The following is a 71892-nucleotide window of genomic DNA, read 5'->3' as shown; positions in this document are numbered from 1 at the left end:
CACATGTATTTTGTAAATATTAGAGGGTTCAGAGAACAGAATAATAATCCTTAGCTATAAAAGATTTATAATTTATCTAGTTATAAAGCCAATAAACAAGTAATTTCATAAAACCAATTTAAAATGTCCTTTTATTTTTTAAAATCTCAAATTGGTTCAGCTCTCAGGATAATTCCCACTGTAAATTTTATGTTGCATATTTAATACTATTTGGTTTCAAGTAATTATCTGTTTTAAATCTCACTGTTGCAGTTTTCTTGTATGCCCCAAGGCAACTGTGTATAAAGCTATCAAAAAGATAGTATATTCAAAAAGAAGAACAAAATATGTAAAGTTTTGTCATATTTTTACAAACCCATGTATATTTATCATAATTTCTAATTATTCTTTTTGCTTTACTGCATATTATTAGTTTAATTGAACCATAAACTTTAGACTAATAATACCAATTTGTCTTTCATTATACTTTGCTCTATTAACTTTTACAAATGGGTTCATCTCAGCCACTGATTGATGGGTGCAGAACAACTGTGCTAGATTTCTTGCGCACAAACAGCTACGTTGCATTTTCTGTTCTTGGAAAATTCTTTTTTTTTTTTTTTTTCCCAGGATATGAGTTTTTATTCTTTATTCTTGAGGTTTAAATACAAGATATATTTTGTAACTTTCTTCTTCCAGACATTAGCCCTTCTGGCAGAAACCACCAGCAGTAATAAGAGCTAGAGTTGTCAATTATTTCAAGGGATTCTTTTCAAAATAAAATGCTTGGTTCAGGGTCCCAGTAAAGTCCTATTCACTTCAGAATTTGGGGAATTTAAATCTCCTAGTGATCTTCATAGGCAGGCATTTCTCTGTCAAGTGGTGGGAATTCCATGAAAATGTAAAATCACATACATCTCTTGGGGGAAAAAAAAGCATGTAACTATAAAATTACACAAAAATAACAGAGAAAATTGAAAAAAAAACCTATTGCAGGGCCACTTAGCAAATTCATAGTTTGGTTAGGGCCAAGACTCATTTTAACAGCACAGTCCTCATGTCCCCTTCTACTGTATTGACAAATCTAATTAATCTGCAGGGAGAAAAATTAGTATTGGAAGTACGCTGGTCTCTCCCAGCTGGGTCTGGTCTGATCTGTGGTCACCTGGGCCAGCTTCACAGGCTCAAGTGATGCTCTGCCTTGCCCTGTCCTGTCACCAAAGATCAATTCTGTGATTACTGTCCCTGTCCTGTGAAGACTTCTGGATATCCAGTCCAGCTGTCACATCTTTGAAAAATATAGAGAACAAACAATACCCTATGCATACTTTTCCTATCTTTACTATTGTTACTGAGGCTCTATTTCTCAAATATCTTGCAACATAGTCTTCTTCCTCCCATGTTCTTCCACTTAGAAAAACCCAAACATTTTCTCCATAGTACTATCTGTTCAGCTTCTTACACACAGGCCTCAAATGCAGTTGTCTTTCCAAGACTCCTTCCAGGCAGAAATAAAAGGAGCTCCAAGCCATCTTTCACCAGGCATCCGAGATCTGCAGTGTCACTGAAAAATGTAGGGAAAATGCAGCTGCTGCCACAGAGACCTTCTTGAGTCTGAGTCCCACAGAAAATTATGGGAGATAACAAGCGATTTGAATAAGGGAAAATATGCGACCCACAAGTCAAAGATACTTTTAAAAATAGCGGTGTATCACCACATTTGTGATAAAATTACAGCAAGCTGAGGGAAAAAAGTGAAGGATGGATGAAAAAAATGACAGCTTGAGAGGCAATCAAGCAGAATGAGAAGAGCATAGGAACAGAGAGGGGACTCGCATGAGGAAACTGGGAAGGAAGAGGAAAGGGCATGGAAGTTAAAAACCCTCCAAAAGATATGAGAAGATGCAGGGGAGAAGCAGCAGAGTGAACTGCAACCCATGCATTCATATGGCACCCAAAGGTCCTCTACTGCAATGGAAATATCGCGGTTCCTTGCTATTGGAAATACCTTCTTGTGTGTCTTGGACAGCTGAAAGAGAAGTCTGCTTATTCCAAAGCCATAGTGCCTCAAGAGCAGTGTCCCTAAACAGCAACCTTTGGGATGGAAAAAAGCCATTTTGGAACCAATATGAAACCTACTGATGGGAAATACTTACCTTGGGAATTCAATAATCCAAACAGTAATATCCTCCGCAAAGCCAGTGTCTCACCAAATAAAGGGTTGTGACATGCTTTTCATTTCAGCTTTGAATTGTTGTGGGTACTAGTAATTGTTAAAAATACGGAAAAATAGGGTTGAAGCGGTAACTCTACAGCAAGAAATAGTGGAAAAGAAGTAGGGAAGGTTCTGCATTTTCCCATGTCTCCATCACAGTGTTTTATTGTGTTCAGACGTCGTTTTTGCACAATCTTACTAGAACCAGTCTGGAGTTTCCAGAGTTGCGGTGAGTTTCCAGCAGGTTTCCAGTGTTTCAAGTGAATGTTATAGCTGCTGGGCTAATAGTTAGAAAAGAAAACATCCTCTCTGCTGCTGGAGGTTGTTTTCTCTAACTTCAAGCGGCCTGAGTTTCAACTTAGTGCAGAAGGTGAGGACAGTGAACAGGAGGAGAGCACGGGAGAGCTGCATACTGCGTACAGTCATTGCTGTGGCACACTAAAGCACGACAGTGACATTTCATTAGGTTAGTTTCTATGTCACTACACTCAGATATTCACAAATGATGACCCAGGCCTGTAAAACAATTAAATCATTAAATGAATTATGAGACTTGATAATAAATAATGCATCTGGGAACTCTGCATTTGCCATCTGCATTTTGAGAACGCTCCTGGAATACAGTGAGGTCCCTTTTTCAAGCGCCTTCATGCAGCCAGGTTGGCTGCAACCTGCTTTTCTTAACAAAGGCAGAGATTCCCCAAAAATCAACTGTCTTTGTAGGTCATGGCTCCATAGTAAATTTCAACGATATCACTGCTCCAGGGAAAGCTGTGAGAGATGGCAAGGTTTCTAATCTCTTGCAAAGCATTTGTTACATGTATGTATCTTGAATATTTTGTAGCCAATATCCAGGTTTTGAAATCTGAGATGTAATATTGAGATTTTTATGGATGCTTAAGTTACCTTATATGCTTCTATTCTTTGGTGGCTTTTAATAAGGGAAACAGCTATAACTTTTGCAAAGACAAAGAGGCTTCCTTTGTCTCCAAAAGTCACCACACCCTGTGTGTCACCTAAAGGAATATCTAGTGAGTGTATAACATTCTGCAATAAAACATATCATTACTGTACCGTTGAGCACCAGACCATACAGTTTATCAAGATAAACTTTTATGTAGGTAATCCTGTGATTATCTAATTTGTATGTAAAGCAATTATATCTTCACTACATGCACATTTGAAATGGCAATAAACTTTTTACTAGGCAGCTATTAAATTCTGATGGTGTTTTCAGTATATATTTTTGAAAAGACAACTGTGAATATTTTTCAGTAAATAAGTTAGCTATTTTTTATTCTCTCTACTACATGGATCTGCAAATGCTATTTACAGTAGAAAAATACAAACATTTCTTCCTTTGCTTGAAAGTGGTGTTTCTTTATGGTATGTCATAACATCTCTGTGCTTTATGCTGACAGTCACAGTGATGAATCTGTTCAGCTTTCCATATGTAAACTTTTATTCTGTTCCCAATCTTACTTTAACTGATAAAAATAAAAATATAAAAAGGGATAAAATACTCACTTTATTTGTTCTGGAATCAGTGAAATGACTGTAAATCATTTGTTTCCTAATTTTATTTTTTTATTTCTCTTATTCTTTGCCTCAGTTTCTGTGTCATTCTTCCTGGTGGCAGTGGCAGAAAATGGAAAGCATCATTTTGCTGGAACAGAAAACACAATTTTCTTATTGAGTTGCTCACTGTGGCCATCCATGTCCTTATTAGTAAGTAATGTTGTAAAGTTCTTGCAAAAGCTTTTTCTTAGTTTTTAAAATGGCAATATGGGTAATAATTTTTAAGAAATAAAATTTTGATCCATGGTGCATTAAAGTGAAAAGGAAGAACTGAAAATCAGAAAAGGTATTATAATAACTGAAATGTACATGTCCAGTTTTATTCCTTATTGAAATGTATACTTGATTCCTATTCTTGTTACTGAGAGTGTATTTGACCTGTCAATTATTTAAAACGCTAACAAAGTTTATTGCTGAATTTTCCAAAAAAGGTGTGTAACTGTTGATGATTAAGCTGGCACAAAGTTTTTCACATGTGTAATTAGGAGAGAAGTAGATTACTTTTTACCATAGAAAGAATGTTTTTTCTCTGCATGTTTTAAACAATTATTTTCTGGACATATGCTTTTTGGCTCGAAAAACTCTGCAGCTTATGAAGTTGTTTGTTATTTGGCTGTGATTTTATACACAATGAAAGGGTGAGGAAAAGGTCAGCAATAACTCTGCTGTTGCATTTTCACTGGGAAAAACATAATATTGATCGATAAGAAAATGGAAAAAGCACAACTATTAGCGTCTTACTTGATCTTCTCCGACCTTTACCCTGCCATGTTGATTTTATTCTTAAATGTTATGTCTGTTGTTCCAAAGGTTTGTCCTGTTTAGTCTTTTATTTAATTAATACATGATCTTCTTTACTCTCTCTAATGTTAAAACATGAAATTCGTTTTTATTCCTTGTTGAACCATTGTCCTCTTACACTCAGCAATGCACGCTGGATAATAACTTCGTGTAGGAATTGGCCTGCTTAAAACTACTCTAGAATCACAACCGATGGGTACTTAAGTTCATCAAATCGTTTTTCAGGTCCACAGGAAAATTAGCTTTAAGGATGTGTTAGTTCTTTAAAAAGAAAATTTAAATGTCATGCTCTTAATCTTTCTGGGTGTAGACTGAGGATCAGAAAATATGGTACTGAACCTCAGTACTTTACTACACCTCTATGTATCTGCTAGATAGCGACTATAAAATGTACTCAAGGAAGTACTCTACACCGTGAGGGTAATCTGCATATGGTACTATACTGGGTACATATGCTTACATGGGGGGCAGGGTGCCATGGCAAAGCCACTGGAGTGCCTTGGTTTGCCTTTTGAGACAAAATCTTCTCAAGCACTGCCAAAGATGACAAAACGTATGTTTTGGCACTAAAAAGGAATAGGGGCCTGTTTTTATTCATGGAGGTAGAAGAAAATAATTAAACTAAATATGCAAGGATAAACACATACAGAAAGGGCAAGAAATTGAATTTACAGATGCTGCGCATTTTGGGCTGCACCCCTTGCTGAGGAGCAAGCAGTGCCAGCATGGCTCCTACACTCGCTGGGAGCGGGGCACGCAGGAGTCCCTGCCCTGCAGGCAGACAGGGGCATTCTTGTCCCAGCATCCTGCCCTGGCCTGCACCTTCTTGTCCCCACACACCTTCAGCCTGTGAAGCACCCATCATCTTTGGCAATGCTTTAAAAAAAAAAAAAGAAAAGCAAACAAAACTGTGGACAGTGAGCCTCATGGGATTTTTTTTCTTCCCCCTCTCCTGCTTGTATTTCTTCTTCTAAAAAGGGACAGAAAACCAGCCCCAAACTGGCCTGAGACTGAGCTCACTCATTTGTAGCTTCAAAGAAATACATGGGGAATTCGATATGTCAATAACTTAGCTTATAGCTATGTTCTAAGTTGGTAACTGGGTTTATAAGTTCTTTCTTCAGGTGCTCTTTAACAGTGGTCACAAAGGCATTTGCACTCCTAGAACTAAACAGGCTTCAGAAACAAGTTAGACAACTATAATAAGGCCTTTTTGACAAAGAAGTAGAGTCCTGATGACTTGAATCCAAGAGTTTTGAAATAATTGTGAGGGCTGTTCCTGGTAACATTTTAAAATTTCAGAATGGCAGGGAAGTTCTAAAGGGTGGCAACTTAACTTGTGTTTTCAAACAATCATTAGAATAAACCTGTTAAGATGACACTGAGTCTACCAAAATAATGGTATAACTGATATGAAAAATAAAGGATGAGAATATAATTAATTTCAGTTGACATTTTTTATATTTTTTTACATAAAATAGTTCTTGCTGGCCTCATTTCCTTTCTTAAGAGATGACTGGCTGATTAAAGGTACCTTTATTAGCCTGATCAGGCTGAATGTCCGTACAATTTTCCACATATTACCATGCAAATTTCTCACTATCATAAGACGGTATGATACGCGATATATGAATGATAAATATCCAACAGAGTAATTACTAGAGAATCACAATCAAGTATGTTTCCACTGAGGTCTCACACAGACCAGTTCTTGCTCTGGTGCAGCCATAAATCATTGACAAAAGCACATAAGAAAATATAAAATAATTATTGATAAGGTTTGCAGGTGCCACAAAAACAGATGGAATGGTAAAAAAATCATGACGACAGGTCATTTGTACAGGATCCTCTGCATCATTTAGTAAACTGGGAAGAAATGACATGCATTTTAATATAACCAAATGCAAGGCCAAACACCTAGGGATAAAAAGTACAAGAATTAACATTAGGGAGACAATACTTTAAGAAGCACTGAGCCTGAAAAGGCAGTAATACTTTTTCAATGGAAATATTTTCTTATCTGATGCTACAGCCAAAAGAATTAGTGTAAGTCTGTGGGTTTATAAGCAAGAAATCATCAAATAGGGGGAGAGCTGTATTATCTCTGTCCACAAAGTTACTGACACCATTGCCAAAATGCAGTCTGATATCTATTCTTCAAAAAAGATAGTAAAAGCTTGGAGAGTGTTCAGGGAAGAGCTACAGGAATGATTTTACAGACAGGCAATTCCACCTTACAACCAAACGTACAGGAAGCTTAAAGTTTTTAGCGTATCTTAAAGAATCGTACTCCAGGAGAGGTATGTGCCCTGTATATGGTTCTCTCACTACCACAACTGTATCCTTTTAATAGGGCACTTGAATTCAGAAGACAAATGCACCCACTGCAGCAATCAGAATATAAAGTGATAACACTATGTATAGAAAGATTTTTTTTTTAATTTGAACTTTTACATCAAAACTGAATGTTGGGTTTTTTTTTCCTAAAGGATATTTTGCAGTCACTCACAAGTTCTTAAATACAATACCAGATGAAATTAAATGTCTAATTTTCATACAGAAAAACAGATGATATTCTGGTCCTAAAAATCTGTTAACCTCTATGAATCTTCATATACCAATGCTTCTCTGTAAAAGTCTTTGGCATAATGCCAGACTAAAAGGCTGTGCTTATCATTACTATTTGTTCACATTATTTTTTTCCCAAAGGTGAACGGTTGTTAAACAAATTTTACAGGCTTTTTTGTAACATTGAACTTCTTTATCATCATATCATTATTTCCCCAGCTCTCTCATTTTAAGTGCTTGAAAGTTGTTTTCAATTGCAAATTAGCAAAAGGAAGAGGGGCAGTGAAATCTCTTCCTATGGAATACGTATTTGTTTGATTCACTATGATTTTAGTGGCCTGTGAGCTTGGATGTTTGTTGTAAGTAGGGATTGTATAGTAGAGAAAAGGTTGATAGATGTATTTGATCTAATGCGAGTTATTCCTTATGAAGCCTGATTCGTTCTTCTCCGAGGTTTTGCATATTTCTTCCACTGTGTGAGGTTAAGAGGAAGAGCCAGAGATAAGAAAGTATCTGGAAGACTCAACAAGTTATCTGCCTTGACCTTTGGAGAGCCTTAAAGGGAAGTGTTGTCACTCTGAGGAGATGTAGAGGTCATACTAGGCACAGAGCCAGCCTACAACTTTTTTTAGAGCGTGTCAGAGCCAGGGCAAAGTGAAGACAGACTAGACTTAATCCTTTAACCTAACCTGTCAAAACTGCATCAAGTCAGCACTGCCAAATCTGCAGCCACCTCATAACTCAAAAAGGTATGCATGAGTGCATTTATGAATTTGCTTTTCAAAAGCGGTTTTATGGTTTGGTATTCACGGCATTGTGAAACCTGGCCACATCGCTGGGTATGCAAACATAAAGCTAAATACTGCCTGCTGCATGAGCAATTCATCCCACTGAGTAGTAAGAAGATATGAAATAAGATTATTGCAAAAGATTATTGTTTTTAAGGGATACTTCCTTCCAAATGTAAAAAATACAGACTTCAAAGAAATTACGTTTGTGTTGTTTTGACAAAAACAGCAGAAATAACCTGTTTGTCAAATCCACGGTAATGGATAAAGCACACAGCACATTAACCTGATATTTTATATTTATTGACTGTGCAGAAAATACTGTTCTTGTGTAGTGATGATAGTTTGTTTAAAAGAAACATTTTTTTAGGTATTTGGGGGGCGTTACATATATGCATGTGTGCATGTTGGCTTGTGTGTATGTAAGTGTGTTCACGTGCATTTTGTGCTAACCTGCAAATAGTTATAAAAGGAAGCATTCATGTGCAAAATAACACAAATGCATGGAAAACACATGGCCATATCCTAACCGCTGCAAACTAGCTTGGCTGACAATGGCACCACAGCCACACTCAGACATGACAGTTGTCACAGCTCTCTATATGGCTGTGAACTTTAAATCGTGAATATACTGTGATGCAAATGAAAAATGCTAGAAAGCTCACTTTGTGCCGTTAATCCTCGAGCTTTTTCTTTAGGCAGGTGAAGACACAGTAGCAATTTTATCTCAAGGAGGATATTCTGAAGACTATAGCCTGGATACACAAAGGGACTGGGACTATAACCCTCTCTTGAAAGAAAGGACTGTAACCTGCAATAAAAAAGCTAATGTTTTGGTCCTGTGATGGGCTGGTGCTGCAAACCCACACCCAGGCATAAGCAACAGATCACCTCCCCTCCTTTGGCTGTGAGGGTTCACATGGTCACTGTCAGCAGAAGCACCCTGCAAGCCATGGCATGGGCTCCTTGTCTGACACTGGGACAGGCCAGGGCTCAAGCCCTTGCTCCAGTGCTTGTTTAAGTGCTTTTACTGTTGGTCCCCTGGAGCGCGGCATCCAGCTTGGCCCACTGGCACAGCTGGAGCACCCAAGTGGACCTTGCCGGGTCCATCTCTCCCCTGCCAAATGCAATGGCTCCCACACAGAGGGCAGGACAACTCCTCCTGCCCCAGGGCTGGTGGTTCAGCCAGCATGGGTCTTTGTGGGGATCAAGGAGCCGTGAAGAGACTCTGTGTGTGTGTGTGTGTGTGCTTGTGTGCGTGTGTGTGCGCGTGAGTGTGTGTGTGTGTCTTGGGGGGGCTGCTGCCATAGAGAGATCTGTGTCTGTGAGGGACAAGGACAGAGCATGAGTGTGATCTCTGCCTTAATGATCAATTAACTGGGAAATTGTCAAAGGAAAACGCAAAAATGTCAAAATTTTGTTAATAGTTCTTGCTTGTGAGCTTGGAAGAACCATTAACGACACTGAGATTTTTACACTGGAAACATCAAAACTAAAATGCGGTCCTCTTTTCTCTTGAAAAAGGAGTGTGCTCTCACCTTAATGAGTCATCTGAGCAATTCCAAGGGAGGACAAAGAAGTCCTTATATTTACTTTCCACTTGGAACATGACAAAACTGGAAACCTGAGAAAAGCAGACCAAAACATGAAAAGAAAAAGAAAATATAATGAACTATTGAAAAGAATAGGGGAGTCTGAATTATGAGTGAAGTCAAGTAAAAATTATCTTAAACACACATGCCAGGGATTTTAATCTGTACGTATCGCTGATCTCCTGTGAAAACTCCATTGACTAATCAAGAATTCCACTCTCAGAAGGAGCGGTAGGTTGGCAGATGTTCCCTACAGTCTTCATGCTTTTCTGAGGAATGGCTGTGACAGTCTATTTATATGATAGTCCAATGATCGTGTTAGGCACAAATAGTAACTTTGGCAAGTGGATACAAATTGAGCAGTCTAGCTGGTTGCTAACAAGAGGAAAACAAGACTCTTTTGCCTTCAAATCAGAATAGGACTGAAAAATACTTAGAATCACAGCTGTTTCAAAGGAATAGAAAGTATGTTGTTTCATGCCTAAATTACTGAAGATATTTAATGCAATATACATATAGCATACATTTACAAGGACTTGAGTCATAATGCTGCCATAAAACTGAAACCTGGATTATCGGTTACTACTTTTGGATAGAAATGAGTCATTTCAAGTTACGTGAAGAAAAACAGATTTCCAACTTCAAATACATATGCAAGGACATATTTTGATTTACATTTTCGGACTTTAATGCCAGAAGGCCCGTCCAGGTTTCTGGGATGACTGGCTTCATAACCCAGGCCATAACTCCTGCCTCAAGCCTCTAATGGCTTACAAATGGCCACAGGCCTGGATCTACAATCAGAGCTAAAGATTTCCATCTTTCAAAGGAGATCTTACCTGTTTTTCTCATTCACCACAGTCATTATTCAGACTTCTTTCTTGTGCCTTTTGTAGAGAGCAACTCCTCTGTAGTAAGAATATGTGTTATGAAATGCTTATTTTGTTCCCCAAGTGTTAAAGAGCCACATTACATGTTTCACAAGTAATTCTGTAAGAATACTCTGTAAAAAGGCATAAATTTCTTCAGAATAGGCATTGTAACTTTGGGCAGTTTAGAACATGTATAGCCATATGTAAAATTAGTCTATAGCTAATACTACTGGTGTAACACAATAAATTAAAGGTGACTGTGAATTAGAAAGCCTGCAATAGTTGTACTTCAGCTGCATCTCAATATGAAAGTTAATGGCTTTGTTACCTGGGAAAGAAGAGTGGGAGAGATGGCCTTGCCATACTCCTGTTAAGTATTTGTATATCATCCGGTAACTTGAGAATGGTAAAGAAGAAAATGAGTTTTTTTACGTGTCACACAACAATTGCATAATGAAATGAGGGCTCGAGGTAGACTTTGGCCATGCAAGCCTATTTTAGTGAATACAAAATCACAAGGTTTGCCATTTCTAACTAGCAGCCTTTTGACAGTTTGGTTGTTTTGTCTTGCCCAGATCCCCAAATGACAATTGTCACTGGAGACTAAGCATTACCATTGATACTGTCTGAAGTATAGTGGGCATAGAAGTATTTACTTGTATGACTCAAAGAGTTGAATACGGTGCATGTTGTTCTACTGAGCTAAATTAAATGGGAAAAGAGATCAAGAAGATATACGGGATCCTTATCAAAAAGCTTCTTGAACGTAAATGCGTATTTGCTTCAGGTATTTAAATGAAACAGAGTTAAAACTTTTTAACAGCTACTCCTGACACTGAAAGAGAGAAAAAGCAAAAGAACCCGATCTGGTGGCAGGAGAGGAGCAGGTTATCTCCCAGCGCCATGGGGTGGCCTGTGCTGGCTGAGCACTGTGTCTCTTGGCTGGCAAAGGAGGATGGTATCGCCAGTCCTGGTGAGAGTTGTGAGCAGGAAAGCTCCTGTACAGGCAGAAGTCCCTAAGCTCTGTCCCTTGTGTCTCGGGTAGGGGGTGTTTCTTTCAAGGGTCTCAGCAGTACAATGCAAGCCTTTGTTTTGAGCTCACGTCCGAGGGTGTGGTGGGCTCTTTGTACTCAGAAGTTGGTGGGTTTACTGACATTATTCCAAGGAGTCAAACTGTTTTATTCTGATCAGACTCAGAAACACCCTCTTTCACCTCTGACAGGAGCCTGATTGCTCTAGTGCTTTTGATCTGAGTTACTTAAAGCTACCGAATGAGGCTGATCAGATGCTGAAGGGCTGCCAAGATTACAGGCCTGTCGACCCTATCACTTTTGTTATTAATTACGATAAAGCTGTACAAGCTGCAACCTGGTCCATTCAGCACAGACACTGGGACAGCTTTCCTCCCTTATAGTCCCCTCTTTTCACTGCTCCAGCTATTCTTAGCTAGGGGAACAGTCCCTTGTGGGATGATTGTCATCTGGTGTATATACATTGCAGCAGCTGACTCAGATAACCAGGAAACTATAACCAGCTCCCTGACTGCCCTGGGAACTTGGCGGCATCAGGGAGTCTGGCCCAGTACCAGGAACAAGCACACAGCTATGGACTGCATCTTGTAGGAGCAGGACATGTGTTTCTGATGCTTCTTTACTTTTCAGACTTACACCATGAAGACTTTTGCAAAACAGTGAAACGTAGACAGATATTCAAATTGCAAAAATGAGACCCAGATTTAAAGACAAAGAAAAACGTGTCCTAAGGAGCTTGATGATGTTTGTATGATTCCCACTTTGTATCACCACTGTGAAGGTCTCTGCCTCTATTTAAATTACAAAACCAGTATACCTTCTTCTGCCATTATCAGTGATGACTTCCTTTTTCCTGCTGAATCCCCTACACATTCCCTTATTGGTCATCTTCTGTCAGTGTGTCTGTTCCTTGCAAAGCAAACAAGGCAGAATTATTAAGTCATTATCAACCCTGGGTGCACAAGGTTACCGCCTCCACAAAAACCCTTTTCTCAAAGTCTCTGTTATTAAATTCACTCTGATCTGATTTCTGAAAATGAGTCTTCCACAAGAAAACCTGCAGGAAAGGAGGAGTGGAGAGGTGGGTTACACGCAACTGTGCAACAGGATCTGGCAAAGCCGATGGGGCCTCGGAGCTGGGAGGACTTCCTTCTTCCGGCAGCAGTGAACAATTCTATCAGCTTGAAATGTGCGTATAACTTCACCCATAGGCTGCAGTTTCACAGACAGTTGAGCCCATAATGTCTTTTTGCAGACAAAAGGAGGAAATCTCATACTCCCCATCTCTGCTTCCTATCCTCCTTTCCCTGCTCCTTCCTCCTTGTCTCCACTCCGAGCTGCAGACATCTGCCTCCTCTTGCACTTCTTTAGCTCACTAAAATAGCAAAAAAAAAATTCATCTTTTTTTTTTCATGAGTTACTTTTCTGCTGTTTGGGTGGGCTAAACTGGCTCATGCAGGAGCACCCTTTGCCTCTGCATTTTGACCCACAGAAACATCTGCGTTAGGGCAACACACTTCTATCCCCCTGCACAACCGGGAGAAGAGGCTGGGGCAGCATGCTCCCTGCTTCTTGTCCTTTTACTGCCTAACCAAGGTTTGGTTGCTCCTTCTGTTGCACCTGAAGAATGGTGATGGGCTCAGCCCTTGTTTTGAATAAAATCCTTTACTATGTTTGAGCTTAAGCTCTTCCTGCCATCAGCCATGCAGAATAACAGCACTGCTGCTTAAACGGAGCGGGAGAAGGGATTAGGGGAGGTGCTCAGGGTGGATTCATCAGAGACCCCTTTGCAGTGACCATTCACCTGAAGAGCTGATGGAGCTGTGTTCCTCAGTGGCCAATGAGCAGCAATTTCAGGTTTCTCTGACAGCAGATATTTCTGCCAGCTTTGCAGGTCTTGGTGTTGCACCATGATCCGTTGTCAGAGTCCTCCTGTCACTGTTTCTGCTCTGGGGTTCCTACAACATTCTGGTTTGCCAAGTAATAATCTCTGGCAGTGATCCTTGCTCGTCCCTGGTACAGCCTTTTGCCAGCCCTCTACTTTTTTCATTACTATCCAGAATTCAGGTGACTTCTGCTCCTTTTGAACTGATCTCACAAAGAAACCCTGCATTTCAAGGAGGAGGTACAAGGCAGTCAACACACCAGAACTCTTTGACTTAAGAGCCAAGCCTAGACACCAAAGATCAATGAAGTGATTTCCTCACATTCAGAGATCCCACAACGAGCTCTAGCCAATCTCCTAAAGCCTCAGTGGTAGATCTGTGCAGAGCGAATGCAGCCTGTGGACAATAAGCAGCAATGGACCGGTAGGAGGCATGAAGTTATCACGAGAGAACATGGTCAGTCAGGAGCTGGTAACACGTTCTCCCACTTATCACTGCTTGCCTTCATGTGTCCTCATGTCAGGTTCAAAGTACTCCTTTTCCTCAGGTGGTAAGCAGGGTAGATATATATAAAATATATTTTTTCTTCCTTATTACAGGGCCGTTTAAGGAAATGGACATGTCTGAGAAACCACTTGGAGCTTTTGGGAGCTATTTACAACTACTACCATTATGACTGAATGGAATTTGAGTGAAAAAAATAGAGAAGTTGGGAATAAGGTTGAGGCAGGGAAGTTTCTTTAGGTATAAGAGGATGCAGAACTGTAATGGTGAGAGACTGAGAGAGGAAGAAAGAACAACAGCAGGGCTAGTGGGAACAGTGCCAGTGCAGAACTAGGATGAGTGATGAGAGGCACGGTGAAGGGGGGAGAAGAAGAAAGAGAAGATTATGATGCATGGAAGCAAACCAATCCACCCTTCCTAATTCTGTGGCATGTTTCACTTTGAAGCCTTTTGTGCAGTATCAAAGCAAAGACTGTATCGCACAGCCTGAGCAGCCACCGCAGTTGCAAGTTAATAGGAAAGGGAAGAAGTAGCAGCATGCCAGTGAGGTTTGCATGGTGCTGATAGCAAGCCTTACAGGATGGAGAGGTATGCTAACAATGTCTCCCTTATTTCAACGGGTGTGTGGGATATTTAGCTCCCAGCTTTACTTATGAAGATTAACGCTCTTCCCTCTTAATTATTGCTTTGTGGAAAGTCCAGATCAAAAGACACAAACCAGCTCAACAGAGAGTGCTGTTCAGGGAGAGACAGAGAAGAGGCCATCGTGTGTCCAGATTAGTTCATACTCAGACTTTTTGTCTGAACCAACACTGAGAGCTCTGTGTTCGGGTTAAGGGAAGTTTGACAGTGCTGCTGGAACTGCAGAGCTGCTCCAGCCAGGTTGAGTTACCCATGGGTGCTGTGTCCTGGCCCCCAGGCTAGGGTACCACACTAGCCACTCTTGCCTGAATGCTAAGACAAATCCCCAGTAATCACCGTTTCTTCTGTGCATCCTGTTCTGCACTTGAGGGAAACCTGAACAAGCAAGGAGGGAGTCAAGATCTGTTGCAGCAGTCCCCTGCTGTGGGTAGTCAAGGGACTGGGACTGTGAGAGTGAAGGTACAAGCCTGTTCCTCAGTTCAGGCAAAGCTTCAGTGTCAGCAAATGTTGGCAAGGTCTCCTGTTCCTGTAGAGGTCAGCTCCTGGGATTTCCTTCAGAATGTCATTAAAAAGGGTCAAATAAACAGACCCTCATTCTGTCAGGTCTGAACCTGTGACCAATGCATTAGAATGAAGTAACAGCCAGTGAATAGCTAGTGAAGAGGAAAGCCCTGAAAAGTACTTGTTTAAATTCACAGCAAGACCCTGAGTGGGATTCCTCTAACCCATCATGGATATTGGAGGTCAGAGGACCTGCCATAGGAAGCATCTCCTTCCACTGGCTATAGAGGGAGTTTAAGTTAATTAAGTGAAACACCTTATTTTTTAACTCATCTGCAGTTATGTTTCCCACTCTTCTTATGATGCAGGAACAAATTCTCTGTGGGGCACAATGAAAAAGCTGAAGTTTTAAAAATAAGAATCTAAGATCAGGCAGTAAGCCACATACTTCCTTTGGCTTAGGATGAGACACTTACATTGCCATTTTAGCTACTGCAAAGCAGCCTGAGATTTTTGAAATGCTTAAAATCATTTGCTTCCACTGACTTCAATGTGTCCAGAAGAAACCAAACTGTTTGTTAATCTGCTGTCTATGAGTGTAATCAAACAGAATCCTTTGACAAAGGGAAGTTTTGCAAATAATGACAGGAAAAGCATAAACTGTCCTAAACTTCCTGAGGTTGCTGCCTTTTTCTGCTTAAAATGCTCTCTGCTTTCCCTTAAAATTTCAAAGTCTTAGAAATATTTTTTTGTCTTTGCTCACATTTATAAAGCTAAGAGTATCCAGAGATGGAGCAGGGGAGTTGATTTACATGGTCAGTCATACGTAGCAGAAGATGCAGCTCTGCATTTGTAGACAAACCATAGTCTGCCATTTGTTCACATAAATGGTATGATGAATAATTATGAAAAATTATCTAATTTGGGAAAATTACAAACAGGTCATGCACATTACGGGGAAAATAACGAAATTAATTATGTACAGTGTGTAACTGTCAAATACCAACAACATATGTAATGGCAAGTCAACAATATATAAGGATCCAGCTAATTTCTGTGAAGCCTGATTTTATCTGGATGTTCATGGTCCTTGGAGTCACAAACTGCTGTGCTCCAGCTTATCAAGCTGTACTTGTAAAAAGATAGGCTAGGATTCAAAGAAATCTTTTAATGAGGATTATTGCTCTGTAGAATCGAAAGGGTAGTCTGACTACTGATGGCTGCACCCTCATGGGGGGTTGTGTGGTGGGGCTCAGGGAAACTCCTAGTAAACCTGCAGGCAATTACTGAGTGCCCAGTTTTGAAAACCAAACTTGTTGTGACAAATAGGCTAACTATGAATCACTTATACATGTGAAAATGTCCAAAGAGTAAATAATCTTTAAGATTTTGGTCACAGTGTCACATTATCAGTCCCTTAAATTATAATAGTGGAACTGCTGATATTACTGGTCCTTTGTAAAATTGCTTTTCTGTGAAAATTATATGCTTTTTAATAGTTTCTTGATTATTTGCATTATAATTAAACTATCTAAAACTTTTTTAGTGTAAATATTCTCTTCTCTAGAGGCATAAAACATCACTATGTCTGAATTGTGCTAATTATTAAAACATGAGCAGTAAAGAATGAAAAATGACTAGGAAATGGCAGTGTAAAAGCCCATACGCTCTTTTTATTTTTTTATATCCTCAAAGAAATCTAAAAAAGGAAGCAAGTGCATGAGTTGTGAAAAGTGAGAGCCTCAGCTTTCAGTTGAAGTAGCTAGCGTCTTTGCCTTAGGTGGGACAATTGTGACAATACAAATTGTATTCCAGTTATAACTTCGGGAGTTGCTGATAGAAAATATGTATTATTTTAAAATACCTGATCCTAAGCTTGGAAGTAGGAATTTTTACTCTAACTCTGTTTCCAAAACCAATAATCTTATCACTCAACGTGCACATACTTCATATTTATTTTAATATGGAAAGCACACATCTTGTACAAAATGGAGAAAACAGATTAGAAAGAATAAAAGCCCATTTCAGTATGGACTGAGAGTTCACAACAGACTCACTGGGGACCTTTGATCTTGCAGTCAACAACCATGTATTTCCGTCTGCTTAGTTTTTCTTATATGATTACCTTAAAAGGATTCTTGCCATATGTCATTTGAATCCTTTGGGGACTTTGAAAGAAAATGAGAAGACTACTTAAGCAAGCTTTGTAAATGTATGTGTCTGTCCATATGTATTAAAGTATACAGTTAGTTTTTAACCTTATGCCATACTTAAATTTATTTTAAGAAGATGAAATGTACTGAATTTTATCACAGCTAAAACGTGCAGCTTAACTAGTTGATATTCATTTAGTTTTTGCTGACATGTACTTGTTAGGCACCAAGCTCAAATGTTTATGTTAAAAGAATGAGAAAAAACTTATGAAGCTTTAGTATGTCTAGCAGAAGCACCTCTATTTCTATTTATAGAGCTATGTACATGCAAATACTTGAGACTATGCAAGTGTCTTTTTGCTCATATAACCCATACAAATAATGATGGTAATCAAGAAATTGATATTGCTTAAACTAAACAAGGTTATATAAAGTACTTTGCATAATTTATCATGCAGCTTTCCCAGTGCACAACAATCCCACCCTGAATTACTAGCTCACCTCTTTCTTAGCCTGTAGTCTTAATATTGACAAACTGTGCTAAACAATATAGGTCATGATTGGCATTCGTGTATGCACATGTTAGGCAAGTTCAGTTCCTGTGCTATTTAAAGCAAATTGCATGTATGATGGGTCACAGTTTGAGAGATCTCCTTCTGTGATCCTTACTTCTTCCTATGCTCTTCAAAAGGGCAGAGCCAAGATCTGGTGGGCAGAAACAACAGATAGGAGAAATCAGCATTCAAGAGGAACAAAATATTGAACTTCTGGGCTTTTTAAAGCAAATTTCATATAGATACGGTTTGCATAATTGCCAATTTCTTGAATTAGAAGCTTCAGGACCTTGCAGAGGAACAAAGGAGGGAAGGGATGCCCTATTCTAGTCTGAACAAAGATTTTTCCACAGTATTATTTATGCAAGTGCTAAGGCCCAGATCTAGAAGGATAAAGGACCTGCTTAACCACTTTACAGTGCATCAGCAGCATACAGTGAAATGTGCTGCAGATACAGCTCTGAAGTGAAGGTAGCAAAATGGTCAAAAGCGATTAACTCCATTTCTCGGAGAATTACCTAGCCTTTAATGCAAACCCCCAAAACATGTGGCAGCCTGTCATTGCTGAAGCTGTTAGAAAATGTGTTACTGATTAAGAGCATATATTGCCTCTGCGCAGAGTGCAGTCACTGAGCATATTTAGTCTCTATTTCTTAAATTATGGCTCTAATGGACTTACTGCTTCCACAGAAAGATTTGGTGACATGGGGTATGCTACACTAAAGTATTTTCCATTTTTATCCCATACTTGAATCTGCATGTGGAGTGGATTTAGTCTCTTTGCTCCAGCTTTGAAGAAGGAGGTATCCTTTATTTGAAGCTGAATGCAATAATCATGGCCATGTATCCTTCTTTAGTTCAGGAAATCTCACTGGTGAGAGCTGTGCCAAAGCCTGCCATTAAGGCAGCATTATCTGACTGAGTTTTGGTAACATATGTGAAGTCAGGGACTTATCCTTCTCCAGATCACAAACAATTAATATATTACTTCTTCCTTCTGGCAGAGCATTAATCAGGATAACTCAAGATGAAGGCTGAGAACCTTGTCTCCTTACGTCTCAGTGTCTGAAGAATTTATAATAGTTAAAAGCAATGGAATGAAAATAAAACAGTCTTACATCCTTTTCTTAACATTGTCCTATTTGTAGAGCTATCTGTCTACCAGTCAGCTACTTCTGTGACAGCAGCAATCAAGGTCTCGTAACGATACTTCCCGTCACATTCTCCTGGCCATCTAGAGTCCCAGCTGCTTAAAAATAACAACCCCAGGGGCATACCAGCTGAAATGAGGTATGCCCAAAAGGGGAATCTCTGCAGCTATCTTTGTAAGAATCCTTCTTCATCTGTACCTCTGTGGCTCTCCCATATACATAGCCTCACATAGCAGCCACTGACTGGGAAACAACAAGAAGCTGTTATTTCTTGATCTGCAGAATCTCTTCCAGTGCTCAGCCGACTTTGTATCAAATTTGAGAACACACTCTTAGTGAACAGAACATTGCATTTCACCACTCTCCTGTAAATGACGCATCACAAAATAAAATGTCCCCAATCCGCTCTGTCACTATCTGACCTACCGTCGGGATTAGAGAGAGAAGGATGTCAGCAGTTGCTCACAGCTGATCAAGAATGGACTGCATCCTTTCTCTAGTGGTCCTGGGAGAGGCACTGAGAAGACTTCAAGACACGCCACGTTGTCCCCTCCCTGTGGGTCCCTCATGCTCAGGAGTACCAAGCCTCTTCAGTCTTCAAGGTCCAAGCCTGAAGTTAGGTTGTGAGGAGCTTGGGGTATTTGTTTGTGAAGGGTTGGGATACTGACTTAGCTATAGTCAGCTGGGAGGTCAACTCTGAAAGGCAGAGCACCAGGCTCAAATTCAGCGCAAACAATCCTGATGGGAGGCTGATCAGAGAGGAAAGTAAGTAAAGAACCTGATTTCCCCATGCGTTGTAACTCAGGTTTCCAGAATGATACTGTAATATAGTTTGCCTGGATTGAAAACTGGGCCCTTTCAGTGACATAGTTGGCCCACTGATGCTCTTCAGGATCAAGGAACTACAGTTTTGAATTAGTGGCAGCTATAAGTTGCTATGGTACTGTTGTTCAACAACAGTGTTGTTCTATAGTACTGCTGTGCACATACCATGTCAAGCCTTTTTGTTTGGTTGTTATTAATTGGAGAAGGATGGCATGGGAATTGTCTGTGCATAGCTAATTAAAGCCTTTCCAAAAGCAGGAATTTGGTGCTTGCAGGAAGCACTGGTGGCCATGTTTCAAGAGACTGCAGCATTGTTGGTTTATCATGTTTGCTTTCATCCTACTCATACTATATGTGTGGAATCCCATTCTCCCAGACTTCTATCAGTCACTTCCAGCAACTAGGAAATTTTGTTTTCTTGATGTATAACTCAGTTTCTGTCATGTTTATTTGCTTGCTTGCTTTTCACCTTTTCTTTTTTGTAACAGAGATTCGCAACAGGAAAAAAACCTGCATTAGGGGAAAATTCAGGCTTGGTTTGTACATCTTGTTCATGCATAATTTGGAATCAGGATTTGGTGTTCATCTCCTTTTGTTTTGCTTTTACTATGGAACAAGGCTCATTTCTCAGAATCACCTGAGCATTTTCCTATGATAAGTTCCTTACTCTTCAGTCAACTTGCAAAATTGACACTATCTCTTGCTTTTTTTGTAGTGCATTATAATTTGAGTTCTTTAGGTCCTTCATTTTAATTAAAAAGTCTTACTTTAGGATCCTGGCAAAGTTTTATTTCATTAAATGTGTAGAATGGAGGTGTTGTGGCTGTTTCCAGGAATACCTTTGTATTATGTGGTTGCTCACAATTGCAGAATTCAGCCCAGTACGGACAATGCCTCCCGTCCACAGTGATAGGCCTGAGCTTGCATCTGTGACTCATGGTTCAAGTGAAGGACATTTCCTACCTGATTTTTGTTTCTTTTTCATCACTTATTCTAGGAAATAAAAATTCAGGCAAAGGAAGAGCAGCAGCAAAGATTTGTGCATAGCAAGAGAATAGTTGTATCTGAAGACTTTTTACTGGCTAGGTTGTGTGGCAGCAGATGGGAGACGAGCAAATGTCCTTCTTCCCTTCACAGATCTGTCAACCAACAGAGGCTTTGCGTTTCTCCAGACGGGAAGATGAAGAGAAAACTCTTGATGTTTCTCTCTCCTGTGTTACTGTCAGAGAAGAGAGGCTTAGTGAAAATGTTTGAAGGTAAAACTGGCAATAAGTTTGAGAATCTGACTTTTGGCCTCCACATTTGTTGATTCCATTTGCTTCAATTCAACACAGCAGTAACATAACTTGAACTGGCCTGCTTCAGTGAAGCATTCCATTTATGTGACTAAAATCCTTAATCTAAACCAGTTACATAGCATGAGATTCATTCAGATACTTTGTGAGTGTTGCTAACCCCCAAGTTTACATGCAGGAACTGTATCAGCAGAGGGTTTACCCAAGTCAGCTTCATTTACAAGGAACCTTCCTGCTGTCTGATATGGTACCATAAATAAGGAGAAGCTCTAACAAAGTTAATCTGAGTTATAGTTGACTAAAACTGGTGTAAATGAAGGCAGAAATTAGTACTGGGTCGATGCATGGACTTAATAAAAAGCTTCAATTCCTATCACAAAATTCTCCTGTCCCCTGCTCCTTTTTCTCTAGTGAGTCTTCTGTCATGGTGGGACTTTCCCACCTCACTTCCCCATTAAAACCAGCATGGATACCTTACTTTTTTAGTTATTGTTTATTTCAACTAGTGTGGGCCAAACCTGTGTTAAACTAACTACAAAACTGCCCAGGCTGGTTCAGATCTGGTTTGTTTTTACCTGTAAGATTACGAGATTGCTCCTTTAAGTGAGCAGGTTGTCACTTGTTTCTCTATGAAGGTTGTAACCAAAGAATTAAATTGTGTACACCAGACTTTGTGGCAAATAAGACTCAAAAAAATAACGTTATCTGTACCTGATCACAGGTGTAACATTGGACTAAAAGTTATCTGTCACCTTTACTTGCAGTGACAGCAACAGCTCCCAGCTTCTACCTCCTCTGTTTAACATGTTGTCAGCCATTTGTGTCACAAGGTTGGTGAGAAGATGATGGTGTGTTCAGAAAGAGGGCAACCTAATAGCATGAAGCCTCAAAACCAAAGCATTCCATTCACGTGGCTACCAGCAATCTATGTCATTGGGGCTGACTTATATGACATCACTGTCACATACAGCACTCTTGTTTGTGTGCTGTAACCTAAGCAGGCCAGAAGGAAAAACATTATGCCATGTTTTTTATACCTGCTGTAAGAGCCTGGCTGGTCATTTTTCCCGTTCCCAGGAAGGAAAGGAAAGGAAGAAGAACCCTGCTCACAAAGGATCCTGAGCACTCCGCCCTTTACTCATTTCATGGCCACTTCTCCTACCCTGGAAGTGTTTCCCTTCAGCTCATTCCCTGTGCACCATCCTACCTTTCCAATAATTTTCTCCCTGGCAAAAATACTAATACAGTGAATCCTGTTAGTTAGCTGAGCACCTTCAGATTGAGGACAACGGAATTTACTCTGAATAACTTGTCAGATTATTACAAACCCAGTATCAATAGATACCGTGATAGAGGACAAAGGTTTAGAAGACTCATCAGCCTTTGGCATAGCACATCTCCCGTCATAAGGACATAGCTAAAGCATTGGTTATTAAGCTTTGTTCTATTTTCTAGCAAGTGTTTTAATCTTGTTTCACAAGAGAATACACAGAGGAAAGTATTTTGTGAGATCTCAAGTACAATTTTTTTAATTGTTTGATTTCTTACATTCCATAGGAGTCATATAAATCAAAGAAATAATGTTGGAGGGAGGTGTTTCCTCTGTTCCATTTCATCGCCACCGTCATCCTTGGCAGTATTTCAGAATGGATTTCTGAGGTATTCTTTGAAAAATGGCCCGATTATGATCCCATGGAAACCACTGACAAAATACTCACCAACTGCAACCGAAATCCATCCATTTCAAAATTTAAATAATGGCATGCTGATTTGGAGAAAGGAAATAGAGGTAAAACTGAGAAGAAAAAGATTTTTATGCCCTCATTTTTGTCTAGCCAAATCAATGAGAAAAAGAATTTTTTCATGTATTTGTGTCAGGAAAAAAGAACATTAAGAGAACATTTTCCTTCAATATATTTCCTTCATTTTCATGCTCTCCTTAAACTGGGATGGACAAGAAGTAGCTCCTGAGCCTTGTAAGTAGGTCAATTGCAGTTCTCATGCCTGGACCACCTTCCCCACTGTGGAAAGCAGGATACCAGCGGGGCTTGCATATATGCACTCTGTCTAGGTCGCATGGAGGCTTCTTTCTTTCCTCCCTGAACCCAGTCTCATTTCTCAATGGGATGGGGGGACACTGGGAAGCAATTATGGTCTTTCACTTTTGAATTGCTCCCAGACGTTTCCTCTTCCCTTGGTTCTTCAGGTTATGTTAAATGTTTCTTCAAGGTCTCCGCCAAATTAAGATTTTGCTATATAGTTATATGGTAAGGGAGATTGATGGCTTGTGTATTAAACTGTCCCCAGATCTACGTAGTTGGTGTGTATAGTAACACTGATTTTTTGGGGGCCTGTGTATTAAACTGCCCCCAGATCTACGTAGTTGGTGTGTATAGTAACACTGATTTTTTGGGGGCCTACAAATCTGGAATTATTTTCTGCAGTGATACCATTTCACAAGGAGTATGAAGAGAACCCTTCCCACAAGCCCTAAGCACCTCACAGCCTCTTTGACAGTAAATGTGAGTTATAACGTGCCAGATGTCACACTTCCAGGATCTTGTGTTTTGGCCGTTAGCTATTCCATTTAAAATAGCTTCATTTTTAAGGGAAGCACAATTATTGCATTTTTTATCGGGCAAATAGAATGTATCATTTGACCACTAACATCCCTCTGTTCTTCACTTTTTCAAGTACAAAGTTACATGTATCAACCTCAAGAGACACGCAACTTGGACCCAAGCTCATCGCTTTGTAGCCAGTACTGACTTCATCTAAGGGGGGACCTAAGCACTTTGGCCAAAACACAGCAGTGTTTGAATGATTCTTCTTCTTCCCATTCGTCTACAAATGACACTCATTGAAACAGTTTCTGATCCCTCACAAAATCAGCGAGTTATCATCCTTTCTTGCATTTTCCAGGATTTCTGCATGAAATGGTACAATGTGAGCATTAACTCTTTTCTTGGCATTTAACTGGATACACTTTCACACTCTCAAGCCTTGATATTATTTGAAGGTCAGATTTAAATGGAAAAGGTAAATGTATATCAAAAAGACTGTAGTAAGTTAGAGTCTCCTTCTGAACCATTATATCTTTAAAATATGTAACATTCAAAGTCTTGCCAAGACAAAGTCTTCTTGGACACCTCTCTTCATGTGGCTGATGGGAAGGAGCTGCTACACTGGCTTCTGTGTCTATGAACTGATTATGCGACTTTAATAGCCAAATATGCACTCAGGATAAAAAGAAATATGCTCCTAAACATTAATAGAAAATGTGCGTATCATTTCATCTATCTGTCCTTTAATTAGGCACCTATAAATAAGATGGCTGTTGCAAGGTGCACTATAATCAGGTTACCTAAACACCTGCCCTTTCCTAAATTAGCATTTAGAATTACTTGAGATAGTTACAGATTGTTAATTGCTACTGTTTCTTCTATTATTATTATTATTATTATTATTATTATTATTATTATTATTATTATTATTATTATTATTATTATTAAAGGAACGGGCAATACACCTCGTTGCAATTTTGCATGCATGCCTGGGAAAAAAAGTAGATGACATAAATCGCATGCATAATCTCAGGAGACAATCATTTTAAATCTTAATTGGCTGCCTTTTAAATATCATTTAAGGTCTCGTTTTCCCTGCCTCTCTCTCTCTAGTTAAGAAGGTGTTGTGTCAAAGTCTATTACCTTGCTGGACGTCTCGCCTCCAAGTTTTTTTAAAAAAATAGAACCATCAGCAGAGGTTTGAGAGGTCGATAAAGCTTTTAGATTTGGAGATGTTTTCAGGGAGCCCATTTCCTGCGGCTAAGAGTTGTTAATGGAGCTTAAGGAATTATCTTATGACTCGGGCTGGGAGAGCCGTATATTTCTTCGCTCCTGTTCCCTTGTCGAGGCTGAATATGCTGCTGTCAAACTCGCTTAATGAAAAGTAACGCGTCGCTGATTACAGTTTTATTTGGGCTCTATGTAAAAAGCACTGTTAATTTAGCATCCCCTCCTTTGTGTGTTTGAATTTGCCATGGCTGAATGATTTAGAGTCTCTCAGTTTCAAGCCGTTTCTCTATGATTCCCCCCCCCCCCCCTTTCTTTCTCAGTCTGCCTTTATATTTCTGCTTTGTACAGCCATACGAGCTGCACGGCTTTCCCTCCTCTAAAGCAGCTGGACCTGATCTTTGATTTGTGCCATTGAATCGAATGGCAAAATTAATTTCTCACACTCTTTTGTTCATACTTTAAAAAAACACAAAACACAAGCAAACAACCTTTTGAAAGACCGCTGCATTTGACAGCTGATCTAGAGATAAGGTTCGTGTACCAAAGCAAGAAAGTGCTTTCCCTCCCCCATAATTTCCACAGTCTCCTCTCAGGACCGGTGGTGGTTTGGGGCGTGTGAGGGCACACAGGCACACGCGTGCCTACCAGACCTGGCACACGGCCGGTCCCGCCGTCCGGAGGGGTCTGGGCTCGGTATACACCAGGCGTAAACTTACTCGAACTTGTTTTATAACGACAATGACACGGAAATGAAGGGATAAAGGTTTGATCCGGTTTCTTTTCGGCTTCTGATATTTCAGCGAGCCTGCGTTTTGCCCACAGTTTTATCACCTTCATTTTAAGTCCCCGGGGGCGGGGGGGCAGTCGCCTCCGGAGTGGCGGGCTGGCCACATTGCCTTACCGACCGAGGCAGCGCTCGTCGGTAGCGACTGATAGCTGCCGGCGCTGCAACCTGCCCGGCGCCGGCCCCGGAGGGCGCTCCGCACAGCCCCGGCCGCTTTGGCGGCTGAGGGAGATTTTTGGGGGGCTCAGCGGAGGAGCCCTCTCCTCGGACACGGACAGACACACAGACACGCACACACTCGGCTGTCCCTGTGTCGGCAGCAAGAACGAAGCCCCCGTCCGCCCCAGGGAGCCGCCGTCGCAGGGGGCTGAAGCCGGCCGGGAGAGCGGCCGCCGGCCCGCCCGCCCCCTGCGCCCGGCCGGGCTGGCGCGCACAGACCTCCCTCCCATCGCAGCGGGCGGCGGGGTTCCCCCCCCACCCCCACCCCCCCCCCCCAAATCCCGCTCGCCTTCGCCAATGGTCTGAGGGCAGCCTAACTGCTCGCCTTTCCTCCCTTCCCTCTTTCTCGCCCCCTTCATCCCCACCTCCTTAGTTTGGCTGAAAATCATTTGCTTTGTCTAAAGGGTTTCAGAGGCAAAGCTCGCCGGCCGCCCCGGCTGCATTAAAATTCCTGCCGGCCCAGCCTTGAGCTGAGATCGCGGCTCCCCGGAGACTCCACTTTCGCTATTACTGTCAAGTACCCTTGACTCTTTATTTTTGCCCTTTTATCTATTACAACTAATTCGAGTTCTTTTGCCCTTTTCAGTTTAAGACGTGGGCTTTCTGTAAAGCCTCCCCCTGCCACCGAGCTCTCCGGGTGCAGAGCCTTTAGAAATTGAGGGGTTTACTGTCAAAATGAAAATTTCACTTCAAATTATCTTGGCTGATGCACGTTTTCCAGGCCGGGGGCTCCTGTCTGAGCCTTTTGACAGCCAGATCAGCAGAGGGGTTCAGTGATCTCGATAATATCATCCAAGAGAGCGAAAGTCAATACAATGACAGGGAATATGACTGGATACAATCCAATTACGGCTGCTCGCAGGGAGGGGAAGGGCTTGATCTGATCTCCGCACCCGGATTCCTTTATTCAGTCCTTGCACTAACAGGTCTCGCTAGAAACTTTGCAGGCTGGAGTATGTTATATTTTGGCCGGGTGCTGTCTCAGTTGCGTTTATCGTTGCCTTATTTATATATATATATATATATATTTCGCATTGTGTTCTTATTTTATTGGGGGGGGGGGGGAGGGGGCTGGCGGGGAGCCGCAGGGGTGGGATGGGCGAGGAGGCCGGGAGGCAAGAAAGGCTCTTCTGCTTGCCCGGCGTCAGCTGGGTCCTTCGGGCGCTTTCGGTCTTGCCCCGCAGCGCCGGGCGCCGCAGCGCGGGGGGGTTGAGGCCGGTCTGGGTTAAGGCGGGGTCCGTTATTGCCTCGCGGTTTCTTCTCCAGCAGTTCTCCCTCTCTCCCGGTCCGGGGATCAGTGAAGTTTGTTCTCGTTCCCGGGAAGGAAAGGAAATCTTTCAAACGGCTGTTATCTAAGCGGTAAATTGGCCGGGAGTGCTCCTGCATCACACGTCGAGAGCGCTCTTTCTCCCTCTCTCTTTTTGTTGGCTGCACTCTATTTAATGTCAAAACGGTAAAGCATCTGTCCTGAAGTGCTGAAATATTCATGGAGGATCAGCGATTCTCCATACTGGCAGAGGAGCCGGGAAGCTAAAACGGTTCTTTAAAAGATCAAATTCTCCATGTGAATCAATTGCTCCGCGCACGGCGGAGGCGACGCCGCGGACGAGCCCGGCCCTTTGGGGCCGACCCCCGCCCGCCCGCAGTTTGGGGGGGGGGGGGGAGGGGGGGGGATGGATGCTCCCCACCCCCCCCGCCTCGCCTCAGCGGGCAGCCGGTGTCCCCGCCGCCCCGGGCGGCTGCCGGGGCCCGGCGCGGAGCGGCGGGGGGACGGGGGAGCGGCCGAGCATCCCGGCCGCCGCTCCGCCCGCCGCAGCGCTCCGCTTGAGCCTCTTTTCCCCTCTCCCGGCAGCCTGTTGCCGGTCCTTGCAATTAGAGGGGCCGGCTCCCAGGGGGAATTTTGAAACCTCAAAGGTGTTTGTTGCGCAATGCAAAACGCCACCACTTGTGTTACCTCTGAAACAGACAATTTATTGGAGTGAACATACCTTTTAACATATTCTCTTTTTTTTTTTTTCTTTTGTCAAGATAAATTTGTGCAGTAGGTGTAAACTTAGTAGAAGTGCTGTTTGTGAATTATATGCTAACAAGGAAATCAGGAGGAAAAACTCTCGAAAAGTCTTTATAACTAATGTCGGCATGCCTTAAATTAAATCTGAATTAAAATTTCCCGTTTGTAAACTTTGGGATGTAAACTTTTTAAGTAGGTCTACGCTATAGTACGTGCTTTTTGGACATGGAATTAAATAACTTTCACGACATTGATCCCTTAAAGTCGCAGCCAGGAGAAATTCTTCAGAACAGCAATGAGCAAAGTCTGTCCGTTGAACTGAGCAAACTGAACTTTAAATCCTCGTTTCTGTTGTTGTTTGTTTTTTTTTTTTAAAAAAAAAAAGAAAAAGTTTTTAAATTTAAACTCTCGCAAGTCTCTTTTCAGTGTAGCTGACTCTTCAAGCCTTAGAAAGTCCTTCGCCCCTCGGCGGGCCTGTTAGGAACAAAACATTTTGCTTCCTGATTTGGGAAAGGCCAGAAACTCTTTGTTTGAGTCATGGTGGGCCAGGTTGGAGAGCTGCCCCTTGAGCACGTTGGCGCCGTTCCCCACCGCGCGTCCCAAGGCGCCCGTTTCCAGAATGGCTCCTTTGGTGGTAGCCCAGGAAACTGTCGTGTTGCTCAGGGCTTGGTTCAAAGTACTGTGCCTGAAGAGGGGGTCGTGAAACACCCCGTCCACCCAGTTCCTGAGGTTGGTGACCGGCGAATCCTGGTGCCTGTCGATGACACTGACCGGGGCGGGGACGGCGGCGGCGGCCGAGCCCCCCTGCCGTTTCAGCATGCAGGAGGGGTACTCGGCCTGGTTGAGGGAGGTGGCGGTGTGCGCCAGGGACCAAATCCTGGGCTTGGCCTCCAGCAGCTGCTGCCCCTGCTGGAAGCACATTTTGGACTCGCAGCCGCGCTGCCGGGCGCCGAGCAGGTCGGGGCCGCACTCCGCCGCCGCCGGCTTCAGGCAGCTCCGCGCCCGCTCCGCCGCCGCCGCCTCCTCCTCCTCCTCCTCCTCCCCGGCGGCGGCGGCGGCCGGCGGCGGCGGCATCTTGGCGGGGGGCTCGGCGGCCCGCGGCGGGTGGCTGCCGCCCGGGTGCGGGAGCGGGAGCGGGTGCGGGTGCGGGAAGGGCCGCCTCAGCTCGCACTCCGAGCTCTCCGACTCGGCGGCGTCCAAGTCCTCCAGGTCGCTGAGCTCCAGCTCCTTCTCCTCCTTGCCCGTGGGCTCTGCGGGGTGGGGGCGGGGGAAGGGACAGCAAAAAGAAGACACACGGTCACCGGCCCCGCCGCGCTGCCCCGCGGCCGCCCCCACCAGCGAGGCCCGCGGCCGCCCCCACCAGCGAGGCCCGCCCCGGGGGCGAGCTGGCGGCCGGGCCCCCCGCGGCCGAACCGCTAAGCGCCTCTTTTTAGCAGGGTACCCTCGGCTTTCCCGCTCTTCATCGCCTCTTCCTGCGAGCCCTCCTCCTCCTCCTCCTCCTCTTCCTCGTAGGGCCGCTTCTCGTCCGAGCACTTGTTCCGCGGGGGCCAGGTCATCTTGTTCTCCTTCTTGAGCCGCCGGCGGGCGTTGGCGAACCAGGTGGAGACCTGGGTGAGGGTCATCTTGGTGATGATGGCCAGCATGATCTTCTCGCCCTTGGTGGGGTAGGGGTTCTTGCGGTGCTCCTGCAGCCAGGCCTTCAGCGTGCTGGTCGTCTCCCGGGTGGCGTTTTTCCTCCGCGTCCCGCCGTCCATCGTGCCGTACCTGCGGGCACAGGGGAGCACCCGCGGTGTCACACGGCCACCTCGCCCCCCGCGGACCTGCCCGACGCGGGATCCCAGGGCCCCGGCCCCGGCTGCTTGCCTGCGGCAAGCCCCGGCGGGTGGCTGGACCAGGGAGGGGGGGAGACGGGCGAGGACAGCTCAGGTCTCAGGGGGCGACCTGCCTCGAGAATTCAGGCCGAGGAAGAAGGCAAGGAGGAAGGTTTCAGCTAGCAGCAGCACCGGGGAACGCGCATCCCCGCGGTGCCGTGGCGGCGGAACGGGGGAAGAAAGCGCCTGCCTTTACTCGCGGTAAAGTCAGTGTCAACGTTTCGGGCAGCGGGGAAATCCTAGCGGCTTGCAAACGGACAGAAATCCCGCTTTCCTGTTGTTTGATCAGTCTTCCCCAAACAGAATACATCTGGGTGACCCCAGGGTGTAACTGTTAATAGAAATATATTTCCTCTTACTCCTTTTATTAGTAATCTCTCCTACCCTTTTGTTCCTGAAATTGTAGAAACCTAATGCAGATGACACCGGGCTGCGTCTGAATATTTAATGCTGTGCATTTTCCTCCAGGAAAGGTCATCGGCGCCCAATGGGCCTCACAGCTTGAAACGGTGTGTAAGTGGTTTTGCGCTGGTTTAAAACTAATAAACATACCAGAGATGCCCGGGCGCCTAAGCCTGACTCCGCTCAGGGAAAGGTAATTACCGCCGGCGTGGAGAGGGACCGGTCCCCCCCCCCGCCGCCCCGGGGGGGGCAGGGGACCCCGAGCCGGTCTGCCTGCGGGAGGGGGACGTGTCGGTGGGGAAGGGGAGGCGGCACCGCCGAGGCCGGGAGGGAGATGCTGGGCGGCGAGGAGGCAGGTCCGCGGCTCGGCCCCGCGGCGGGGCGGGCGGGAAGGGGTGGGGATCGCGGGGGGGGGGGGGGGGGGGGCGGCGAGCGGGGCCGGGGGTGGGGGGTGGGGGTGGGGTGGGCTTACCTGTCGTACTGGTACTGGCTGAGGGTGTGATCGTAGGGGTAGTAGGCAGCCGCCGGGGCGATGCCCGCATGCGCAGACCCGCTCCCGTCCTTCGCCTCCAAACTGTTCTGCAAGAGACACCCCGCCGCCGCCCTCAGCCCCCGCCGCCCCCCGCCGCGGGGGGAGCTCGGGTCCCCCCCCGACCCGGGCCCGCCGCTCCCGGGTATCGGAGAGGGGGGCGGGGGGGCACGACGGACCTTCCCGGAGGCCCCTCGACCGCGACGGCCAGCGAGATCAATAGAGACATTAACTCCCGCTGTTACGGTGCCGGGAAAAAAAAGGGAAAAAGGAGAAAAAAAAAAAAAAAAAAAGCCGGCTGGGAAGAACGCATCATTTTTTGCGAGCCGGGGTCTGGGCCGCCCCGAACTGCCCGCCCGCCCGGCCGGGCCCTCCGCGCTCCACCTCGTCAGGCGCGACTTTTAATTGCGTTACCGTGAGAACCGTGCCGGGCTTGAATAGTTAATGACCGCCGGGCTGGCCGCGCCGGTCGCCAAAAGCGGGATGGCGCGGGGGGGGCGGGGAACGAGGAGGAGGAGGAGGAGGAAGAGGAGAAGAAGCGCCCGGGGCTGCCCCCGCCGCGGAGGGGTCCCGGCCGCCGCCCGCGGGGAGAGCGCGGGTGCGGAGCAGCGCGGAGGACGGGCGGGAGCGTCCTCCATCCCCCGCGGCGGCGGGCGGCGGTGCCACCGGGGCGGCTTACCAAGGAGTAGAAGGCGGGAGCCTCGGTGCCGTAGGTCACGTAGTTTCCATAGCCCTGGGGCCCGGCGTAGGGGCCGCCGTAGACCCCCAGGGCGGCGGCGGAGTTGAGTTCGTGCCGGGCGGTGGCGAGGAGCCGGCTCTCGTACACCGGGCAATAGACGGGGGTCTGGGCGGAGGCGGCCGCCCCCGTCTCGGCCAGCGTCCGGCCGCTGGACTCGCAGCAGGTCGTCAGGGAGTTGGTGCTCATCAGGAACTGGGGGGAAAGAGAGCGGCGCTGAGGGCGGCGGGGGCGTGGGGGGAGAAACTTGCCAAGCTGTGAACAAGTTTGGGGCTTTTTTTTCATCAGCTCGCAGCTTTGGGGTGTCGCCCCCCCCTCCCTCCCCTTCCCGTATTTGGCTTCAGCCGGGGGAAAAACGCTCTGGAGAAAGGCTGAGGTGCAAGTACTTTATCAGTTTAAAAAAAAAACAAAAAAACAACACCATAACAACAACAAACAACAAACATCCCGTGACTGTGGGCGTTTAATCCTCTGTAATACGTTGCTCCAGCCCTTTGCATTTAAAAACTAACTTTTCTGGTGGGTTCTCACAAGACTGGCTTTACACCGGTTTTCTCCTCTTGCAGCACAACGCTTCCCGGCTGCGTTTTTGAACCTTTTTTCTAAATCACTCATGCATATTTATTTGGACTGCAGATTTGTAGCAGCCACGCACGCGTCTGTTATTAACCTGCTGGTTTAGAATACCCCATTATGTTTCTGCGGTCCAGACCTCAGTACTTTGGTGTTTAATTGGTAAACTGTGAATTTAATCGGGAAAGAGAAAAAAGCGCTGGGGGGGGGGGGGCAGAGGGCAGGTGGGGGCTGGGGGATCTCTCGCTCCCCTTCTCACCTCCCTCATCTCTGTAATCCCCCCCCACGCGTCGTTATCGCCCCCAAACACCCTAAATCCCGCGTGTTCCTTCCCATTTTAAAATATGTGCGCAGGATATAACTTGAGCATCTCGGAAAGATGCGGAGCCAGCAGCCGATTTCCCGCTCCCGCATGCTAGAAAGGATCGCTGCCGCTCTCAGCCCTGGACGGAAGGAATCAATAAGGACTGGAATTCAATCAATTAACGGTGGTAGGCAAAAAGTCTTACCTGGGGTGCAGAGGAGTAAGGGTAGCCAAACTGAGGATATGACATGGTACAGAGGCTCCCAGTTATCTAGAAACAAGGCGAGACGTCTGATCTGCACGCTATTGCAGCCTGGCTCTGCTCTATTGTACCAATTGATTGGTAACCACAGGTCCCTAGATGCTTATAGGACGAAGCAGAAAACCACATTTAATTTATTTACATGAAATCTTAAACTTACTTTTTTTTTTTTTAACCGAAGGAGAAAAAAAAAAAAAGAAAAAAAGGTATAGTGATTTTAGCACCTTCCCCTCTGCAGCTACGAAACAGAAATAATTGTTACGTGTAGGCTCCGAGGCTGGCAAACGTGACGGCAGAAATACATACTTTACACCCACAGAAAAATAAAGGGGGGGGGGGGGGAGAAAAGTGGCACAAATACAGCAGTTCAGAAGCACGTTTTTTTAAAAGAGCCGAGCCTCTGACGTCACGCAAAACCTATTCAAATTAACCTGCCTGTAAGTTTAACGTTCATTTTCGGGAACCTTTCCCCTGGCGTGGAAAATAGGCTCTCCAGCATCCCTCTCAGCCTGCCTGCTAGGCAGCGAAAGTTTGGAAAGCTCCCCGGCAGCGGCTACGCCTGCTTGCAACATTTCTATATATTTCTGCGGGGAAGGGAAGAAAATGAATGGTTTTAATCTGAAGGATCAATGTTGTATCAGCTAAGATTTTTTTCCCCCCCACCCTCCTTCGTCACTGAAGGGCTGGTAAGCACTTTTAATTAGAAATTAATTAATGAGCAGCTGCTTCTTCCCACCCCACAGTAATAATTAGTCTCAATTACAAACAAGACATATGAAGGGACACACGACTGAGTCTTCATTTAAGATTTAATCAACAGTTAAAATTAGCGCTAACGCTGACAATAAAGCACATGACATGCAACCCTCGCTTTTCTTTTCGGCTTTTATTCCAGACGTGTGATTACAGGTAGAAAACCCTACAAGCGTATTCCGGGGAGTGATTGAAAGGACGTGACTTTTCACGTTGAAACCGACTTTGATCCCATCGCAAAACCTCCGCTGGAAAAGCCAGCCTGCCTGTGCTCCGAGGTGCGCACAGCTGGGGCGGGGGGAGGTAAAAAAGGGGGGGAATTGGGGGGGGGGGTGCAACTTAAATGTGCCAAGTGCTTTTTCTTACCGAAGAGCAAACATCTCTTTCCCGGTGGTTAGCTGGTTCCCCGGGGCTACGGCGGGACCCCCGAGTGAAGGAGGGCCTGGGAAGGAGACTCGTCTCCATCACCCCCTTCTCCCCAACCCGTCCCACCGCCGCTATCAGCCCCCCTGCCCTCTGGGAGCGGGGACCCCTCCACACAAGCAGGCAGCATCGCCCCCCTGCTTCACCCTGGGGGAGGGGGGCAGGCTCCCTGCTGCCGCCCGGAGGTAGCTGGCCGTCGGGGGGAGATGCTGGGGCTACCGGCCGGCGGAGGTGGCCGAAGGGCTGGGGCTACCGGCCGGTAGCCCCAGCATCTTCCCCCCGACGGCCAGCCACCACCGGGGCAGGGCGAGGAGGCAACCTCCAGGCGGGTGGAGGGAGCGGAGGAGTCAGCTCCGAGGCTGAAGCTCGGCTGCTGGTGCAGTTGAACGCTGCTCCGTGATGTGCAGACTTGCTCAGAGAGATTCCTGGGTTCAGACATGTGAATAGCCCCAGGGTCACACTCTAATTAATGATGATGTTCTCTTCTTCTCCCCAGCTGGAAGACTGCCTCCCAGAAACGAATCTGCCCACACTGACAGCTCGATTGAGGGTGATTGATGACTATCTGGAGACCACAGTACACATAATATAATATCTGCTGCGTAATTGCTTTAATTTACAGATGAAAATACTAGTTCTCAGATTGAGTTAGACTACAACGAGCGGCGTTTTATGGCGCTTTAGAGTGTTTGCAAATAAAAGATATCAGATACAGTACATGCAAATTATCCTGACAGCTCAGTATCTGTAGCCGGGAGAAAGGTACAAAGAACGGGAATCAAGTGACATTAATAATCGGTTTTGAATTCTGTGTTGATTGGGGCGGGGGGGGGGGGGGGAAGAAAGTGCCCATTCTTTCCTCACCTGAAATGCTAATACCCACTTCTTTCTGGGAATATTAATAACTCAGCCATTGGGTTTCTCTTACAGAAACGCTCCTTTATTCCTCCTGCTCCCCCGGCGCTGCCAGGATATAACGATACTTCTAGCTGCTCTTTACAAGCAGCTCCCTTCTACGCGACCTGCTGACGGGCTGTTGCATCGTTTGGGAAGAGAAGGCAGCCGGTGTTTGCACAAAGGTCCTCACGCAGCCTTTGGTGCTGCTCCCTCTGCCTCCTGCCCCGGGTGCGCCGGGCAATGTTTATTTAAGCCCTGGAGTAGGAGCTCACCGGTGCTAGGGAAGAAAACAGTTGCACTTATCTCAAGAGCGGCTGGGTGTAAAGCACTATAATTAGCTGGGAGAGCTAGAGAACTAACTGCCTGGAGAAGTCCTCGCACTTTTCCAGGCTACAGTTTGGGAGATGTCCTGGTGTTGTGGGTTTGTGGTTGGGTTTGTTTGGTGTTTCCCCCCCCCCCCCCCCCTTTTCATACTACTGCAGATGTCAACTCCGCAGTGGCCCACAGAAGACGACAGGTTTTGGTATTTAGCTGAGTCTATCAAACTTTAAAATACAAGGTGAAATTCAATATTTATAGTCCTCTTCTGTTTATATATCACAGTTGTCTTTCACTGCACCATGCAAACACTCTGGTGCCCATTTTTGCACTGAACTTTCCTGTATTAATCATGATAATTATTTGTCATTTTTCTTTGCAGCCTGCCTGCTCTATTACTTCACCCCGGTCAGCTTTGTGCCAGTTCCAATCTGTATTCCCTAGAAAGCAGTCATTAAATAAAAAAAAAAAAAAAACAAAAAACAACAAAACCAAACAACCAACAGCAACAACAAACCACCAAAACCATAAACAAAAACCAACAACAAAAAAACTTAATAACCTTAAACACTTAATAACCTTAAATACTAAAAGCTGACATTACATCTTCCTCCAGCCTTCATGTCTTGTTTCTCTTACAATCTACAAATAATGGCCCTTTGTTGATAAGAAACTCAACACAATTGTATTTCATCTTAAATTTTTGGTGCCAGCGCACAAACATGCAATAAGCCCCGCAATGTTTTAAAATAACCTTTGTGGTTCTTGCACATAAACAACATAACACTGTTCAAATCCAAGCAAAGACGCTTAATGCTGTGGGCTATATCCTTAAGCATTTGGAAAATGCAAGTCTGTGCTGTGCAATAAAAATTGATCCTTGCCAAAGCCCCTTGCCTGTACATAGCAGTTAACAGCTTTCGAGACAGAGAAACACACACCGCTTTCTCCAAAGTTTGAGCAAGTAAAGCCATCGCGACCCATAGGAAACGCCGGAGAGTTCCCCCCTTGTGAGGGTCAGCCTGCACACCCAGGCAAGCAGGTATTTTACAGCCAAAGCCCAACCAAGTCTCTCTCCGAGGGTTGTGTGTTTCTTCTCCGAGAACCTGGAGCCAGCGTTCGTACAAGTTTTATCATAAAAGCATGAAACGCGAAGGAAACGCTGTGACGCTGGAGCAGGCCACAGCAGGTAAAACAGAGAACCTCTTCGGGACTAACGCTTTGATGGACGTCTTCAGGGACGTGATCTAGAGGCAGTTAATACAGCTACACTTTTACTATCTGCATTTTCATCGCCTCCTCTTTTGGAGGGGTTCTTGCCACTCCTGGAAATATTTCAGCGACGGAATTTGCTTATGGGCTAAACAGACTTTAGCGAGCTCTTTCAGTCGACTTTGCTTTGTTTTCACGTTACAGATTTAAAGCAACCTTGACACCGCCTGACAAACGCTGTGAAGCTCTACATGTTGCCCATTTGGGATCTGACATGGAACCGAGGGCAGCCTACAACATTTTCAAGTAGATTAGCTCCTGTAAAGTCGCTATCGACAGTAAATACGATTGCTTTTTTTTTTTTTTTTTCTCCTTTTCCCTGAGCCCATCTGAGGTGCAATTGCATCTCCTGCACTCTGAATCGAGGGACAGCGAGCTGATGCTGCCGACCTGCACAAAGCTGTGCGACGGCTTGTGATCGGGAGAGCCATGATGACAAACGTAACAGTTGCATAAGAAGGCGCAGCTCATTAATTTACTCAGATTACGACTACACGTAAAATCAGTTGTTCAAAGCTATCCCTTTGAACGCTTTCATTTTCTAAGTCTTCAGTCCCCTTGGCAAACAATCTAGATTAAAGCAGAAAGGCCTCACATGCTCATGCTGTTCTTTGTATTTATTAACTTTTCACACTGAAGAGCTAGAGCCCACACGGGTGCTCACCCACCCACCCTCCCACCCAGACAAAACTTTTCAGCAAGAGAAGCAAGCGCTGCGACCTGGGCAGCTGCCGTACGGCTAGATGGACCCTACAGCATATCCACATTTACCTGCCCGGTGCAGAGCATCGCAGCTACGCTCTCACTAGCAAAGCCAAGCCCGTATAAGGTTTCTCTTTCCAGCCTCCGCACCCCCGGTGCCGCAGACTCGTAGGCATGCAAACGCCACCGCCTTTAAGCTGTCTGGCAGCGGACAGCTTGAACACACTTCTCTGCGAAGATAAAACTTTCCTACTTGCAAGGTCAAATTCTATGCCTTTTAAAGTTTGCCTTAAAATCCGGAAAGTTTGACTCGGTACCTTACCTTAGCTCTCGCTGAATATCATATCCACACCCCCTTCCCAAGAAATAGCACACATGTGTTAAAATACGTTTGCCCTCTGTCCTAGGTAAAGATTGCACAAAGCCAAATGATTCATCACAGATAGTTTCTCTTCCCTCCAGCAGTTCGTTTTCAGCTGCCTTGCTGCTAAAGCAGGCTTGGAAAGGGGGGGGGGGGGGAGCGGTGGGGTTTATCCCCCCCCCCCCCTTCCGTAGGGAGAGAGAGAGAGAGAGAGAGAGAGAGGCAGACACACACAAGCATCACCACCAAAACAAGAAGAAATTCTTTACCTGCGATCACGCCAGGCTTCGGCTAAAACCTCGTCGCGACGGCTGTGCCATGGCAGGGCTGGCGTCCCCTCGCCTGCGCGGGCTGACGCGGCGGGGAGCGGGGGAGAAGCGCGGCGGGGAGCGGGGCAGGAGCGCGGCGGGGAGCGGGGCAGGAGCGGGGCAGGAGCGGGGCAGGAGCGCGGCGGGGAGCGGGGCAGGAGCGCGGCGGGCATTCCCCAGCCCGCAGCACCTGAGCGGCGCGGCGCCGCGCCTGCCGTCCCCAGGCGCCACAGCCACTTCACTGACCCCCCGTACCAGAGTGACGTTCCCGTGAACAGCTCCACTGAGCACACTCTTTCCTACTGATTAACACTTTCCAACGCGACCAGGCACTCCACTTCCAACTTTTCCCGTTTTAAAACAGAAGCAGCCAGCACCGCTTGCTTCCGCGGGTTATAAACGCCGTCTGGGGCGTGGGGGACACCATAATTAATAGCAGGTTAGTAAAATTAGCGCTGCCACTCCAATTGTTGTCCTTGTTGCCAACAATAATTGCATTGATTCTGGAAGGACACGAATGTCCTCCATTTAACCTAATGATCTGCGGGTTGCACACGCTGTAAGGCAGCCGTAGCGTTGATTAACTGCGCGCACCTCCGAACCATCATTTATCTCTGCGAGTCACGACCGAAAGGCGCTAAACTTGCAGGCAACTCTCCCTGCCTCTCTCGCCGTCTTTGTTTCCCTCCCGTGCGAGGAGGCGGGCTGGCTGGCACGCCAGCGCTAGCCCTGCGCGCAGGAGACGGGCACCTGTACCTGTCCCCCCATCGGCCTCAGCCGCCTTCATAGCCCCGGGGCAGCGCGGCCGAGCCGGCCGCCGCGGAGCTGCCGGGAGCTGCGGGGCCCAGCGCCCCCCGGCCGCGGGGAAGGGGCGCGGGGGGGGCGGCGCGGCGGAGCCCGGAGCCGGGGACCCGCTCCCGGCAGCGCTCCCGGGGCCGGCCCCGCCGCCGCCTCCCGCCGGGGGCGCAGCCCGCCGGGGCTGCCCGGGCAGCGGGGGCTTCCTCCGGGGTGCTGGGGGGGCGGGCGCCGGCGGCAGCCGCAGGCAGGTCGGGGCAGGAGCGCTTGACCCCGCTTAGCCTCTCCGTCCTCCTGCTCCCGCTTAGCCTCTCCGTCCTTCTGCGCCCGCCCGTCCGTCCGCCCGCCCGCCTGTCTGTCTGTCCCGCCCGGTCTCGGCCTCAGGCTGCTGCCGCCTCTCGAAGTTATTCAGGCCCGAGGCTAGGCGAGCTGGCAGCGAGCCCCCGGTCTTAAATGTCTTTCCTGGCGTGCAGCCCCCCTCCACCCTCTCACCCCCGGGCTCCGAGACCCGCTCCCGGCTCCGGCCCGCCGCCCCCGGGCCGCGCAGCGCCCGGGCAGCCCTGCGGGGGCCTGGCGCACGCGAAGTTTTACAGCGCAGTCGGTACTTTTCTGTTCTTAATTGTTTGTTCAGCACGAAAAGGGACAAATCGGGATTGACAGAAGGGGGAGGAGGGATCAATATCAGTCCTGTTTAAAGGCGTAAGCCTGGGCAGACGTCTCAATAAGACAGAGGAGGAGAAAAAGAGAATATTATATCCTACCTAATTAAGCGAAGACAAAGAGGTGTGGGGAGAAAGGTTCAGGAGAGGTGGGGTGGCAACGGGAATTTTTAATCCGGTGTCTTCCCACCGTAACCACCAAGGCTGAACAATAACGTTAATAGGGAACATCTGTACATCGACAGATTTATTCTTGCCAGGGCTCTTTCATGCTTGTGTCATTTGCATGGACCCGTGCTCGTAATGTTCGACACACGCTGCACCTTGTAGTGCAATGACAGGGTAAATCTGATGAATGTTAAAACTGGGAAATCCTCTTCTCTTTCCTCTTTCTCCCTCCTCGGATTGCCCTTGCAGCTTCCAAGGCGGGGAAACCACACGGAGAAAGAAAACGTGAGCCTTCTCCCCATCTGCACTTGTAAACAGAAAGCCAATCATGCAGCGAGCCTTTGCATTTTAAAGCAGAGTAACAAACCCGCAGCGACGTGGACGCCTGGGTTGCCCGCCCAGGGCTGGCCTGCTCGCCGGGAAGACGAGGGGTACGTGGCCTGGGACAGGGGCACAGCTCCGCTGCCCGGCCGGCCCGTGGGACCCTCACGCCTTCTCCAAATCGCCCGGGGTGCGCTGCCCCCGATCCGGCCCTGCGGATCTGGGCTTCGGCTTTCCCTTCCTTCCCCCGGGGCTGCCCGTCCCGCCGGCGCTGCCCCCGGGCTCTTGCCGCGGGCTGCCTCCTAGCCCCCTGCCCGGCTGCAGGCAGCCCCAGCGCGAAGCGGGGCCGAGGCTCCCGGGGGCAGCGCCGTGCCCGCGGGGGGAGCCGCCGTCCCGGGGGGACCCCTCCTCCGCCGCCCTCCAGCCGTCCCCCCGCTCCAGCCCGCGTTTTACAGGGTGGGGTGGCATCTCCCCTCCGGCCCAAATGTGCTTCGGGGGACCGGGACCCCCCCAGCCCCCCTCCGGCCCGGAGCCGCCGCCGGCGGATCGCGGGAGCGCGGCGGGAGCGAGGGGTGCCGCGGCCCGGGCGCCCGGGGAGCTGCCGCCCCCGACCTTCCCGGCGGCAGAGCAGCAGGGGGGAACTGCTGGGGTGAGGTGCTGGGGGGCTGCGGGATGCAGCCGCCCCCCCCCCCCCCCGCCCCTTGAAATTTGCTGTGATGTTCAAGGGCAGGGGGCATCGTTCAAAAAATATTTTTTTATATTAACACCTACCACCAGTAACAGTATATTAATATGTACCTTTTGTAATATAACGACCTCAGTTCCACGAGATCAACTTTTCTTTTTATTATTTCAGTGATGGTTCAAGGAAGCGAGCAGGCTCTTGAGTATGTCTTTTCCAATTTGCTCGTGTTGACCTGCACGCCTTGGAAATTGCCACCCATTGCCACTTTGACCTACGCACCAGAAAGCACGGTGGCTTTCTGACAAAGAGCAGCCCAGCCAGGCAGAAGGGCGATCAAACAGAGCAGAGCTGAAATCCCAGTAGACATGCATGCAAGTCAACCCTAGTGACCTGAAGGACACAACCACTAAGGGAGCACGGGTCACCAGTGAATCTGGGAAGGTGCTTGCAACCAGAGCGAAAGCTTTTGGGAAGCACTCCCAAAAAATCATGGGCCACAGCCCATGGCTGGAAGGGCATTTGTAGATTTTGCTTAATGTTGTTCATGATGTTGTTACAGATTTTCTTTTTCCCTGTCTTTTTTTAAATGACCAATAATACTAAGGTTTCAACCATTTTTAATGTTTAAATGATTAAAAGGTGCTCTGCTCACAGTAGAAATGGTGTTGGCCCTGTCTATCCTAGCATTCTTTGGCACTCTCTCCCATTTCTGTAGCTAGATCAATGTCCTCTCTGCTGTGAAAAGGCCGTCATTAAATGACACCAAGTGGTTAAAATCCTTAATTTTCCATGTCATTAGACGAACAGCACTGGTGATAGCAACCCATACTTCCATTCAGAAAGGGAATATCATTTAATTGCCAGTGTCAATTCCCACAGCACCGTGGCTGTTCTTTGAAGAACTACTCTCTAAGGGATCAGGTGGGAGAAAACACTAGCTTGGTGTCTTATTTTTTTGGCCTTTATTTTCCTGTAGATGTTATTAAATCACACCTGGTCAAGGAGTAATATACTAATGCTTGTCTCATAACTCATGCACACTATGAAGGTCCTAGAAACACATTAGCTTCATCATGAAACCTCTGAGATAATTTACATAACTGGAATAAATTCACAGGAAAGCCAATATAATTCAGAATGTAGTAAATACATGGATAGAAATCAGATTTTCACTGAAACTATTTTTGTCCTCATCTGGTTTGAGTGCCAAGTTTTATGCTAGCCTCAGAGCAACAAGGTTTATCTTAATGTGCAGGAATCCATACAGGTACATTTCTTTTCCTTTTCTCACGTTAAATTCATTATGTGATGTTCAAAAGACTGATACACATTAGAAAACCTTTAGGCATTTCAATGTAAAAGGGGTGGTTTATTAAAAGGATAGGTTATTACTTTGAACAATGACTTCAGTGCGTACATTTAAATGTGAAATGTTTATCTGGTACTGACCTGCATTGTACTGATCTGTACAACTATACTTTTATTCGTAAATGCGCACCTATGCTGAGAAAACATTTATTTTCAAATTCTGTGTGATCATTTGTGGGTCCTTTGTAGTCCACAATGATATAGGCTCATAATTATCTTTTCAATAATTTTCTGAGGAAGCGTTACCATAATTCCATTTGTGAGCCCATGATTTTGAGAAGATATTTATTCCGTGGTAGGAAAAAATGTTGATGTGGTTAGAGAAATAGCTAAGGCTGTCTTAGTGTACTCGATATATGGATGGGCGGAGAGAATCATTTTTTAGTAGGAAAAGAGTATCTTTTTAAATGCTTAAAAGCTTAGCCATTTCAACTCCCCTTGAAGACCCTGAAAAGGCAGAAGACACTGAGTGAGTCAGTAGCACCAAGTTCTCCCTCCTGCGCTGCAACTCTGCCTGAGCAGGACGGGCAGCCTGAGCCTGCAGCCCTTGCCCAGGTGAGCAACGCTACTGAGGTGGAGCTCCAGGGAGGCAATGCAGGAATAAGCTCCTTCCTCCATCTTATACAACTAAAGAGAAGGGGGCCTCGGGTCTAATCCCACCGATCTTCCCGTGTGTGAGTAGCTCCGTGAAATGCTACTCGTGAGTGCTCGCTTCTTGCACAAAAGGGATTGCAGAAGAGAGCTGTGCGTGCCTCAGAAAACAAAGATGCAGTTACAGCAGCGTTTGTAGTTTTCAGTTAGGGTTATCTTTCAATGCAGGATGAACCGTCATTTTTTTCTGCTAATTATTTTCATTAGCTGTTTTAACTTTTCCTGAGAGCTCTTAATAATTGCTTCAGAGCAGAATGTGTAAAACTGAAAATTATTTATGGCACTGATTAGAACTACAGAATACTAATATGGGTAGTCAGGAATAATTTACCATAGCAGGAAAAGCATTATTTAATTGTTTAATATAGAACTTTAATTGTGCTTGCATATAATTATCATGTAAATATCACTGTGATCACTTTAAGAGGTTATTTCTAAGTGTGCCAAAATTCTGAAGCAATCTGAAAAGAATTAATTTTTTTCTTGCCTCCCTTCACAAGTCTCTCAAGTGCGCTATATGTTTTAACTTAAACCAAAATATAGCCAAAGGCAGACAGGAGTTCCAACAGTGACCAGTGTAATACTCACTGCTTTTAATTACTGTAACAATAAATCACACAGGAATGTCCTCCAGGAACTAAATGATTTTCTAAAAACATTTGAGAATATTTTTGAAATTCAATTAATTGAAGGCACCAGATAAAAGGTACACATTCTTAATGGCTATAAAATAACCCTAAGGGATGTAACTGAGCTCCAAGCTGAACTTCAAAGTGTGACAGAAATACTTACTGTATTACTTTAAAAGTATTCAGATCAATGAATCAGTTAAAATTACTTATACATTTACCAACCTTTTCATTTTCTTTCTGAATATGATAGAAAGAATTGCTCTCATTTCCCAGGATACAAAAAGCAGTTGAGACCTGTAAAAGAAATTGTAATTAAAGCCAGCCTTCAGTCAAAATTGGTATTATGAATTTTTGGTTGACACAAGATAAAGGGGCCAGCAGAACATAAAAGTGGCTTGATAAAACATACGTTTAGACATTTTGTACCGAAATTTAACTGGTTTGTGGAGATATTTCAGGTTCTGGGATTAAATCTGTCCTTGTTAAAGCCAGTAAGCATTTTTCAATTGAATTCAATCGAGCCAGAATGTCACCCTGCAATCTGTATTGTGTACAGCTGTGTACTGGACCAGTTATCTGATTGTGGGCCAAATCAGTTTTCTTTTTTTTTCTAGTCTCTGTGGACTAATCATGCTAACTTGAACACCTACATGGCTTTGCAAGGTGCTGAACATCTCAAACAGTCACAGCATGCCTTCAACTTTTGTGGGTAGTAGTCTGAGGTAGTACACCAGTAGGATCCGACCCTATGAAAAAATACCTTGGCATTTGGCCAGCAGTTTATGAGCAACTGAGGTTGTTTTAAAATAAAAGCATTTAAACCAGCACCATTTTCTGATTTGTAAGGTGATTTTATAATGCAGCATGACTCAACAGCAGGAAAGTGTTAAGATATATGTAGAAGCTGAACTGTCGCTACCAGTCAATTTTTTTTTTAGCAGAGGTGCTCTGTTCTGAGCAGCTGTTCCTTCCCCTCTATAATCTCAATCTATAGCCACACTCCTAATTGTACCCAGGCCATGAAAGCAGATCATAGACCCACAGTCATCATACCACAGAGATAAGGGTTAACTTGTTTGCAAATGGCTGCTTATAATAATTATTCACTGATGGGAAATAATTAAGCTGCATATATATTATTCCTCAGTGCAGAAAGTTTAGAAAGAGTTGAGCCAGAATTATGCACACATGTACATTCATGCACATCTGTGTCTGCCCACTTGTATGTACACACACACACACACACACACACAGAGACAGGGAAAGGATGCAGAGAAGTGTCTGTTCTATATGAAGGGACTGTATTCCAAGAAAAGGCTGAAAATACTCCATAGAAGACTAATAATGATATTTTTCAATGGCTACCAACTTTCAGTACTCACTGATAATGTTCTCAGTCGCACGTTAACATTTTGTCGATGTTTAAAATGTGTTAAACTGAGTAAATATGACAATAATGCTGCAGGAATAAATGCATCTTTATCACTTCTGTTTCTTTTCCTTGTTCATTCAAAATCATAAACACCAAAAGAATCTTTGAGTATTTAATATTGATGTTATGTCATGAAAATGTGACAATTTTTTTTAGAGCCCCATGCAGTAATTTGGCACCCCCCAGGTGCAAGGTGGGGGGGTCCCTGAGATCCACAGTAGATTGCAGTTGCAAAAATACAGTTGCTGACAATACATATTATATAATAGTTATTTTATAACTGCAGGTAATAAATATAATGCAAGACTAAAACCACCAATAAGACTCAGGTTTCGTCAAAGAACTCTTTAATAAGGGCAATAGTCTAACCATGACACTCTTATAATCAGGGACTGTGGACTGTAGAAGACAGTTTGAATATTATGGGCAAATACCCATAATATTCACAACAGACTCACATCTACCAAATTAGCGGCTGTGACCTGCAGCCAGATTCAAATCAATTCTGTATAAAAAAGCCTGAACTTTCTATTAAATGTTTGTTCCACCAATTACTCCAATCCACTGTTCACAAGCATTTAAAAGCTTTTCTCTCTGAGGACTACGCAGTTAAAATATCTTTTTCAAGAATAGTTAGGTTGTTTATGTCAGAAGGGCCATGTGTCTAATAAAGGAACACATGGATTTATGTGTATATAATAGCTCCATAAATTCTGAGAAACTGTAGGACGTTCCTGCATTTCCCCCTCTCCTCCCTCCTTTTTTTGAAAATCAATAAATATTTGAACTAAAAAAGTCTCTTTCTCTTTTTAAACCTGTGGTGAAATGGTTGAACTGCAGTAATATAGAATAACTGAAGTAAAAAAACAAGTCAGAATATTGGCTTCAGATTAAAGCTGGGTAAACCCAGGATAACTTGTCTTGTAAGTAGAATCATTTCATTGAAAATACATGTCAGGCAAGGTTAAATACAATTAACAAAGGAAAAAAGTACCCTCATTCTTTTTACTTTTAGGTTAGCAAAAAGTCAGTGCAGTCAAGGTATGAAATGTAGTCATGTTTGTCGTAAGGTGCTATGTTTCATCTGTGTTGTATTTTCCAGTTAACATTCCTCCTCCTCCTCCTCTCCCAAGCATCTGATTTCATAGCAGGTAGAGTTATCAGTCCTAAGGACACAGACAGTGGGAGCTGAGGGATTTCTGCAAAATCCTCATTGATGTTGAACGAAGAGCCTTCCTTGGGAGGATGACTCCGCCCATATCCAGAGACAACCGTGGGAGGTAAAAGATAAAGAGCAGATACCTGCAGCTGCACATGTCCACAAAGAGCGTGTCCTGTTTGACATTTCAAGCCTCACACAAGGCTCCCAGCCGTGCTCTGTTCCCCTGCCAGCCTATTTTTCAAGTGGAAGCGGAGCAGAATAGGACAAAAGCTGCTTATCCAGGAACCAAGAAAACGTCAGTACCACGCTCAAACCCAGAGTGGTTGGGGATGCAGCAGAGCCAGTGGTGATGTTGTTGAAGCTGGCTACTGTGGCTGACTGTGCATCACCTAGAGGAAATTTCAGCTGAGATGATGCGATGGAGCCAAAGGTCAATGGCAGCCTGTGGCATCACAGCCATTTCCAGAAGATACTCCAGCTCTTGCCCAAGCTGCAAAAGGATGCCTATTGCAAGTTTGGCCAGGTGGTCATGTGAGCTGCTGGCTGCCTGTGGTCAGCCAAATGAAGAAGTCTGAGTGGGACAAGTGTGAGAAAATCTGTTCCTTTCCAGCATTACTAAAATGCAGACTCGGTAGCAGGAGCTCAGCTGGACCTTTGCTTTTTTGCCCACTGTCACTTCTAGCTTTAACCAATAATTAAAACCTTGAGCTGCCAAATCTATTTTGTGGTTCCCTGTGGGACTATTGTTGTCTTGCAGTTTTTCATCGGGTTTTCTTACCAAAAGGCAGTTAGCCACTTCAAACTACTGTGTAAAGAAAGATCTCCTAACTCTGTCAGCTCCCCGGCCTCAGACAGTGCTTTCTAGTCTCGCTGAGCATTTGGGAGGAGGACTTTCTGGAAGTGGCGATTCCAGCTGACTACTCTTTCATGAAACTTAAAGATTTGAAACAGAAAGCATGGTGGAGTAAAACCTGAGATGATCTGAAAAAGAAAAAACTGTAGATAGATGTAGAAGACTCCATAAATGTAAGTAAGACTTACAAATCTGAATTTTTCCTATTTAAAATGTTTCATGTGAATTACACTCTGGGAAAAGGCAGATGGAGGTACTGCAATCACTCCCGAAAGCAGAGAGGGTCGCAGGAAGACTGGGAGGGCAGCTTGTTCCTCTGCTCTGTGTTATGCTGGCCCTTGTGATATATGACTCTAAATAGTTTTTTGGGGGGCAATTTGTGAGTCATGTGACTGTAATGGTTGACCTTTCTGTGAGAGAAGAAGAAAAAGCAAAGGCAATTTTTTTTTTCCCCTACTGAATGCGATATATTTACTTTCAAGAAACCTAGCTTAATCTGTGTTTCAGTAACCACCGGTAAATTTATAAGGCTCTCTAAACTGTCTTTTTTTTCCCTGGAATTACAAAGCACCGTGGCTTGCTAGCTAAACAATCCCCAGCATTGCTCACCTGCAGTTTAGACAACGTAAAATCACTCAGACCAGCTTTATGAAGGCACTTCAGGATTACCAAGAGACAGGCAGGGGGGACCTTTATGAATTTATAAAAATAAGGTCATTAAAACTGCAGTTCAGCAGCCCAGTCCCAATTCTCTCTTCATTTTATTTCTTTCTTTCACTGAGTCTTATGAGTTTACTCTTGTCTTGCCTTGGTTGCATTAAAAAAATCCACATGAAACTCCCTGAGAAACAGGATAATGATAAAACCTTTTTGTATTTTGAATGCCACCTTTCCTTTTTGTAGTTTTGTTATTCTCATGGAAGTGCATGTGCCAAGGTAAATTTGTTCAATAGTAGAATTTACAATTGAAAATTTTATAGATAGAACGAGGAAAAATAAAGTCAGTTGTAACAATACAAATAAAGAATGAATCTTGTGTTACATATGAATCATGCAATTAGTGAATTCCACTAAGGATAGTAATTGTTCATTACTTCAGATCTGGAAGCTATTTTGAAATGTTCTGGAAAGCTGAATGAGAAGAATATAGTTTATCTTCAAAATCAAGTTCAAAGAACTTACCTTCAAGCAAATGACAGCATTCCCAAGTAACGATCACACTACAGAATAAACGCTAAGGGGAACTAAACTTAAAGCTGCCTAATATAGAAGCTTGGCTGAAATAAAACTTGGAAGGAGGTTCCCAGAAGATGATAAAAAAAAAAAAGTTATGGTGAAAAAAAGCGAGACAAATGAAGGCCTACGATGTTCACACCAAACACATCTCTCTTCCACTTTTACATGTGTGTCACAGAAGCATGTCCCAGTGCAGCTGAATCCCATAAAGGGTCCTCTGTAAGCCCAATATTTTTCTTTCATTTGGAAGGAAAGTTTTATGCTAGTACTACATAGATCTGTAAGTGGTACAGGTTCTGTGTATATAGCCAATTTGATTTTCTTTCCTCTACTGGATTTAACTTCAAAAATAGTGTTTGCAATGGATGAAATGAGTAAAATGATGTGGTAAAACTGCCTGTCCCAAAGCATTTTAAACTCATAAATAGCAGTCTAGCTTTTATTCCTAAGTACTTAGAAGCTTAATTTAGCAGGATTCCAGAAAATAAGGGTAGTTCTATGGGTAAATAAAATGCCTAGAATCTTTTCTCTTGCTTTATCTGCCCCCAAGATTTGTAAAGACATAAACCATCATGTCTTAGGGCATAAGCCAATTGATGAACTTGAGCTGCTTTAAGAGACGGTTTTATAGTCTTTCTCTGCAGCAGATGGTACTGGTCAATATTAGAAATAGGATACTTGATGGATAGACTGTAGTTCTGTTTCAGAATAGCCATTCCCATATTTCTTCCAGATTCAGCTTTTCTTTCTCCTTTCTTGACTGCCAAGATTATCGAGGATATTTACCCCAACACACCACTTATGGTCTTGTTTTTAAAACTTTCATTGAAGACAGATTTATTTGGACTTCTGTTAACCAGTTTAGAGGAAATTGTCCTTCTGGCAGCAATATCTCCTTGGGAATCTGTCAGTGTTAATTCTTTCTTTAGCTGTTGAGCCAAACCAGGAGTCAAAATACATATTTAGGAACCTAAATAAGTTTTTCAGAGTTTCTGAGCATCAGCAGCTTCTGCTCTGGTCAGTAACAGCTGATGCTCAGCATCTCTGACTAGGTCACATTTTGGAGAAAGCTCTTAACTCTTTCATGTATCAAGGGATGGAACTCATTTCCTTGTGCCAACGTTTGCAGAAAGGGATGCATAAAGTCACGTTTAGGAAGGAAATTTCATTTAGAGATTTAACAGTAAGAACTGGTCTTATCTTGGGACTAAGACAGCAGATTTAGAAGGAAAAAGCTCTTGCAATGCATTCTCTGATGCATTTAAGCTAGAGCTGTGATGAAAAATTCTGCTCTAAAGGAGCAGGATAGAAACCTGAACTCAAGTCTTCTGTGAGTCAGATTGAACACGTGTTAATGATGTCCTTCAGTCAAAACATTCAGATTTCAATTCCAAAATGCCAATTCTAACAGAATTTCCTTTTTTGTTTTGAACATATCAGAAACCTTTAGAGTAGAAGTAGAGCAGAACTGGTTCCTTCGGGGAACTTTTCACTTAAATCCACATATGCGCAGCCTGATTTTCAACAGTTATGATGAGTGCACAAGCACTCCGTAAACATCTACAGGGTCTGAACAAGGACAGAAGAAAAGCAGAGTGGATAGGTGTGTGGCAGAAAGGTTCTCTTTTCCGAAATCTAGACATAACTGAGATATTTCATACAAATATTTGTACATATGCATACACATATTTATATATATATGGGAAAGACTATGGTCCCTCTATTTGAAAATATTGTTCTAAAAATTTTAGAATGTAACTGATTCAAAAACAATTTAAACAAATTAGCTTTTTATTGAAATTCTCAGAAAATTTTAATCTTTCCATGAAAATATAATCTGCCCTAAACTGGAATAAAACAAGCAAACCTGGTTTTCAGTTACTAAAAACTGACATTGTTTAGTTGAAAATGCTTCAAAACTTAGAAAAACCTGGTAAGTAGCCAGAAGAAAAAAAAAAATCGAAACTTCTTTTGCACCTTTAAGCACCTAATGACAACTTACTGGTAGCAACTGGGAGTGGGAACAAATGAGAGTGGGTTAATGATATGCACCTAACTAGAAGACCAAAAAATAGAAATTGAATTCTTGTCTCTTCTAACACTTGATGTTTCTATGGTTAAATCCTCTAAATCTTTGTTGTTAATCTGAATCCAATACTTTGGACAGAGATCTATTTGCTCACTTCAAAGATAACAGAGAACTCCTAGAAGGGAGGTTAAGAAAATCTCTTGAATGCTTACTGCAATTTAGTTTTTTGTATTTTTTTTTTTAATTAATAAATCATAGTATCTTGGAATATATCTATACGAATCTGGCAAATAGACCAGGTAAAGGACACTTCTGACTACTTTCACTTGCACTCATATTCTTTGACCCAGGATTTGTATAAACAGATTAGAGGCTTACTCTCAACTGCTGACCCGGGCATTGTTATGGATTATTTGGTTATGTAGTCCATGACCATTAGACCTTAATTTCTCTAGACACAGATATACCAACCATTCTACAGATTCCAGTTTCTTTAGCTAGAGAAATTCTGATTTCCAGGGCTATTTGTTTCTTTAATTTCCTTCTTGTATACCCTGATACATTCCAAGTTTATGTATGAAAATTACAGTGTATGTAATTTTCACAATACTATTTCATCTTTTGCAATTTTATTAATAGTTGTGTTAAACTGCTTTTGCAAAAAGCAAGATTGTACTTTGCTTTAAAATTGCAAGAGAAAAGAAAAGCTTTTGAGTAGCTTTAAATCCATCTAGATGTGAATAATTTCTCTTTGGAAGTTCTCTTTAGCAATACCTAATATCAGATGGCATCTATATTTACAACATTTCAACACCAAGAATATTTGACTCCTAAGAATCTCGCTGAAGATTGGGCCAGACACATAGTCCTGTTTGAGCAAGAGCACATTCAGTTCCACCATTGGAATATGGCTTATTATCTTGCCCAGAGTTGTTACCACCAAAAGCAGAAAGTTGTTCAATAAGACTTTGATAAGCTATCCAGAGAACTTTTGGCACTAATTCTCTGCTCATTGGGTGACATAAACAGTTCCCAAATCTGCCCTTTCCATTTTGGTAGGAACAATACATTCCATCTTGCATAGCTAAGGAGTATTCTGTCAGTGTAGATTGCCTCGTCTGACAATGAGACCAGACTCTGCAATCAAGACTTCCTTTTCATCAGGGTCTGTAGATTCCTTACAGTCCTGAAGAACCATCAAACTAACCTTCTCTTGTTTACCACCCCTTTCCTCGTCAGGCTGTATCTGTCCTTTCTTTGGAAGGCTCAGTCACAAGTTCTAGGTTCTTACTGTCATTTGAAAAGATAACTCTGGAAACTGTTTCCTAGCATTTGGGCCTCCTGGTTGAGCATGTGTTATGGTCCCTTCTCATCTTCTGAGTATCAAGAAGCAGATTTTGAGATACTGGCATTTTTAGACAAGTGAGACACTGTAATTATCAACTTGGAAGCACAGAGGTGATGCCTCTGCCTTGGCTACTTTACTTTGCAGCAGAATGTACAAAAGTTTTAATGCACTGTAGACCAGCAACCTCTCAATAACAGAGGGTGATGTTTCCTTTCTATGTGAGAGTTCCAATACTTGCTCAAATGACATGCATTTGCTTAGCCTGAAGGTGTCAGGATTAGGTTGGATTCAGAGTGCACCCTTCTCCTTTTCAGTGAAGGATCCTTCTTTTTAGGTTATGAAACACCTGGGAGAAATACATTTAGAAATTGCCCTTGATCCGCTTTCTCTGGGAACAGTTCTGGAGTGCAAGATTTATTTCTTCATGATTGCTTCAGAATACTTTGGGGGGATTTGTTTTCTCTCCCAAGGACACTTTCTGTGAAGCCTTCTAAGAGGTGGCTGCTAAAATATGTATAAATATCCACATTCTATTTGAGGAATATGGCTTTATACTCAAACAAATATTTGGAGTACTACAGATAATTCATTTTCTAATTACATAATGGGGATATTTGCTTTCTATATGGTTGCCTTGCTGCTTACTGCTATATTAGCTTAATGTGAAGGACTATTTATTTATTTATTTATTTATTTGTTTTTATGTCTGTTTATAGGCTAGGGGAAAGACATATGACTTGTGCTTTTTTGAGATAAAAAAGATAAGAGAAATTTTTGAAAAAGGAGATGCTTGCTTATCTTCTTGCTGTTGTCATTACCTCCTGTTTCCTACTCTACATCCCTTCCTGCCTCCTTTCCTTCCTTGGACCAGATAGTTGAGTTTGGACATTCTGGTTTGAAGAAGGTGGTTGTAAACTTGTTCTGGATAGACCTGAGTACTTCAGAGTCATCCGTACTCCCTGTCTCCAGACCATGGAACTGTGATTTAACTAATGTGAGGAATAAGCAGTGGTTGTTTACAGATAGACTTTGGAAAGGAGGAGGAGTTTATGATAGACTGAATTAGTAGTAAATAATTCTTTCCATGGAAAAGTGGTTCGGTGATTCTGTGGAAAGGACTTACAGTCATCTCAGTGAGTTACTGATTTGTTTACCTTCAAGTAAAATCATATCTCTAAAGCCAGCCAGTTTTTATACTGAGGTGTAAAAGAGCTGTCCTATGTGGCAACGTGATGGATAACTTCATTATACAACTTAAGAAGCTCTTCTTCCCTTTCTTGTACCTTTTCACACTCTAGTTAATCACCTCACCCTGGTTAAACTAACTGACTACTTCAGCATTAAAAGTATGCAAAATTAACATTTTACTGCACCAGTGTCAGATAAAGGCAGTCTTTTCCATCTGGAAAACAGCCAGCCTTGTTTAAATGATTCTGTCTTCTCCATCTGATGCGTAGTCCAGCTGATGCCATTCCCAATCAAGGGATTGAGTCATGCTCTCAACTTCCATCCCTTCTCCATCTTTTTTCATAATAAGAATATAATGTAAGGATGGCTGTTCTGGGCTGTCCCTGTCTTTGATAGTGGCAGACACTGACTGCTGAGTATGTACGAACAGGAGGAGGATACAGAGATTTTTCTCCAGAATAATCTGTCAGCCTCCAGCAGTCTATGGTTCAAGTGCTTTCTGAGTCCAAGATGATGAAGTCCTGGTTACCGACACTGGGTCTGGTCCTGATCCTGACCTGTGGGCTGACATCCTGCCCAGCCTTGGCCTGTCCCCAGGGAGGTGCCCTGAAGGTTCCTCCTTCTCTATTGTATCTAATGTGAAATGACTCTGATAATTCTTTCACCTTGCTATGTACATTTTCCATCTTTCTGAGACGGAGGACAGAATCAGACCTGTACACAGCATTCAGCATATTGGTTCACTTTAGTTTTATGCAGTGATATAACAAGGCTTTTTTTTATTTTTTGAAACACTTTCATAATAATGATTTTAAGTTTGTAGTTTCATAAAACTGGGTGAAAATTGTTTTCATCCCTGGGGCCCAAATCATGTACAACCCTTTTACAGAAATTGCTGCAATTTTTAATAAAAAATATATCTGTTTGAGAGACTGTTCCCAACCACGGAGAACACCAGGCTTCCCAGTTTTTTGAAGTCTTCGTTAGAGTAAGGATTTGTATCTGTAAGACCTTATCTGCCCTTCCTATAAAGATATTGAGATAGATTCTCCTGTTGCAAGACTTTGTGTGGTAAAATTCACTGCACTTTCTCTTTGTAAGCGATGCTTATAATCTCTCCCTGAATTCTGTGATTCTGTTATCAAACAATAAGAACAGCACTGAAGCACTATTTTGAGATTTTTCTTCTTTCTTTTCAACTGAAACATTTTTCCTCAAAGCTCTTGCATGAACATTTCACAGTTTGAAAACAAAAGCCAATATGACATCACATTTTGTCACCATCAATCATTTGCTATGCAAATTGAGATGCCTACAGGACTTCAGAGAGTTCAAGGCCTGCCTGCACATGGGGCTTGTACAAACAATGAAAGATTTACAATGTGAGTAATAAGTACTTTCAGGAAAAGACCGATTACAAATCAAAGTATAAAAGGATATGGATAGAAAAAGAAAAAAGAGCAAATGTTGATCACAAAAGGGAAAGAAAGAGAATAGTGAACACATCTGGTAAAATGGTTTTATGAAACACTTTTATTTGAAAAATATACATTAAATTCTTTTGCCTGAAACTTGTGCTTACTTTTCAAATTCTGAGCAGCTTTGAAAATTAAATGTTTTAAAAATAAATATAAAAGCCCTAACAAGAGATCAAAGGGTCATCCATAGCTTGTTTCTGAGAGGTTCCCAGGGGATGTCTATGCTAAAATACAGCACCAGGGCAAGAATATAATGGTGTTCTCCCAGGCCTCAGCCATTCTCAGATCAGGACCTGCAATAAAGGTAATACCTCTGTGTTTAGTGGCCCCTGATTTTTCTTTTTCCTGCATTAATTTTTCTGATTCCCTTTTGACTTGTGTTTCAGCATTTGCAGCATCCTGTGGCAAGGAGTTCCAACACTTGTGCACTCACTGCACGAAGCATTATCTTTTGCTTGTTTTGAACTTGCCACATGCTAATGTCATGCTGTGATTCTTGCCTGATGGCATTAACTGGAAAAGTACCCTCAGTACTTAACAACAGAAGAATCGAGGCTACTGTATTAGGACAAATAAGGATGGTAATATATTTCCCATCAAGACAAGATAGGCCAGATCGAGGTCATGTTAAATGAAAGTCTCAAAGCTGCCACACTTCCCAAAAGACAGCAAACATAATTCCTCTTTCCAGTGGAGTACTCTCTGGTGACCTCCTGCAGATCTGTTTCTGAAAGGATTTTCCATCTCCTTTAAAGCCACTGGCAAAGTTGGGTTAAAGATAGACCTTAGGTGTAAAAACAAAAAAGGCTTTAAGTGCACAAATATAGATTGGAATGAATATAAAAGATAGTGCCTGTTATCAATGTTAGTGAATGGCAAGTTGAGGGGAAAAATCCTCAGGTAGAAAATTGCCTCCTATTTTACTGCCTGATTATGCAACCAGAGAGGAAGCTGTATTTACAGGCATGTTTCTCCACTCTTCCCTGCTATTACGGGTGACTTGATAATCATGATAAATTCTGACCAGGCTTCTGACCGTGTAGTGTCTGTAGGGAAAAAAACTTACTTCCGATATTCAACCCACCAGAGGGCTGTGGGCTAAGAATTTGAGATACCAGTCTGCAAGAAACAGGTGTCTCTATGTGCAGTCAATGACACCAAACCATATCCATAATTACATATAAACAGTAATAACAAAAAAGACCATGAGACACACTTTGTTATCTGGTACTGAAATCTCTCACTTAATTTTTAAGCCTCTGCTGTAGTAAGAACCTAAAGCTAATTTCCTGGCAATGTTGTAAGATAATCAGTTTCACTCTACCCAGTAGGCTCTGAAAAGAGATCTGCACCCAGATCTTTGATGGCACCATTAAGTTAACTTCCCTTTTGGAAAAATAACTGTCCAATTTTCTGTCAACAAATTGGGCACAATCATATGATGAGGTATCATAAGCAGTAAAAGCCAGATCCATTTTGAGCAACCCATACAGGGGTCTTGGGTAAAACCCAAGAAATCGTATACAAGAGTACTGTGCTAATGCAAGAGCAACCTGTTCATGGCACTGGCCATTATCTATCAATTAAGTGTAATCTGTAAGAATAACCTTCTTTGAAGGTAATTGTCTATTCTAATTTTAGTCAGACACTTCTTGGTTCATACACTGAAGAATGAAGGTTTCTATCCTTAAGGAATTATTCTGTGGAGATGTCCTGAGTATCCCCACTGGTCTCCACCTGCTTTCAGAACAGTGCAAGTCTCCTGTAGGTTTTCTGTCATATTTACCACACTGACTTCTCAGGATACTTCAGATCATGACAAATGTCTCTATGTGCCAGTTTCAGGCAACTGAACCTTTCCACCCTATTCCTTTTTGAGTGGTTGGGCTCAATTGTATGCTATCACAGTGAGTTCTTCTGCTTCCCTTCACACAAGGAAATTCCTTTTCTAGGTCGTTGATTTTCCTTTAATTTTATTGGCTATTTCCTTGGGGTTTTTTTTGCAATGAGGAGCCAAATAAGAGTTCACAATTTGCTCTTGCCTTTGCATGCATTATTTTATTTCTCTCTTACTTGTTTCCTCCACAAAGGAAAGAATCCGGATCCTTAAAAGCTTTCATTTCATGAAAATCTGTCATTATATTTGCGTTTATGTTCTGTGGACACCTTCCATTTGCACTCTGTTATTTATTTTAAATGAGGTGACTAGAATTAAGCACAACATTCAAAATAAAAGCATACAACTAGTCTGTAGTAGTATGCATTAATCTGTAGTGTATTGGTGTCTACAAGCCTCCAGACTGCATAAGGTTCCTTTGGCCTGCATACTGTGCAAACATGGAGCTCTTGCCTGGAAGATGTTTCAATCAAATTTTAAAACAGATGTTAAAAAGGTGAATAAATTATAGAAATGAGAAAGGAAGAGTGTGCAAGGGAATAAAATGGTTTATGAGCAGTTAACTCAAACCCAACTAATCTGATTGATGATGGCATTATAGAAATTTTCAGGTATTACTTTAATCCAATTTTTTATATATTTTAAAATTTAGTCCTCCAAATCCACAAATAATTAATAAATATGCTAATGGAGATGCCAACAATGACTCATTGTCTCCTATGCCTGAATCCCAAATGGTACCATTCACTTAGAGCTCATGAAGGTGTATCGTCAGCTCAGATCATATTGAATGTTTTACCTCCCACTGTACATTAACATGCCTTTGTTAACATGGAGTTTCAGCTGCAGTCAGGCTGCGCAGTTGTCTATCTTTTAAAGTGCCTTTGGAGTTCCACGTAGTTCTTCCTGGTTTTCAGTAACCTAAATTATTTTGACATCTGTGAATATGCCACCTTGGACTTCACCTTTTCCCAAATAATTAATAGACACATTAATTAATCATTTCCCTGCATTTTTAAAAGAGTTCCAATATTAGTTCTATTGTTTATGTGAGGAACACTGTACAGGAATAATCACAGAGCCAGAGTGGTAACACGTTTCCTGGGTCATTGCCTGTAAAAATAGCCATCACCTGGCATTCTTGAAATTAGAAATTATTACTAAGCAAACAGAAGGAAGTCACAGTCTCTGGTTATTCTGGGCCAATGGAGGATATTAACTCCAAAGTGAAGTTGTCTTTGAAGAGAAAATGCTGATTGTACCTCTTCTGTTTGAAATGAAAGGTATCCACAGGTCTCAAATGCAGGAATGTCCCCTGGGAAAACATACAGTGTCTCAGGTAGAATGGACAAATCAGGGCTGCACAAGTGAAAAGCAGTGTCTTAAAATTCGCCTAGAAGTAGATCTTGCAACTCATTGACAATAGCAGGGAGAACATTTAAAAATAAATCTCTAATATGTGCATAAGTTTTCAGTCTGAGAATAAATTTAAAGATGTGTCTTCAGATAGATTTCACTGCAATATTCTGATCTAGAAACGCCAATAAAGTACTGTGATCATAATTTTGGAGGTAAGATGATTACAACTTAGCCAAATATAGCTAGAAAAAGTAGTCTGGTCACAGTAGCTTCCTTTTACGTAGTCAAATAGCAGAGAATCTCTGTTTTTGAAGTAGTGGCCTTTTGATACAAAAGGTGGTGCTGTAAATTACCTCATGGGACTATTCATACTTACTGGGGTTTTCAAAAGCTTGAAGCTTCTGAACTCCTACGGAAAGCAACAGAAATTAGGCAATTTCTAAAAATTCATTAAGCATCTGTGTCTAAATTCCTGTGTCTAAATGTCTAAGTTCCTGTGTCGTAATACTGGTAGTGTCATATTAATTTCTGAGCATTTGGGTTTGGTTTCTAAGTTATTTACAAGCTTTTAAAATTTTACCTTGGATACTTTAGTAGATTGTGGGGCAATGACTGAACAGTCTTTTTGCCACGCCAGATAATTTCAGTTTATGAGAGTAAACAAAACTGAGGGAAACTGGGAAAATTATCTCTGAGCAGAAAAAAGGTTAATTAATGGATTTCCTGGAGACAGTAGATACAAGTTACTTTTAAGGCAATCTATTCTTCTTAGGAATGAAAATTACTTTCTTATAGACCCTACCAATTTGGAAAGACAAAGATTCAGAGCACAGATGGTTGTAATACAGTTGGCACATCAGTTACTATCAGCTTTTTGTCACTTCCAATTCTTGCATTTTGTTTTCTGCCCTGGAAGAGTTTCCAGGTATAAACAACATTTTACGCAGCTTTGTTGGCGACAGCTGATACTGTTTCAGTTCTGAATTTCACATTACTAAAAAGACCCTGGAAAAATTTAGAGAACAACAAAAATAATCTGGATGGAAACAATGGGAGACAAAATTGGTTTATGGGGACAGAGTATAAAAGTGAGGCATGCACAGTTTTGTCAAGAGATGACTGCAGAGGAAAGGTGGTAAGAGAGAGCAGTATGCTAGTAGTATATAATGGCTGAAGGTTTTTCAACTTCAGGAAATTCATGTGGTTTAAAAAGATGCAATTATGTGTAATAAAAAGTAAGGGAGAAAAAAAATCAGGTATATGAATAGTGTAACATCAAGACTTTAGGTTTTGAAGCATTTTAGCAATTAAACGTTTAAGTTAGGAGAGTATTCGTCCTAACGAAAGCTATGGTACATCTGCTGGGTGAGACTGTGGGTGTGATTCAACTGCAGATTCAGACACCTAACAGAAGTGTCTATTGATAGTGGAGATGCTCACATATAAGTGAGTGTCAGAGTCAATGGGGCTCTGGGACTTGTTCATTTGCCTAAACATAGGCATCTAGCATCATTTAAGTTGCCATGGGCATCACGTTTACCCAAAAGATCTGGCAGATCTAGCACAGGTTGTAGAGGAGATTCATGCCCGCCCTGGAACAGCAGCTGGTGGCCAGACAGGCTGCGGTAGCAGGAACCTGCCTTGGGGCTCCGGATGCTATCGTCTGTGTTGGCAAAGTCTCCATCAACTTCAGAGGGAGTTGAGACCCTCCACCTCTGGCTCATGTGCAGACACCTCCTATAAACACCTCAAGTGATGTTTCAGAGTCCAGAGTTGAATCCTGCCTTAGCTGTTAATATTTCCATGACAAGGTAATTTCTGTAGTTAAATCATAAAGTCAGCTGCAAATTATTAAGTAACCTCAGCTATAAAGGATCTGGAAATTAATTCTGATACGTAATTAAATCATACGGTGTCTTTTCTGTTATAATGCTCTTAGAATAACATGATAAAATTTCAGTGCTTAAATGAATGAAATTTTAACAGTTTTGAAAATTATTTGTATCTTTCTAACTTCTTTTGTGAAATCTTTTGGGATAGCAAAAATCTAAGCAAAAATATTCCACATCCTTTCCTATTGGCATCTCTGTTTACTTTGGAAATGTCACAAGTTCTTACATTCTAAATAACTTAATTATTTAGCATTATCTGAATAATATGTAATAAAAAGAGACAAATCATCATGTTTTTTTCAGTAGCAAGTGCATCATACCTGAGTAAATGACCTGACTTTTCCATTAGAGATGACATGGTGTGCTCAGAGTACTCACACTCAAAAGAAAAGAAGATTTATTTTTAACAGTGTGATGAACATTTAAATACAGAAATGGTTCAGCAAGTCTTTCCAATAGTTTTTCTTTTTTTGTATCTATTTCACATTATAAATAGATAGCACATGATTTTGACTTTAAAAATATTCTTATGTTTTAAGAATCAAAATAGAAGTGTGTGTCTCAGAGTTCAGTACATGCAATGTTTATGTCAAATGATCTTTCACTGCCACTAGTTTCCGTGGGAAAATAAAGTTTTACTACAATTTTGAGGCCTGCTGGGGAAAAAAAAACAACCAACAAGACCACACCTGATTTGTGTATTTCAAACATCCAAATACATTTTAGTGAAATATGATTTGATATATTTTACAATCTACTTGACATGCAATGAAATCAATTAATTATTTTCTGTTAGGACTAAGTCTGTTTCCCTGACTCATGAACAGCCACTCTATAACAACACATTATCAGAAAAAGCCTGGCTTACAGCTCAGCCTTAGCAGCTGGTCATAAAACCACACTTCAAAAAGATGACAAAACCAAGATAAAGTATAATTCACAATGTAAAAACAAAACAAAAACTCAAGCCTTAAAACAAAATGTTTTATTGTCTGAAGCTGAAAGAATTGACATGTTGTTAATACTCTGTATTGTGCTTTGCTCCTGCCTTTATCTTCAATAAAGGATGACAGTGTTACAAACTTCTGGAAGAGATCGAGCACTGTCACTTTTATCAAATGTGGTATCAGCATTTTTCTTTAGTGGTTTTGCAACAACGTTAACTGCTCTACCTTCGCTTAGGAAATAAGTTGACTGCTTACTTTGTACCAGCATTTTGATTCTTGCAGTGAATTTTGAGGGTGCACTGAGGAAAGGAAATAAACACTCAGAAGACAGGGATTTTGGGGTGTATAAAGAAAAGGGTAGTTGCCTTTGAACGTATTTTGGTTTTGGTTTGCCTTCTTTGTCAGTATATGCCATTTCTGAGTACTGAATCACTGTGTAGGTTGAAATCCTTTAACTCTGCAGTTTTCCAGAGCAATTTGTTAAGACTGGGAAATGAAGAACTAGCCTAGTGGATGAATAATAAGCTAGTACTTCTCACATTTAACTCTCTGGTGGATAACCCTCTATCTGAAGCTCTCATTTAAGTCGCATTTAATACTACTATTTAACATAACTTGCTTAGCACTTAAATGCATTAAGGTGAAAAGCTCGTATATTCAATGAGGAAGTTGCAACTTCTGTCTGCTTAACAGCTGTCAACAAAGCAACTCTGTGAAGGAGGAATTATCCGTACATGTTAGCTATGTATGGTAGCGGGGGATATATGACCTGGTTTTCTGTGATTAGGTAGCTGTCTTACTGTAACTCATGTACAGTACGTGTCAGGGTTTGTTTTGCACAGGGATCCTTACTGCTAATTTCACATAGCAATGAGATTATGCAGCTTAGTGCATAGTAGAAACACAGAAAAAAGGACTTTAGGTTTTCTTTTCGGATCTGTAGGTTAGAAGAACTCATCAGAATAACAGCTATATGACTGAAAGACCCTGTTATAGATATTTCAGTAATATAAATAAATGTTGAATCTCAGTGGATACTTGTGGAAAATTCCTTACAAAGCACACTACAAATGCTAATAATTCTTGAATAATTTGATATATGCAATTTCCTGTCACATTCTATTATGTTCATATACAGAGCCAGGAAAAATGCTTTGTTTTTACATACTAGATTGTAAAAAATAAATTTAAAGGTACTGGACTGATATATGTGATATGTGTTGCTAATGCTTTTTAAAAGAGGAGATATGAGCAGAAGCAATCAGCCAAATAAATTTGTATTTTGTGCCAATGCACTAAAGAAATCTCTAATGACTCCATTTAAAAAAAAAAAAAAGTAAGAGAGCTTGTTTTACAGTGATTGTACCTATTAAGGGAACATAGTAGATTCGATTGGAAATAAGATACCCAAACCACTTGTGTATTTCAGTTTGAAGACAGGCTTGTGATATGATGACTCCCCAAAGTCTTCATTGAGGTAAGCAGGACTTGAACAAATAGCAGAGTGAGCGGGATGCCATGGGTTAAGCAGCCTTTCCACTCAAAGATATTCCACAAGTGAGAACTGAGGATGCAATGATGAAGGCGGGGGTGGAGGAAATAAAGTGCACTGGTAATTTAACGCTTCCTTTGATAGAGCAGTGCTCTCTTATTGATCAAAAAGTTACAGACTTATTGGAGAGACTCAGATGGACTTTTGGTGTACTATATGGTAAGAAGGCGTGCAAAATTTTTGCTTTTTAAGCCATGTATGTTCAGTCTTAGATCTTAGATCTGGTACTCTATCAAAGTATTACTGAAGTCAGGATATTTCAGGTAAGGCTACGATTCAGTTCTTCTTCCCAAAACAACCATAAAAAAATAGCAAAACTAATCTGTGCATTTTCAACAAAGAAATTAAGATTTGAAAACATAAAACTAGATACAACAATTGCAGTGGGAAACAGAGTAGAAAAGGAAGCTTAGTTCCTTCAATCGATAGTCCTCTCTGTACCTTTTGTGCATGCTTCAGTAGTTCTCCTTCCATTCTTCTATATTAAGCCACTTTGTAGGATTAGGACAGATGAATGATTATAGCTAAAATCTAAACCCCACTGGGATTATGTCAAAACTTTCCTAATCTCTTCCTACTCCTTCAGTGATAATATTTTATGCATTTTTCCTTGAAATAGCCCAGAGCAGGGATCCCAATCCTGTCTGCCGTAGTTCTATGTGTACCTAGGGCTCTGTAGAACCCACCTCAGCATATTGAACCCAATTATGCCCCCATTTAATTGCTTATTCTCAATGGAATTTCAATAGGATTACAGTCACTCTAACAACTTTGAAATATCTGAATTTATGCTAAGCACTGGCCTTCAAGTGAAGAAAGCTGCAAATGCTCATTAGGAGGACATAATTCGATTTCAGGACATAGTCTGTATTTTGGGTATTTTTTTTTTCCCCACAGCTAGGGTAATTTGAAAAGGTCTTAATGCAAATGGAAAACATTCTATCTAAACACTTTCCAAAGGTGAGCACAAAGGGAACATCTTGCAGCGTGTATTCGGTAAGTCATAGAAACACTGGTCATCCAACACCAGATTCTGCTAACTCTTGTTGTGTATGTATAACACATCTTCCTCCATAGATAATTCCACTGATTTTAAATAAGTAATTATGTTTATTAATATAATTATGTTAGCACAAGAGCTCTCTCTAGTGGAGCCAATGCTGCTTTACTGGTTGTGTTGCTTAGATACTGAACAATAGTAGAAATACTTAATCCTGCTGGCTCCCAAATACAGCTAATGTCAGAATGGCATTACAGTCACACAGCATATGAGAAATACTGTGTGTGTGAAATATTTTAAAAGAAGTAATTTGCAAAAGGTGCTGGAATGAAATCTTTGCCAGTCACTAACATCGTTGCCCTCAGCAGAGCTTGGATTTTTTTGAAGGTCTCTATGGGCTGTTCAAGAAGAACATGAGATTGTTTCTGAACATCCAATTATATTTGTGAAGCCTTTTTTTCCACTATTCTTTTCTGAGATATGTTGGCTAGAACTGGACAAAACACAGAATGAATTGATGCTCTGTGTGTTCCATCGGAGGACCATGATGCTGCACTACATTTATGTCTCTCATCCTGCTCCATAAAGAACAGCCCAAGCCCCACTGTTGTGCCAGGTGCAGCAGCTTTCAAGAAAACATTGTAGTAGGTAGAGAAGTTCAGGAGACAAGTGGTCCATCCAAACAGCCTTTTCCCTCAACTGTGTGGCTGGCTTTTATATCCAGAAGAAATCAGACATTGAGAGAAAAATCTGAGAGATGTGTGCAACATAACAGCTCATTTTGCATTAATCACACATTGGTTCTGTTGACTTTCTCGTTACTTTGCACCTACTAGTGGTGGGTAAGGAGAAGGAAAAATTTAAGATAGTGCTTTTGGAGAGAGCAAGAATTAATTCACGTTGCATGGTCTTTTCCCTTTTTTTTAAAAAAAAAAAAAGCTGTTAAAGAAACAAGCTAGTTCTGCTATGGAAACTATATTGCTTGGATTGGAAATCAGTTAAATTGACTAGTAAAAATGGCATGTTTCTGTGATGGTACATGGTTAACAGGGAAGTGCCCCAGGGTTTAATGTAATGGTCAGTGTTGTTTTAACAAATTTGTTTATGCTGGTGAGTAGTGGGATGACAAAATCTGTAGCAGACAGTTATTTGGATTAGTTACCACTAGGAAAGATTATGAAAAACTAGGTAAGCTGTGAGGTGTGGAGCAGTTGAGGAAATTGAGGTAAACCACACTGGGAGGAATCAGAGCACTCTTACACCCTGGTTACTCCATTATCTTCCTTTCAGATCAGGCAAAGAAATGTAGGCCTGCATCCTAAAAGAGAAACAAATCTAAGTGGGAGCAGTTAAAAACAGTTCCACTGAAGTGAAAAGGAAATATCTAAGGAGGCCAAAGCTGAGGGCATAAGATGCAGAGGACTGAGGGCCTTCTGTTGGCTTTGTGGTTTACACGGTTCCACCATTACAACTGGCAGGTGGTTCACAAAGGATTTGCAGCCTGGAAGCCTGCCCTAAATGTAAGTAATTATGACCTATTCTTAAAAGAGTTCCTTTTTTTTTTTTTTTTAGAGTAGCAAAAAGAGCATCCATCTTTCTTGGCAGTAGCCTGGTTGAACACCAGGTACTTTCAGAGAATTGAGGAGCCTGTGGTCCAGTTCCCTTCTTTTTTTTCCCAGAAGCCAAATCTTTTGAAAGAGAAACATGTATTTCCCTTCATCATGGCTTCTCCCACATCCTCCTCATGTGCCTGCCCCATAACCAGACTGGTGTTGAAGTAACTATCTAATAACAGCAAGTAATTTTTCTGAGGAGCCTGTTTGAGGAGGCATTGCTAGGGAGTTTTTGAAAGTTTTAACATCCTGCAAAATAACATTTCTTTGCCTCCTGCTTCTGCCTGCCTGTTCCATGTTGTAGCTAATGTTCTTTATTACTTTGTGTTTGTTTTTTATGATTGGTCTGCTTCTTTTAAAGTCCTTCAGCACTTGTTTTTGAATGACTCACCCTTCTTGAATGTCACCAGAGGCAAATGGTATGGTATTCAGGCAAGCATCTGCACTCATTGTCTTTGGCTTCTCTTAGTGTTAAAGGAGAGAAATGTGCACCTTTAGGGGCTCAGATCATGTCCTTTTAAAAATTACATCTAAAGTAGGTTATGTGAATCATGACTTAAAATGACTATTTTATACCCAGTTTGAGTACGAAAAGAAAAGTGAATGGACAGTCTGCTACTATCTTCAGGACCAAGGCAAAAGTTTTCTTTCATTTTTTATGTGACAGGACAAACTGTTTCAAGAAGCAACTGACTCAAAGGTGTTACCAGGAATCTAAATAGAAAGCAATATGGGGAGCTGAAGACATGTAACTGGGAGACTAATCTGGCTTGCAGGAGCATTATTACTAGTGAGGAAGAGGAGTGTGGCCTATCCGTCCACCCTGTTTGAATTTGGCAGGGCTGGCAGGTGGAAGTTTGTAGTTTTTCTCTAAGACTGAACACACTGATATGGCCGTCACTTGGAGCTGAATCTTTAGGTGTTCAAGTTGTTATTTTTACACATTTACTTCTTAAAATAGGTCTTCAGCTTTAATTTTGTACGTTGGCATTTGAAGAAAAGCAAGATTCCTTCATGCCTGCTTTCTCTTCTTCCTTTTCTTCTTTGATTTGTGCAATACAAAATCACCATCCCTGACAACGACAGATAAATTTCAAATTCTGGGTTGAACAGTTAGTGTCTCAAGTGTTTTATTCATGGGCACCATATGCAAAAAGTGAGTAGTTTTTCCTATTGTGGAAAAGTAATGTTATGTGCAGAACTGCCAAAGTTACTTGAATTTGACTTAGCTGTGTTTTCAGGTGAACCTAGAAATAAATGGAAAGTTGAAAAAAGCAGCTACATGTTAAATACCTAGTATACCTGTAGTTTTAATTCTTTTAGGTCAAAAAATATTCAAATGCATTCACAGTATTTTTGATTGAAAGAATTTGTAATTGGATTTCCAAACATGCTGCTTTCATCTTGGGCAGTACAATATGCACTTTGATAATAACATGGCTATGTCATTAGAGAGAAGTCCATTTACTAGTTTAGGCATAAAATGAAATACAGAAGAAGACAATAAAATGCTTTCTAACATAATGCACCTTATTTTTTATTGTATTCAATAGAGGCATGATGAATAAGTAATTTTGTAAGTGCATCAGAAGTACACCTTGCCTGATCTCTTAGAGGTGTTGAGATTTCATTGCTATTGAGATTATTCGTAATATCACTTTAATTTCTAATAAAGTGCATAGAACTTTATAATGTATCAAAATATGTGCCCACAAGCTGCTTAGATCATCTGCTGGTAGAGGCAAACTTCTGCACTATAAAAGTAATCCAAGACAGGAGGAAAGGAAATTAAATGAAGATGAAAAGTAGCATCTTCAAAATTACTTCTTTTTTAGATATAAAGCCCTTAAAAAATAATTTCCTTATTTTCACTTATTCACACTCTTTTACTGGTAGTTGAGCTATAGATCTATAAGCTGTTCTGGGCATTAGTTACATTTTCCCTTATGTTTAATGTTATCTCATGCAAATTAGATTTGCAGCAAACTAATCTGGTCCAGGTAGTAAACGTCACTGCTTGAATTATTTTATTCATCCATTCCTTTTTTTTTCTATAGCATTTATGCAATTACCAGTGCTAGTGGGATTCTCCCCTCCCTCCCCCCATGAAATCAGAAAAAATTAAATCCAAGGAACCTAAATAAGGTTTACAATTTTTTTCTAGCTTTTTTTTTTTTCTTTCCCAGGAGAAAGAGAAAAGAGCTTTATTTGCTTTTAAGACATCCACAATTTAAAATTTAATATCTGAACATAAGTAATTTTCCTAATAATAGCAGCACTTATTATATTCATAGGAAATTCTTGAAACTGGCTGATTTTGCAACCTCAAAGACAATAGCAAAACCAGTGGAGTAGTTCTTTGTCAGAAGGTGTGCAGCTCTGGTTTTGGACTCTCAGCATTTCATACGTGGCAGTTCTGCCTGCTTAATAATAAAGAAACTCTTATGACTACAAGTGTATCTAGACTGATTTTACATTGTATTTGTTTTGAATTTTGTTGCTCACAGGGCGAAAATAAGGCTTTTGAATTGATCATTGTTTCTTTTTAAAAGTACATTTGAATTATGTACTTTATTGGAAAAAGTATCACAAAATAAAACCTGGTAATTGTTCTAGCTTTTGAAAATGTGCGTCGGTATTAATGCTTTTGATGTTAATAATATCCTTTCTCTAGAACTGATGAAACATTGAAAATAATTGGGGATTCATTTTGCACATTGAGCCTTCATATTCTGAAGCTGAATTGATGTTCAAAATTGCACCTACTGAAACACTGACCATTTTGAAAGCCACACTTCCTCTTGAAAAGATTTCTTTTGAAACCTTGATGAATCAGGCAGGGAGTTGTTGTACTGTCTATTGCCAAATATAGTCTCTGACAGTTTGGGGTTTTTTTTGTTAAGTAAAAGGCTGGCTATGAATTCAGTTTTAGAATACAAAAAAAACCCAATCCATGATATACTGCAAGAATTTAAAGTGGAAAATATCAGCTACTATAATGGCTCATTAGTAATAAGTGTGTTAGATCTGTGAACCATGTTACTGGGGGGGTGGACTTTTTTCTTCCCCTCACCAGATTCCATGGCAGATGACCTTACATACAGAAATAGTCCAGGCTTTTTTTTTTTTTTTAATTATCCCTCATAATTTGCTAGACCAAATCAACTTTGCTATTAAAATGGGCTTAGTTGCTTAGATAGACTAGAGTATAAATAATGATGCGCTGTGATACATATTGTGATTTGCAACTAAGAAGATTAAAGATTCTCTTCAAAAGATAAAAAAAAACCCAAACCACACTGCCATCAGATTCTCCAAACCTTCATGCAAGTGACCTGAAAAAGCAAGCAAAGAAATTATGTGTCCTCAGCCATGTTTGCTTTCAATAAATTTTAGAAAACTGGGGAAAATTCTGGGAAAAAGAGTGCCCCTCATGTTACCCTGAGACTCCAAGAAGGCATGTGATAAGGTCTGGGAAATTATAGGGTGGGTTTCATGCTGTGGTAAATTAAGAGAACACCCTGCGGTCATAGTAGCTCATAAATAACCAAAAAGATCAGACTAAAATTAATACTGGTCAACATGGTTTCATGCAAAATAGATCTTTGTTAAACAAACTTGCTTTTATTCTTTGATAATGATAAATATGGCTGATACGGCAAAGGAGTAGGTGTGATGCACTTAGACATTTAGAAGACATTTGACTTTGTACAACATGCTGTTCTGATTTAAAAAAAAAAACCTATCACTATACTGTGTCAATAAAACACATTAAATAGATTAAAATCGGCTCGCTGACAGGTAATGCAGGTAGTTGTCAGTGGAGAGCCATCATTGAGTGTAGGTGTTTCTCACGATCTTCTTCAGGGACGGATACTGTGCTCAGCACAGTACAACTCCTGCCTCAGTGTTTATGAAGCTAATACAAGACCATTGCTGATAGATTAACGGAATGGTAAATAATCATGAGGACAACATAGTCTTGTGTAGAGACTCTGCCACTTGCCACCCACTTTAACATGATTTCTTTTTCTCCATAGGGAGCTACCTGTTTGAACTGTGGTCTGTGGTATACATCATATTCACAGGATGTCAGAGTAGTTCATTGAAGAGTTGTGGCCTCAAAGTCTATGAATCTACGAAGTGGTGGTGTCTGTGTGTTAAAAACCACAATGGAATAAGGTTAATGGATTGGTGGGAGGATTTGGTAAATTTCACAGGGAAACTGAAGATTTCTTTTTGTTGTTATGGAACATGAAGTATGGGAAGCTGCTTGTGTTTAGCATGGGGATGAGCAGTCAGCCAGTTATATATCTGATTGATTAAACCAATACTTGTAAAGAGAAAGACATGCAATGGAATATAGGTACCATGCCTGAGTCACCAATGTAATGTGCAGATGGCTAAACTGATGGCCTGAGTCTTTATGATCCTCACAGCACATAGGCAGCAGTACCTGGTGCAGATCCTTGGTGGGACCTAGGTGCCCCTTAGCCCTATTCACCCAGCATTGTACCTTTATAAATCAACCTGTCTCAAACCAGTCAGTCCTGACTTTTGGGGGGATTTAGGTAGCCATATTATGCTAGGACTGGAGGTCACTTATGTCCAGCTAGCTTAGGGACCACTGGCAGATCATGTGTGGAGATGCCCAGAGGAGGCTTTCATTCTATGATTCTATGATTCTATGATTCTATGTTCATCATACAGTTTACCTCTGTGACGGAGGAGACAGATCTGTAGCCCTTGCTGGGACATTGCAGTACTTCATAAACGTAGCGACAAAAAATAAATTCTGATGAGGGACACCAACTGCCAATTATAGTTCTTTGGGTAATACTTCATTCTGGTGGTCTTTACTTTTCCGCCTTCAAGAATGCTGCTGAGTGAATAACATGCAATGGAGAATATCCTACTTTGCTCCTATTGCTGGTCTTTTAATCTTAACTTTTTATTTCCTGGGGCTGTGTGTGTGCAATGCTGGTGGGGCTTGTGGGCAATATTTTGGGTTCCCTTCCAATAAGTTAGACATCATTGTGGTAGAGCAGTGTGTTGATGGTACTCTTCCTATATCAGCAACATCACATGGAGCCCTTTTTGCAGTAAGGCTTGTAGTTTTCTGCAGTATTAGTGTTGGCAAGTATAAGTTCTGAGTAAGATTCATTTATATAGAGATAGATGGATCTAGATAGTAATTTTAAATGATGGTCTTACTGAATCAAAATAAAAGAGCACAAAAACATAGTAAGTGTAATTTCCTGGAAGGAGGAAGGACATGCCCCTTAGAGTTTTGGGATAGCCAAAACTGACCTTGCAAACAGATGCACAGAGAAATTCAACCCTTATATATTTCCAAAACTCAATGCTAGTTTGTTTCAAAATTGGGGAAGAAAAAAAAAAAAAGAACCAACTGTTTTTGAGAAGATACTGAGGAACTAAAGCATTCCCCTGCTAGTGAGACAGAGTTGTTCTTTGATTATTGAGAGCTAGGAAGATTTTTATTGTTTTATTTCTTATTTCTTCTGAAATCATTCCCGTGTATGAAAAGGAGGGCAGTATTTTGTCTCTGCTGATACAGCTTTCTCTATTGCATTTTAAATGATGGCAAAGGTCTTAGAAGTCTGGGAAGGATATTTTTTTACTCTAATATATTAACCTATATCAATATTTTAGATTTATGTTTATTTCCTTACTCTGTTTTTCTCTTCCATTGACAGTTACCATACTCAATCATACTCTTCTCTTGAAACAAAACTAATGCAGCACATACAACATGTGTTTCTTACCAAATGAGTTTATTAAAATGTAAGATTAAAAAATGTTTTAGAAGGGCAAGCATATATCAAGAAGTCCTAAAGGAGAAGCTGTTGAGCATATCTTTCTTCAACAGTAAAAATTTCTATTGATTCTCAGTAGTCAGCACTGTGTTCTTCACTTTCTAACATATTGGAGTAAGCTGAAAGGAATATACTTTCAGAAAGGCTGTGGGTAAAACTAAACACTACACAAATAATTTGGAATTTTCCTTTCAGCAGGAGTAACTGCTTATAGCTGTAATGTTATGTGTGTATGTACAGGCAACATTCTGGGATTTTCTTAGGCATTTCTTTGGATGTATGTATTCTTATGCTTACTGATGTCTGGGTTTCAGCAACATTTTTGCTGTTGCTTTCCTGACTTTTGTCTTATAACAACAACATAATGGATTTAATTAACGAGTGTGGATGCATTTGAGTATCTCCAGAGCCTTGTTCCATGTATGGACTCTATGTTTTATCAGAAGTTCCGAGTATATAAAAAGTAGCTGTAACTATAAATGCCTGCTTTTATTTTTTTTTTTTTATTTTTCAGAGAGACCACAGAATTTATTGAAGAAATTAGTTTTTACACATTTTTGAACCTATTATTCATGAAAGAAAAAAGAGTGAGATAAGTCCCAGAAACAGAAAGGTAATCACATCTGATTTCTACCAGTTGCACATGGTTTGCACATGGCATTGAAAAAACTGTGTTACAATACCATAGTCAACAATAAACACTGACAAGAATTTCCTTTGTCTCCTACTGTGGCGTTTGAATCTGTATACTCTTACTTATATTTTTCATTCAAAATCAAAAGCACCATGGAAAAGATGACAGAACTCCAATTTCCTTTCAGTTCATCCATTTTCCATCATGCTTATCCTCCTGGGAAATATTTTCATATGTTCCTCTCACAGCATTAAAAGATTCCTACAACTATCTCAAGTGATCTCAGCAATCACTTGTTGCTCAGGTGCTATTTCCTTGAATCTGTTCATATGGGCTTGGTGTTTGTTCCACCGGCTAATCAGATAAAATAAAAATTTTTGTGTGTATACCAAACCTGGGCTTCCCTCTTCATATGTCAGCAAATGGCTGCTGTCCAAGTACATGGTACTCCTCCTATAAACATGTACTAAAAAGGCTCTCAGTGCATAACGGACAGAAGATTAAGTGGACAGGGGGAATAAGATTCAGTAAGCTATTTGGGAGTGTAGTTTCCATTAATTTGAAATCTGCTGTGCTGAGAAACATGAATGTTTTTGTGACTCCAGGTTCAGTCTAACTAAAGGATTCCCGTCCATCGAGGCTCTGGGCTGGGACACCCAGCACCAGGTTCCTGACTTGAGAAGAGGCATTTGATATGTAGACTTGTGTGTTAGGAAATACCTAATCTGTCACCTGTGATCTTCACACCGAACCAGGGAAGAGCCTGTGGGATGTTACACTTTGTCCCTGGAGTCAACCCAAGATCCTGCTAGCAACGCAAGGACCAGGTCACTTTCCCAGCCTGGGAGCCCTTTGTTGTTGACTTTTTTTTCCAACCAGGCGGGTAAGTCAGACTGGTTTATGTGTAGTCATAGTGATTGTGACACTGAGCTGGATGAAGGAAAAAAATTTATGTCATGAGTTCTACTGCGAAAGAACAAAACCTCATTATTTTCACCGAGTAGTGTCTAGCAGTAGCATTTATCTCATAAAATTGAGACCTTGCCACAGCATTTTGTGCCATGGTGCCTTTGGAGTGTGCTCTTACAGGTTGGAGTTGGACATGGTGGGTGATGGAAAGTCCTTCCTCCATTCCAGGGTCTGGCTGCAGACCTCGGCCATTTGTGGGCTCTGTGGCCAGCTCACATCCTTCCCCCTTCTCCTTCTGTCAACCCCTAGATGCCTCAACTCCTAGGAAAGAAAACCACGCATGCAAGCTGACAGAGGTCCTTGGTGTTTCAGCCAGATCCACAAAATGGATAACTAGGGATGAAGACCAAAAGCATGGTCTACAGCATGTACTGGCCTAGGAGTTTGGAGAGATAGTCCCTCATAAGAAGAGAAGACTGGGGGTGGGCGGGAGGGGAACAGGTTTCGAATGTACAAAAGGCTTCTGCCAAGACAAAGGAAACACTGATTATTTTTTTTTTTTTAATTTGTGGTGGGTGGTTCAGGAAGTAATGTGTTTAAAATTCAGAAAGGAATATATAGGGCAGATATTAAGAGCTGTTTCTTTGTCGTAAAGACAGAGGAATAAATTGGTTGAAGTGGTTGTATGTAAAGACCCCCCATGATGAAAGTGCCAAAGCCTAGACAATATCTGTCAAGAATAACATAAACGTAGTAGATTTTCTTTAGGGAATGAGGCTGGACAAGATGACCT

At 42.4% G+C, this 71892-nt stretch overlaps 1 protein-coding gene and 1 long non-coding RNA gene across 4 annotated transcripts; one reads left to right on the top strand and one right to left on the bottom strand.

Annotated features, from left to right (window-relative positions):
- Positions 1-27696: 27696 nt before the first annotated feature.
- IRX4 (iroquois homeobox 4) lies at positions 27697-37687 on the bottom strand. 3 transcript variants are annotated; one of them, XM_087758881.1, is made up of 6 exons: positions 37416-37687; positions 32364-32429; positions 31225-31476; positions 30489-30595; positions 29185-29507; positions 27697-28993 (listed from the first exon to the last, which is right to left on the bottom strand). In XM_087758881.1, exons 2-6 carry the CDS (start codon positions 32406-32408, stop codon positions 28221-28223), a joined length of 1500 nt encoding a protein of 499 aa, XP_087615007.1. In that variant the 5' UTR covers positions 32409-32429; positions 37416-37687; the 3' UTR covers positions 27697-28220. The 3 variants fall into 3 exon arrangements, with proteins under 3 accessions (XP_087615007.1, XP_087614997.1, XP_087614990.1); XM_087758871.1 differs by having other exon boundaries at positions 32364-32522; positions 37416-37686; XM_087758864.1 differs by lacking the exon at positions 37416-37687 and adding an exon at positions 36855-36896.
- Positions 37688-37769: 82 nt separating this feature from the next.
- On the top strand, positions 37770-71067 carry LOC148057414 (uncharacterized). The gene is made up of 4 exons (XR_015705056.1): positions 37770-37893; positions 45268-46353; positions 70071-70169; positions 70796-71067. It is a non-coding gene; the product is annotated as an uncharacterized LOC148057414 (long non-coding RNA).
- The last annotated feature ends 825 nt before the right edge of the window (positions 71068-71892 follow it).

The sequence above is a fragment of the Nipponia nippon genome, unplaced genomic scaffold, assembly GCF_047370975.1.
Source record: "Nipponia nippon isolate SJK-2023a ecotype South Korea unplaced genomic scaffold, ASM4737097v1 scaffold_1, whole genome shotgun sequence".
NCBI lineage: Eukaryota > Metazoa > Chordata > Aves > Pelecaniformes > Threskiornithidae > Nipponia > Nipponia nippon.
The sequence above is the reverse complement of the archived record's forward strand: the minus strand, read 5'-3'. Positions and strand labels throughout refer to the sequence as shown.

Excerpts from the sequence above, each read along its gene's own strand:
- IRX4 (XM_087758864.1), bottom strand. Across the intron at positions 31,477-32,363 it reads CTTACTCCTCTGCACCCCAG|TTCCTGATGAGCACCAACTC; the intron begins GTAAGACTTTTT and ends CTTTCCCCCCAG. Across the intron at positions 29,508-30,488 it reads AGCCAGTACCAGTACGACAG|GTACGGCACGATGGACGGCG; the intron begins GTAAGCCCACCC and ends CTGTGCCCGCAG.